The sequence below is a fragment of the Lolium rigidum genome, chromosome 7 (assembly GCF_022539505.1).
Source record: "Lolium rigidum isolate FL_2022 chromosome 7, APGP_CSIRO_Lrig_0.1, whole genome shotgun sequence".
NCBI classification, from domain to species: Eukaryota; Viridiplantae; Streptophyta; class Magnoliopsida; order Poales; family Poaceae; genus Lolium; species Lolium rigidum.
In genome coordinates, this window is record NC_061514.1 from 118813419 (window position 1) to 118885507 (window position 72089).

At 44.8% G+C, this 72089-nt stretch overlaps 3 protein-coding genes across 3 annotated transcripts; all 3 read right to left on the reverse strand.

Moving 5' to 3' along the window:
* Nucleotides 1-41947: 41947 nt before the first annotated feature.
* Nucleotides 41948-46585, reverse strand: LOC124674887 (poly(A)-specific ribonuclease PARN). The gene is made up of 7 exons (XM_047210940.1): nucleotides 46188-46585; nucleotides 45398-45528; nucleotides 44869-45197; nucleotides 44413-44526; nucleotides 43664-43790; nucleotides 43208-43460; nucleotides 41948-42956 (listed from the first exon to the last, which is right to left on the reverse strand). Exons 1-7 carry the CDS (start codon nucleotides 46583-46585, stop codon nucleotides 42128-42130), a joined length of 2181 nt encoding a protein of 726 aa, XP_047066896.1. The 3' UTR covers nucleotides 41948-42127.
* A 1986-nt stretch (nucleotides 46586-48571) lies between these two features.
* On the reverse strand, nucleotides 48572-51694 carry LOC124676732 (indole-3-glycerol phosphate synthase, chloroplastic-like). Its single transcript, XM_047212766.1, has 9 exons — nucleotides 51527-51694; nucleotides 51246-51422; nucleotides 50763-50837; nucleotides 50618-50662; nucleotides 50344-50508; nucleotides 50104-50182; nucleotides 49532-49614; nucleotides 48779-48847; nucleotides 48572-48673 (listed from the first exon to the last, which is right to left on the reverse strand). Exons 2-9 carry the CDS (start codon nucleotides 51420-51422, stop codon nucleotides 48575-48577), a joined length of 792 nt encoding a protein of 263 aa, XP_047068722.1. The 5' UTR covers nucleotides 51527-51694; the 3' UTR covers nucleotides 48572-48574.
* A 1521-nt stretch (nucleotides 51695-53215) lies between these two features.
* Nucleotides 53216-58901, reverse strand: LOC124674830 (protection of telomeres protein 1b-like; the record flags this gene model as incomplete). Its single annotated transcript, XM_047210887.1, has 10 exons — nucleotides 53216-54070; nucleotides 54240-54395; nucleotides 54639-54697; nucleotides 54789-54865; nucleotides 54953-55231; nucleotides 55476-55564; nucleotides 56213-56280; nucleotides 57015-57198; nucleotides 57373-57506; nucleotides 58691-58901. Coding segments are annotated over 10 exons (1473 nt in total), but the record flags the coding sequence as incomplete, so codon positions are not given.
* Between the last annotated feature and the right edge of the window lie 13188 nt (nucleotides 58902-72089).

The window sequence follows — 72089 nt, forward strand, 5'->3', positions numbered from 1 at the left end:
CCCCAAAAATATTAGTAGTATGATGAAGAGTTTCTAATATAGGCAAAAATATGGGGATGGGGAGGTGATATCTAGGAATTATTTCGTTCACCTGAGAAATAAACAGACAAGTGAGGACTTTCCGGGATATAAAATAATTCCCTTCGATCCCCACAAATACACTAGAAGTAAACAAGGTCTTAGTTGGAAGCACCACCCCGATGCAGGGAAGAGAACTTTAGGATATGGCTAGTTCTTAGTTAGATGACCCATGAAATTATAGTTGCAACCTATGCTGCAACTTATAAAAGCACGAATCCCAAAGCAAATCTAGTGGTTCGAAGTATTTTTTTTCTAGTTGCAACTAAAAAAATGTCACTTGCAACCCCACTTAAAACTGAAAAAATAACGATTCAATTACAATCTAACTTATGTCTCGTATGCTCGAATCACGATTTAACCGAATAATGGTGTAGGACATCACTGAGCACTAACACTTTGCGCCACCTACATAGCAAGAGAGGGAGTAAGTCTTGGAAATGGAAAGTATGACAATTAAAATGAGACACCACGTCCTAGCAAAAATTTTTTTTTTGGAATCCCTGCCCATCAGATACTTCAGTTTGGTTAAGCACCGTAGGAGTATTTAGAAGGAAAATGATGCAACATAATGGATGTTCGAGGACCATGTCAATAGAAAAAAAAACTAGGACATGGTTTTTCTGCTCCCAAGCTCATTTGCTCCAGTTCTAATAAAAATATCAAATGAAAAGTGAAAAATCTGAAACTTTTGTACAATGAACATGAACATGTGTTCTAATAGCATGACAATCTCCTAGAGAAGATATATTTACTGGTCTGTACAAAAAAGAAAAATATGATTGTTGCAAAGAACAAATCCAAATGCTCTAAACAACACCAAATTTTGTTATTTTTGCATAGATCACCAAACATGCCATTTCTCACCATAATGTTGCTTCCAGTTAGAAGATGTTAGTTATAAATAAAATCATATTTCTTTGTATTTTGTTTACTACTTTTTTATTAGACCAGGAGCATGTGACCATAGGTTCAGAAATGCATTTTCGAAAGAACTAGTAGTATATATGCATTGTTACATATGTGTATTGCAGGGAATTTGAAATTTCCACGCTACGTCATGTCATTTCTTTGCTGTAGCCAATATGATAATTCAAAGGACGGTGTACCTAATCTTCCATTACATAAACCTACTCGCCGCCTGGCTTGTTCTTAATCTACTCAGGAGGAGTATTCAGACTGCAGACGCATGTCTACGTGGTCAAATTGCAGACGTAAGAAAAACACGTACGTAAGGATTAATCCTTTTGTAAGTCGTCCATGACATCATGCTCATTCTTCACTCCCTATCTTCGATTACATTTACCTTGTATATAATTTACACTTATTTTAGAACGGAGGAAGTAGGCTTCTACCACGGCCGAGCGCGATGCTGCCGTGTACATGGGTGTGCTCGTAGAGTCTCTTTACATATGTTTGTTGTTTGTCCACAAAATTCAGTGTGCCGCGGTACCCTCTGGGTTTTCTCCGTACACCGCCCGTACGTAGGGCGTATCCTTGCAAACAACTGTTGAGACGCAGCCATCACCAAACTTTGGAGCTCCAACAAACTTCTCTTATGTGAGGCAAGCAAGCAAAGCTACGAAAAAAGGAAGACCTCGATGCACGTCGTCGTAGTAGTGGAGATCGAGTTCAGCGGGGTGCATGCCTGCAGATCTGCATGGAGTACGTGGTACCATGCAGCTATAGCCTATGGAGCTAGTAGCGCCTGGTAGTGTGGTGGTACCGTGCTTTTTGCCGGCCGGCCGTGAAAGGCAGGGCATTTTCTTCTCTGCGTCGCGCACAATCACATACGGTGACTCTGCTCATGAGCCTGGCGTGATGGATCGGTTTCGGTTGGCAACACTTTTGCTCGCCGCCGCTGGGTTTGGTTGGGTGGGCGGGGTTTGGGGCTACCTGGGCTGGGCGTTACAGTATATCACCCATTCATCAATGTCGTCTCACGAAGACACTTAGAATGGAATTTTGGGGAGGTTGATTACGCCGAGAGCGATCACTAGTAGAAAACCTCTCATTCATCTAAGCCATTGGTACCGGTTCCCTTACGAACCGGTACCAATGGGGCCATTTGTACCGGTTTGAGGGCTTAGGTGGGCGAGGAGCTTTGGTACCGGTTTGGGAGGGGCTTTCGTACCGGTTCGTGTTAGGAACCGGTACGAAAGGTCTTCGGCCAAAATTCAGACGTGTGGTGGGGCCCGGGCTGGACCTTTGGTACCGGTTCGTAACACGAACCGGTACCAAAGGTACCCAACCATATCAAATCGCCCAGATCGCCCGAGCCCCCTGCTGTGGCTCTCATTTTTCTCTTCTTCCTCACACTCTAAATTTTTCTCCACCTCTCACACTCCAATAATCTTTATTTTTCTCCACCATTTTAACAAGATTAACGACCTCCATCTATCCAAGGGTTAGCAATATCATCCTTTCTTCCGGCGTTCCTAATTTAGCTCATTTCTTTGGTAGTTTAACTCGTACTATTTTTCTAGTGCTAGCAAGGTGTTTGATGAAATGCCTAAGTTAGGGATTTTACTTTTTTCATAATCAATTTGAGCTGAAATTATGGTATATTTTGTAGGTTTTAATTAGTATCATCCCCGTCCTCACCGCCGTCGATCGCTAGCGTCGTCCCCTAGCCGGCACCGTACAACCTCGGTGAGCCTCTTCTTTTTTATAAAAAAAACTTAGTTTTATGTGATGAACTTGAATATTAATTAAGTTGGTCACTCATATATCCATGATGTTGTGTACTTAATGATTTTTGATATACATATAAAATGCAGATGAGTCGACAATGGATGTACGGTGACCGGTGCCATCCCGAGTTCATTGCGGCATGCATTATTTTCTCAACGTGGCTGAGGCAAACAGGCAGTCGAATCGTTTCATGTATTGTCCATGTAGTTCCTGTAAGAATATGAAGGATTACTCTACCTCGAAGACCCTTCACGTCCACCTGCTGGAGAATGGTTTCATGCCCAGCTATAATTGTTGGACCAAGCACGGAGAAAGAGGGGTTATATTGGAAGACAACGAAGAAGAAGAGGATAGTGACAACTATCCCTTATTCACCGAAGACGGTGGTAGTAGAATGGGGGAAGACGAAGGCTGAAGAAGAGCTCATTTTCGATGAGCCGATTTTTGATGACCCGGATGACGATTTGGGTCGGGCCATTCTTGATGCGAAGATGAACTGCGGAAATGAAAAGGAGAGGTTGAAGTTGGAGAAAATGTTAGAGGATCACAACAAACTGTTGTACCCAAATTGCGAAAATGGTCGGAAAAAGCTGGGTACCACGCTGGAATTGCTGCGATGGAAGGCGAGAGAATGGTACTTCGACAAGGGATTTGAAAAGTTGCTGAAAATAATAAAGAAGATGCTTCCAGGGGAGAACGTGTTGCCCTCTAGCACGTACGAAGCAAAGAAGGTTGTCTGCCCTCTAGGATTAGAGGTGCGGAAGATACATGCATGCATCAATGATCGCATCCTCTACCGCGGGGAGTACGAGAATTTGAATGCATGCCCGGTATGTAGTGCATTGAGGTATAAGATCGAGGCGAGATGACCCCGGCGATGTTGAGGGTGAGTCCACCCCCGGGAAGAGGGTTCCTGCGAAGGTGATGTGGTATGCTCCTATAATACCACGGTTGAAACGTTTGTTCCGGAACAAAGAGCATGCCAAGTTGTTGCGATGGCACAAAGAGGACCGTAAGAAAGATGTGATGGTGAGACACCCCGCGACGGGTCGCGGTGGAGAAAAATCGACGAGAGAGTTCAAGTCATTTTCAGATGACGCAAGGAACTTAAGATTTGGTCTAAGTACGGATGGCTTTAATCCTTTCGGGGAGCAGAGCTCCAGTCCATAGCACCTGGCCGGTGACTCTATGTATCTATAACCTTCCTCCTTGGTTGTGCATGAAGCGGAAGTTCATTATGATGCCGAGTGCTCATCCAGGGCCCGAAGCAACCCGACAACGACATTGATGTGTACCGAGGCCATTGGTTGAAGAACTTTTAGAGTTGTGGCGTGACGAAGGTGTACCTGTGTGGGATGAGCACGAACAAAAGGAATTTAACCTACGAGCGTTGTTATTTGTAACCATCAATGATTGGCCTGCTCTTGGTAACATTTCGAGGCAGTCAAACAAGGGATACAATGCATGCACACACTTGTTTAGGTGAGGCTGATAGTAATTATTTGGGAAACAAGAATGTGTACCAGGGCATCGTCGATTTCTTCCAAAACAACATCACGTAAGAAAGAGAGGAAAGCATTTCGGAGGTGAGGCGGATAACCGAACGAAGCCTACCCGCCCTAATGGGGAAGTTATATATGATATGGTCAAGGATTTAGAAGTGATCTTTGGAAAGGGTCCCGGCGGACAATCTGTTCCGCATGATGTTGACGGACACGTACCCATGTGGAAGAAGAAGTCGATATTTTGGGAGCTACCCTACTGGAAATTCTTAGAGGTTCACTCTGCAATCGACGTGATGCACGTGACGAAAAATCTTTGCGTGAACCCTGCTAAACTTCTTGGGCGTGTATGGGAAGACAAAAGATACACCGGATGCACGGCAGGACCAGCAAAGTATCCACGAAGGAAACAACACTGAATCCGGAGAAGTATCAAGGTCCTGCCGACTATGCTCTTACCAAAGAGGAGAAGGAGATCTTTTTGAAGTCTCGAGTAGCATCAAGGTCCCGTCCGGCTTCTCGTCGAATATAAAGGGAATAATAAACATGTCGGAGAAAAAGTTTCAAAACCTAAAGTCTCATGACTGCCACGTGATTATGACACAATTACTTCCGGTTGCATTGAGGGGCTTCTGCGGAAAATGTTCGAGTACCCATTGTGAAGCTATGTGCGTTCCTCAATGCAATTTCTCGGAAGGTGATCAATCCACTTACTCTACAAAATTTACAGAAGGATGTGGTCCAATGTCTAGTCAGCTTCGAGTTGGTGTTCCCACCATCCTTCTTCAATATTATGACACATCTCCTAGTTCACCTGGTCGAAGAGATTGGCGTTCTCGGTCCTGTATTTCTACACAACATGTTCCCCTTTGAGAGATTCATGGGAGTCTTAAAGAAGTACATTCATAACCGTGCTAGGCCAGAAGGAAGCATCTCCAAGGGCTATGGAACAGAGGAGGTCATTGAGTTTTGTGTTGACTTTATTCACGACCTTAAGCCGATCGGTGTTCACGAATCGCGCTATGAGGGGAAGACTGCGTGGAAAAGGCACGCTAGGAAAGAAATCAGCAACGTGTATGGACGGACATTCTTTCACTCAAGCACACTACACAGTTCTACTTAATTCCATCTTGGTGGCTCCGTACAAAGAGGAACACAAGGAGATCTTACGCTCTAAATACCCGGAGCAACGTGAAGATTGGATTGATGGAGAACACATGAAGACTTTCGGTGGTTGGTTGCAAACACGTCTCATGAATGTCACCGATGACGAGCAGCTGTACTTGTTGGCCAAGCAACCATCTTCTACTATATCGACTTTTCAAGGGTACGAGATTAATGGGAACACATTTTACACTTTCGCCCAAGACAAAAAGAGCACCAACCAAAACGAGTGGTGTCCGCTTTGATGCGAGAAGATGGCAATGGGAACAAGGTCACATATTATGGGTACATAGAGGAGATATGGGAACTTGACTATGGACCTAATTTCAAGGTCCCTTTGTTCCGGTGTAAATGGTTCAACCTTGAAAGACGGGGTACGGGTAGACCCGCGGTACGGAATGACTACGAGTGGATTTCAAGAATCTTGGGTACGACACCGAACCATTCGTCCTAGCCGAGTGAAGTGGCTCGGGTTTTTATGTGAAGGATATGTCTAGCAAACCGAAAAAAAGAAAAGAAAGGCAAGAGGACACATCATACGATGAGCCAAAGCGGCACATAGTTCTTTCGGGAAAAGAAACATCGTGGGAGTAGAGGACAAGACAGACATGTCGAGAAGATTATAATAAGTTTGACGATATTCCACCCTTCAAGGTAAAAATTGACCCAAGCATCATCTTAAACAATGAAGATTGTCCATGGTTGCGTCGCGAGTAAGAAGAAAGGGAAACGGGCGAAGAAAACTCGGAAGACTAGAGGAGATGGAGTATAACTTGTGTATCTCAATATGGAAATCACTTTTGTGTAATGATGTTACTTGTATGTAAGATATTAACAATGGAGATGGTTGGCTTGTTTTACTAGTTAAGTCACGGGCTTGCGGGGAAATTTTTCGAGGCGGAACTTCCGAATATGCCATATATAGGGCATGTGCACCAAGGGCATATTCGAGAAGTTCCGCCACGGGTGATTTCCCAACCCTTTCCGCAACATTGTTAGAGGAGATGGAGTCTTCCACGGGCTTGCAGGGAAATTTTTCCGAGGCGGAACTTCCGAAGATGCCATAGGGCGTGTGCACCAAGGGCATCTTCGACAAGTTCCGCCACGGGAGATTTCCCAACCCTTTCTTCCATCCATGGTGATGAAACTCTCCATCCATGTTGGCTTGTTGAGCTGCTTCCCATGGTCTATCGATGCTCCTTTTATAGGCGGAGCGTCCTTATCTCGCCGACAGCTTTAGTACCGGTTGCGGACACCAACCGGTACTAAAGGTTACCCACGCGTCCTTATCCCACCGACGGGCGTCGTGCGCTACATACTTTATCTCATCGAGCAGGGCATCCTTATCCCGCCGACAGCTTTAGTACCGGTTGCACCCACCAACCGGTACTAAAAGGTTACCCACGCGTCCTTATCCTGCCGGCTGACTTTAGTACCGGTTGCACCCACCAACCGGTACTAAAGGTTTGCCTCGATCCGTCTTCCCGCCTATTTTCTTCCCGCGCTTTCCACCGGATCCCGCCTCTGTCTTCCCGCCATTTTTTCACTATATATATGTAGGCTTGGCCACCATTTACATATCACATCTAGACTCATATCACGCAAACCTCATCATTCTCTCCCATGGCTTCCATCGCATCTCTAACCCCGGGAGGCGGAGGCGCTTTGCGCCTCGAACTACCCCCGCCCGCCGGGCTACCGCGTCCCGACCGGCTGGTTGCTAAGCGTCGGAGGCGTACCGGTCCCTCCAGGTCCCTCTAGGTGTGGCGCGCGAGATGGCCATCACGAACCACTACTACTTCGAGCTCACGCCGGAGCAGCGGAGGAATCCCCGGTGGCATCCCGACTACGGCCCGACTTGGGAAAGCTTCTTCATCAATCGGCGTCGGAGAGCGCTTGCCGAGGCACGAGGAGGGCGGCCCGCCTCCTCCGAACTTCAACGAGGCCGGCCGTCGGGCTGTGGTGGCGCGGCCGGACTCTCCGGGCGTTATGGCCTACCGTGGCCCCCGCTGCGCTACCCTCGGTCCCAGCCCACGCGTGCTCACCCGCCGACGTTCGAGTACCGCGACCCCGATGCCGGCGACGATGATGACGGCGACTACGACGACTACGGTGGCGACTACTACGGGGCTAGGCACGAGTATGGCTGAATGACTCCGGTAGAATTTGGTCATGTATCTTTAATTTTCAGTTAAGCTATGTACTTTTAATTCGAGTTCAATCGTAATAAAATTTCATTCCCGCCCTTTCTTTCCCGCGCGGCGTCGTGGCCGGAAAGTTTCCCGCGCGACGTCGGGACGGGAAAGTTTCCTGTGCGGACGGCGTCGTGGCGAGAGTAAAGAAAAGAAATAGAATAGAGAAAAGAAATAGAAAAGAAATAGAAAAGAAATAGAAAAGAAAAACAAAAGCAATAGAAAAAATAAATAGAAAAGAAATAGAAAAGAAAGGAAAAAGAAAAGTAATAGAAAAAATAAATAGAAAAAATAAATAGAAAATAAAGAAAAAGAAACAGGAATAGAAAAGAAACAGAAAAAAAAAGAAAAGCAATAGAAAAAAGAAATAGAAAAGCAAAAGAAAAGAAACAGAAAATAAAAAGAAAAGAAACAGAAACGAGCAAAAGAAACAGGAAAGAAAAAGAAAAGAAAAAGAAAAACAAAAGAAACGAGCAAAAGAAAAACAAAAAAAAACCTTTGGTACCGGTTGGTACCACCAACCGATACGAAAGACCTTTCGTACCGGTTGGTGGTACCAACCGGTACCAAAGGTATTTCCCTAGTAAGGACTTAGCCGCGGGCAAAAATTCGCAACTTTCTTCTTCCGCGCGCGCGCCAACCTCGCAGAGCTCCGTCGCCCTCGCCCTCGCCGTAGCCGTAGCCGCCGCCGTCGCCGTAGCGGCCGCCCTCGCCGTCGCCCTCGCCGTAGCCGCCGCCGTCGCCCTCACTGAAGCCGCCGCCGTCGTCGCCGCGTCGCCCGCGCCGCTCCACCTCTCCCCGCCGCCGTCGCCCTCACCGAGGTGAGAACCCGGCCCCTCCTCTCCCTCCCTCGCCTCCTCGCCTCCCTCGCCTCCCACGGCCGGCGCGCCTCGCCGGGAGGAGCCCGCGCGCGCGTCGGCTGCCGCGCCACGGTCGCCGCCGGCCTCCCCCTCACGCACGCCCGCAGGGTGTTCGAGGAAAAGCCGCGCCGCGCCGCCACCAGCTAGCGCGCCCTGCCCCTGCCCTGCCGCTGCCGCTGCCGCGGTGCCCTGCCCCTGCCCTGCCCTGCCCCTGCCCTGCCGCTGCCGCGGTGCCTCGCCGGCAGCCGCTCCCCTCGCCTACTGCCGCTCTACCACGACCCTGCGGCCACGTTCCGCCGCCACGGACCCCAGCCACTCCTTCCCCCACGAGCCGCGCCACCACTCCTGCTCCTCCCCTGGCCCGCGAGAACGGCCGTCGAGCGCCGTTTATGGCGCTGGCGACGGCGACCCGAGTCTCCCCGGATTTTGCAGCGCCGTTTGATCAAAATACTTTGGTGTCTAATTTTGCAGCAGGATTTAGTTTCCCGTTCATTTCCTGAGAATTTTGCACACAGAATTTACAAATAAGGTTGAATTTGTTTAGTTTAGGAAGCGAATCTTGTGTAGACGGTGTAAACACAGTATGACTTGTTGCGCTAGTCCTTGAGAACCCACATGACTTTATAAATGTGTGATCGGAACTCTATAAGACTAGTACGAAGTACTTTTCGTTTACCTCATGGACTCGACCAGAACCTTCAAATAAGGCCATACTTTCTTGGTTTGAATTCTTAAAACACAACCCTATACCATTTGGTTAACTATTTCTAAACTAAACTTGCTAATCTTTTTGCCCAGATCAATAGTACTCATAAAAGTGAACAACTTGGTCAAAGTCAACCTTGCTGATTCAAAGTCAAACTCTTAATATAAGCATGCAAAGTGGCAACTTTGAAACAAATTTTAGATTGCCCCAAATTTTGGAATATTCACAAACCAACTCCAAATTGCAAACCAAGACCACCAATTGCCGCCGCGGCATAGAGAGAAGAGCGAGAGGAGGAGCGCCGAGTGTTAGGGTTAGGGTCGGGAGCGGTGCCGAGTCCGTGGCGGTGCCGCCGCGACATAGAGTGAAGAGCGAGGGGAGGAGCGCCGAGTGTTAGGGTTAGGGTCGAGAAAAGAGAGAAGAGCGAGAGGAGGAGGGGGAACACCGTGTCCGTGGCCGTGGCGGTCCGTTATATGATCATGACATGATGAATGAAATACAATTGCTTTCTTAATTTTGCGGTGACATTGAGGTATGGAGGACGGCACCTTCGTCCGAGATGAGGAGGGGAAGAAGCGGTGCAGCAATTGATCTATGAGAGTGCCCGTGGTCCGGAACCCGACGATGACAACGATTACCAAGACTTTCCGAATGATTTTGGCGAGGGACTTGAGTCTGAACAAGTTAGAAGAGACAACGAAGTGTCCATCACAAACTCCGGCGAGGTGTATATCTATGTATCAATTAGTCTATATGTTCATCCCTAGATGCATTCATTTATTTGTATTGCACTTATTAACGAATAATTTTTTCTTTTAGCCTTCTGGATCATCGAGCAAGTCTGTTAGATCAAAACGAGGCCCGACGCGGGTGCTAAAGTGCGAGGGCAGGTTAGCCCTCACGGCATTCAAGGATAATGGTGAACCGGTGGAGCCCAAGGAGTTTTGCCGCAAATTTACAAGTCAATCCGGAGTTATTGTTAGGGACCATGTACCGATCAGCATTCAAGAGTGGCATAAGCCGAAGAACCCGGAGAGTGGTGCTAGTTATGTCAACGACAAGTTGAAAAAATTTCTTTGGGACACGCTACTGACAAAGTTCAGCCTACCGGAAGACATGACGGAAGGCCAGAAGAATAAAGTCAAGGAATGGACATGGAAGAAGATGGCCATACAATTCCGGACCTTCAAGAAAAATTTATGGGACAAATATAAGAATGAAGAACCAGTATTCGATGATAATCTAGTGAAGATAAAAGATCACCGGGCCGCATTTAAGGAGTATAAGCAATCGTCTACTTTTGTGTCCCGATCGAAGAAAAATACCGAAAATGCTGCAAAGAAGAAACTTCCGCATCATTTGGGGTCAGGTGGCTACAAGAGTGCCATTCCGAAGTGGACAGCGTTTGAGAATAAACTGATTGATCATGGAATCACTCCACAGACATGGGACTGGCCCGAACGGTCCAAGTTATGGTTGTTCGCTCATGGGGCAGGGTTGGACCCAAAGACAAGGGCTGATCGTTGCGAAGGGAAAATGGAAGGAAAAAATTGAGGCAATTGTACCGAAGCTTGTAGATGCAATTGACAAGGTCGAGAAAGGAGAGTACATTCCCGATCGAGAGAATGACGAGCGACACTCGTCTACAGGGAACCACCGAACATGTTGGACGGGTACGAGCTCGCCCGGGTCTCACCATGAAGGAAGCGTGGCCGGACAGCGCCGACACTTATAGAAGCCGTTCGCGAAAGAAGAAGAAGGACGCCGACATTGTAACGGAGTTGTTAACTAGGGTGGAGGCTCTTGAGAGAAATCGGAGGGCACTCGATCAGCCGCTGTTTCTACGGGATCCACAAGCCGATGCTGCCCCATCTCAGCGAAGAAGCGGTGTCGGTTCCTCGCATCTTGACGGATGTGGAGGAAGCTACCCCGTGGATTATGTCACGGAGAAGACAGATTGCGAGCTACATATGTTAATCGGGACCGCGTACGTTAAGGTGGCGGTCGGCTATGTGTACCCAAGTGAAGATGGAGCAATGCACCATCATATGCCCATTCCACCTGGTTGTGTTCGTGTCGGGGTGGATGAAGTTGTTTCGGGTTTTGAAAAAGTGGAGCTTGATATTCCTAGAGGTGAAGATGAGAGGACACCGGCCGATGTCAAGCACGGTTTCGCCCTATGGCCGAAGAAGTACGTCGTCCTTTTGCAAAGGCCACCGACTCCTACACATGAGCAGCAAATGCCATCGACTCCTCCCGGTGGCGAGTCCTGGTGAGCAGCCAAGTCCACACCTACCCGAGAGGGACCCCAGCGTGAGTCCACCATCTCGAGATCCTCCGCGTAAGACGGCGTCCGTTAAGCGGAACGGTACGCCGCCTAGGAAGAAAGCTAGAAAGGAGAAACAGCTGCCGCCTACCGAGAAGTTACCTTGGGAAAAAACTCCGGAGGAAAACGCGGAGGCCGTTCGGGCCGAGGTGAAGAAATTTTTGCACCGAAAGTGCCGGAGATACCTTTCGAGAAGACACTAGATCGGGAGAAAGTTGTGCGTACCGTTGACAATCTATATGACCCTGTACCATCGCCGCCATCTGACTATGTGCGTTCTATTGAAAGGTCGTATGACAAGATGATCGAGGTGACAAAACCCGTTCAATCGGGTATCAGGGAGATAAAAGGGATACACAGTGTCTACCAGCTCGGACAACAACCCGTTCAATCGGTCGCCCCTCTCAAGGTGTTTGACGGGAAGACCGTTCAAAGTGCTCGACAAGACGCAACTGATTACGCCTTAGCTGAACGAGCATATCAGTTTGTTCAAGGGAAAGATTTGGTCGAGAATCTCAGGAAGGTACCAACAAGTATGCGTAACTTGCATTTGTGGTACCTTAAGGCCTCAAAAGAAGGGATCGAGACTATCATGGTGCGAGTTAGGGAAGAGCACTACTTCCGAGAGTACTTGTGTGAACGTTGACTTCGCCGAACTCTTTCGGTTATACAATCTCCGGGCCCTCGACAAATCAATCATGAGTTGCTATTGTCCGTAAGTGATTTATTTATTTAATTTGAGAAGTCGTTCATTGTCTGCAGATTATAATCTTTTGTGCGCTATATTATGCGGATCGAAGATGCTCGAATGCAAAAGGGACGATATCACGGACATTGGGTTCATTGACCCGAACACAATGCATGTCAAAACCATAGAGAATCCCCTCTATAACAAGGATACACCGCAGACTTTGCTAAGGTTTTTGAAGCGACAACGTGACAAAAAGCTAATACTTTGGCCTTACAACTTCGAGTGAGTCTTACTTGTCTTATAACACATTATATTTTGCTCACCGTATGTCAAAATTTTAACTAATGACTTATATATATGACACTACATATTGAAACGTGCGTAGGTTTCACTTTATTCTTCTCGTCATCAATTTGGAAATCGGAGAAGTTGAAGTCTTGGACTCACTAAGCAAAAAAAGGATCTATACTTGTCTTGTTTTTTAATGCTCAGAAGGTAATTTTAATTCTTATCGGTTTGTTTCGTTAATTTTGTCGAGCAGCGTATGACTCTTTTATGCATTTTCTTTTGTCGAGCAGCGTATGGCAAACTTTCATCAAGGAAGATACGTCCCGTGAATGGACACCGTAGCTGCGATGGCGTGCGAAAGTAAGTAGTACTACCTAGGTCCACACACCTTTTAATTAGCATACTTGACTATTGTTTGATTGAATTATATTCTTGTAAAGAAATGCCCGCAACAACCTCCGGGGACCGATCTCTGTGGATTCTTCGTTTGCGAGTACATCCGCGGAATTGTCAACGAGAGAACGAATAATGAAAGAAATAAAGAGGTACAAAAAAATCTTCACAAATTTGTTTTGTTATCATAAGTTGTGCTGAGTTTCGGTAATAGTTGTTTCATGTATTCATTTGTATCTTATTCTTTTATAGTTGGCAAGAAAGCGGAACAAGCTCTCAATCGATGACCGCTTCATAGCAATAGGCGAGGAATTGGCGGGATTTTTCCTTCGGGACGTCATACCACAACTCGCGAGCACCACTATGAATGAAGATGTACATGTTACATATATAGTTGACTCGAAGAGTACCACTATGCTACATGTAATAGACATATATAGAGTACGCCTCGGAGAGCACCACTATGCATGAAGATCGATCTTCATGCATAGTGCTACTTAATTTGCGATCTCATGCAATAACATGTGTGTTATATTATATGCACCAACTTGCTATGCATCATCTTGATCTTCATGTACTACCTAAACCCAAACGCGTTTCGGTGCATCGACGCGATATGAATCAAACCGATATCCCTAAACCTCTCCAAAACCCTAAAAAGCCAATTCTGCCGCGGCGAGATTTGGGCAAATTCCCTGCCGCGGGGGAACCTTTGGTACCGGTTCGTATTATCAACCGGTACCAAAGATCCTTAGCCCTGAGCTCTCCTGGTGGCCCACGTGGAGGCCCGTTTTATACCGGTTCGTAAGCAACCGGTACGAAAGGGGGGGCTTTAGTGCCGAATAATTTGTACCGGTTGCAAAACCGGTACGAATGCCCCTCTGGAACCGGTACGCATGAGAGATTTTCTACTAGTGGATGGAGAGCCGATGGATGATGTGACCTACACCCGTGAGAGGTTACCGCCGGAACACACTAGTAGAAACAAGGGCTTTGTTTTTTTTTTTGCTCCAAATAGCTTTTGCAGATTTGGTACGAACTGGTGCTAAAGGGGTCATTAGCACCGGTTCGTGCGGTTTGGACGTCCAGGGGACCAGCCGCGGCATTAGCACTGGTTCGTGCGGGACCTTTTGCACCGGTTCGTAACACGAACCGGTGCTAAAGGGTTGGCGTGAGCCGCGAACCCTTTTGCACTATTTCTGCTACCCACGCACCTCCACCCCCCCCGCCAGCCCGCCCGCGTGGATCGCCTTTTTTAACACTGTAAAATAGAGTAGAAAATGATAGAAAATTCAAAAAAATAAAATCTTTTGAGATTCCTGTATGTTAAGCAACCTACTATTAGGGAAAATTAACAAATTTGAATTTCCACTTTTATTGCAAAAAATGTTTGAAAAATGGTAAAACCGCAATAACTTTTGCATACGACGTCGAAAAAAAACGTATAATATATCAAAATCATCGTAGGAAAAAGTTACATCTAAATTCACCGGGGTTTACCCGGTTAGCCAATTTTTAGATTCTCAAAATTCCAAATAAAAATATGAAAGCGGGAAGATTTTAGTTTTTTCAGAAATTTAGGATTTTATATTTTTTTATTTTTTAAAAATTAAAATTAATAATTGCATCCTGCATAAAGATTACTATTACTTTTAGCAAATTATAAGATTTTCAAAATTTCAGGTTTTAGGTTTGGCAAAAAAAATTTAAAAATTTTAAAAATTGAAAATAATTATAAATAATACAAATTATAAAGTTATTGTTTATTTATTTATTCAATATTACTATTACAACATTACTTTTGTTTATTAAAATAATTTTTGAAATTCGAACAATAAAGAAATATGATATCGACCGACATGTTAATAGGATTGATATGATACTACTATCACATACATGCACGCGAAGCACTTGGATGCATGATGGAAAGGAACTTGGAAGTTAAGCGTGCTAGTGCTAGAGTAGTGGGAGGATGGGTGACCGAGCGGGAAGTTTGAGCACGAGTAAGTAATTGGACTAGAGATAAGGGTAGTTAGAGACTAAACTTGTGAAATAACTAAAATATTAGAAATTCTGAAGAAAAAAAGAGAGAGTGGAAAATAATTCAATTTTTTTTACGGTAGCGGGGTTCTACCGCGGCAGAGTTTTGGGGCGTTTTTCTGCCGCGGCAGACCCTGTATTACGAACCGGTGCTAAAGGTCCTCCCGCTCGGACGCCCGGCAGCCGCCACGTGGTGCACCCTTTAGCACCAGTTCGCAACTGAACCGGTGCTAAAGGGGGGCCTTTTGCACCGGTTGGGCATCCGGTGCATATAGCCCTTACCAACCGGTGCAAAAGGTCCATTTTCTACTAGTGACAGCAAACAAAGTGAGTGCCGTCCCGGGAACTAGGTACGTTTGTTGGGAGCCAAGGGTATCTTCCGCGGCTACCAAAAAAACCTAAACGATCCATTTTGATCCGTCCAAATACCAGGACACGAAAAATACGATTCAACGAAACGATGCAAACAGACACGAGCCCGTAGTCTGAAGCATTCTCAACCCAAAGTTAGGCTAAATTACGGCCATGCAGATAGAAGGCGGGCCAGCCGCATGTCCTCCTACGTTAGCTTCCGGCTCCCGTACCACTGACCCACCGCTTCGTCTACTTCCGTTTGATGGTCCCTTTTAATGCCGATCGGCCACCCATCCCCATCCCCATCTCTATCCCTACTATAGTTCTTGGTTCCATCCACCACTCTAGTCCCCATGCAAACCCTAGCCCCCATCACGGACAGGTTGGCCTTGGAAGAAGGGCCGCCATGCATGACCACGAGGCTGATTCGTCTTTCGGCCACCGCCACCAACCCTCGCCACCGCCGATGCCATGCGCGCGGGGACCACGCCAATGTGAGCAGAAAGGTGGTCCCACGCGCACTAGGAGGCCAAGGAGTTGCTGCCATGGCCCAACGTGCACGTACCTCCCGAGCCATTGGCACCTCAATCGCGCGAGAATCCCAACGCCGCATGCTCCAACCTTGGGGCCAGCACGCCATCGGGAGATCTACAAGGCGAACCCTACTACTATATAATACTAGATAAAACCCCACGCGGTGCGGCGGGACATAAGAAAATCTTCTTTAGGACATACAATTTGCTGAGTCAAAACTATGCACTACAAAAGTCAGAAATATCTGAAAAAACTGTGGCAGAACATGTTACCATATTAGTCAAAGAAGAATGCAAAACAGAAAAAACGATATAACTCTAATTGTATGAAATCTTATTACACATGGAAATAAATGAGATGGCAACTATGTTATATTATATCCAAATGAACCGAACTGAAAACAAACTTGCCTCCTGGAAAAATACTCAAGCTTCGTTTGATTTATCAACTCGAGTTGTACGTTCCAGTGCATTGTGTAATCTTAGCTAACTGTATTTCTTACAACAAATAAGTAATTTTCTGCATAACAGTCTTGATTGAAACGATGCAAGGACTGACTACCAAATATTGTAACTTGTAAATGAAATAAGCTACCGTTCACATCAGAATCCAAGAGAGGGCAGAACGAATGTTGAGAGCCCAACTGGAACATCCTTAAAAGTTCTGCTCAAACTTCGAACACTGAAACAATTTAAATAACATAATCTTGGGCATCATGCTGACCTGAAACTCTTATACGGCTTAACTAAGACTAATGATTTCTTTCCTTATAAAATTGATCTATCCGAGTGGTGTTGATTTGCTGCACAAAGTGATAAAATGAAATTTAGTTAGGGCAAATAAATTCTTAGTGGAGTAAACATTGCGTTAGGAACTTGATTGCCTTGCCTATTTTTTGGATGCCTTATTTGAGAGAACATGCGGGCGCACGTTTCCTACCTTAACATGGCCACTACGTCTCATTATCTTGTTGCTGCCGGCTTGGCTGATGCCATCTTCCTCATCGTGTCCCCTACCACCTCAAGAAATGACTACTTCATCTCCTTGGCTTGCAGAAAGGGCAGCTGAGGAAACAAATTGAGGGATACACGTTAGTTCAATCGTTTGAAAATTGGCTGAGAATTTGGAAGGAGGCCCGCTGAGATGAGAAAGAGGATGAGATGTCTTGCAAAGGAATGTGGTTTTGTGGCCGGGCCGCACGGAAAAATATTTTGTGCTGGCCTCGGAGTGAGACCAATGGAGTATGAAGGAGTGGTACTGGAGTAGGCAGGAGTGGTACTGCTTGGATATTATATAGAGGTGGAAGTTGAACGGGAAGTCTGAACCAAGAAACTGAACGCACGGACGTCGAGGTCTTCAGCTAATGCAAAAGTGGGAATTAAAAATCAATCACGCACTGTAACTTAACAAAGGTAAATGAAAAGCCATCTGCTGTCAGTTACATGAGTGGATAGGAGGTAGAAAGTTGTCGCAAAAGGTTGTTGATGGTGGGGTTTTGCCTCACAAGCTAAACACAGAATATTTGTTGAAAAAAAATTAAGAAGATGATGTGGCAATTGTGATGAGGTGGATGGCTTGCATGTTGAGAGAAATCCCTTAAGTGGGTTGCTCCTATTTAGATATTATAGATTATGCTATGCTTATTTTATCTAGTTTTATTTATTGTTTTTAGTTGTGCTATATGTTTTTCGTGCAATGTGAATTATTAGTATTTTAATAAAATGCCAAAATGTGGTTTCCGTTGGGTGCGCCTCCACCGCAAATAGACCAGACACCAACAAGAGCATCTGGCAGGCCGTGGGACGTCCGAACCCGACAAACTTCAGACACTTTTTTCTGTCCGAAAATGGAGATGTCCTGATGCCGCGGGAATGCTCCTCGCTACTATTTGTAGCATGAGATATCCATATCATGGTGCCTGTTTTTGATTCACATCTCGAGCGGTATGATACTACTACCTCCATTTCAAGGAATAAGACGTCCTCGTTTTACGAGCTTTTTGTTTGACCAAGAATAACTTCAAGTAAATAAAAATTGTTTGTATGAAATTAGTATCATTAAAAAGTGTTTTTCAATACGAATCCAATGATACTATATATATACTCCCTCTGTTCCTTTCTATAGTGCCTATTGTTTTTTGGCACGGAAATTAGCGCGAGCTATTTTTTCACACAAAACCCCCTAGCGATATCACAGAAAAAATAGGAAACTGAAAACAGATCTCAGAAATACATGACCAGATCGGTTTCCAGATTTTATGGACTTGACCTGATCGGTGGAAGGGGTTTTTTGCAAAAAAAAAACATAGCTTTACTCTTATATTCTGAAACAAATACGAAAAAACAATAGGCATTATAGAAAGGAACGGAGGGAGTATAATATAATCAAGATTTTGTTGCTCAATTTTTATAGTCAAAATTTGCCTTCGAATATGTGTGCTCCTTAATCCTTGAAACGGAGGTAGTATGTATGAGGCAACAAGATATATATACTACTATGCTATCCTTGTATCCAAGATGTCATCATTGCTACCTTTTAAAATGCTTTTTTTATTCCTATTGGCGACAGGTGGACACGCCACATTCCTCAAAAGAACCCATGCCTTGCAAAGATGTAAATTTTACTTTGGCAAGCCGCTTGGCTCTCCACTTATCTGTTCCAACGGGACACATGTACACATTTGTTACCGCACAACTGTAGTGGGCAAAAGTCTTCGGTGACATGAAGCCCAGGTTTTTGGCAGATCATTTATAAAAAGTTTTGAATGCTCATCAACAGATATACATACATATGTTTGTTTGTGACTCTAATTTTTTGTTAAATAATACGTTGTATTTTGGGCCACATAAAATATAGCTCTAAATAGACAAAACAAAATTGACTCTGGTCTTCATACTCTTTTTGTGTAGGTCAGGGTTGAGATTGTAGAAGGATAGAGGGATATGCGGAATATGTTGGATGTATTATTGAGCCTCATGGGCGAGTATATATAGGCGTACATGGATCATCTTGGAGTGCAAGACAAGACACAAGATATATCTCTATCCTAGACTACCTAAACCGTATGTATACTCTAACACTCCCCCGCAGTCGTAGCGGGAGCGTCGTGAACAACATGAACGACGTGGACGGTCAGACTAGAGATAAACCGAAGTGGACCACAGAAAGCTGACACTCCCCCGCAGTCGTAGCGGGAGCGTCGTGGACGGTGTCGCGTCGCGGATGCTTGGACTGTAGAAGGAGCTGATGAGGCGCAGGCAAGGTGGTAGGCCTTTGTGCCGATGTCGAGGTAGCCGAGAGCGTGGGTGCTGCAACCTTGGTCGAGGGAGCCGCGCGAGGGATTGCCGTGGTCGATCGTGGCCGGGTGCCGGTGTCGATGTAGCCGCAGGCAAGGTGGTGTGCGAGGAGAGTGACGGAGATGCGCCGAGGCAGTCGTGGAGATGGTCGATGCCAAAGTGATGCAGTTTGGGCCGTCGAGGACAAAGTGCAACCATGGTTTTGCCAGAACCAGGCGCACGTCGGGGACGAAGGCATACTCTGGTTTTGCCAGAACCGAGTACGCATAGAAGAACGCGGCGGTGACGCGTCGAAGCAGTCGTAGAGGCGATGCCGATGAAGACGTCGTCGAAGCCGATGAAGACGAGGCGCCGGTCCGAGCTTGCCAGGCCCAGGGACGCGTCGGGGACGAAGGCACGTACCGGTGTTGCCAGTACCGGACGTGCGGGGGTAGGGAACGTTACAAAGTGCGCGCCATGTCAGAGTAGACTAGTAGAGGAGGTCTCGATGACGGGTGTCAGAGTAGAGGAGCAGGTGGTGTAGTCGGGGAAGAGGCGAGTCTCGACGACGGGTGTCGGAGTAGAGAAGCAGGTGACATAGTCGGGGAAGAGACGAGGACGCTGGCGGCGAAGCTGTAGTGTACGAAGACGTAGAAGGCGGCTAACCCAGCGGTGACCACGGGTGGTCATGCTGGACGCCTAGATGGGCGTTGCGGTGATCGGCGAGCCCAGCGCGACCTGAAGTGGTTGGCGAGCCCAGCGGCGACCTGAGGTGGAGGCGCGGCGGCTATACACGAAGTAGGCGAGGAAGACCCGACAGCGTGACGAAGACCATGCGCGGACGGAGGCGACCCGCGCCGAAGGGGCGGCGCTGTGGTGGCCTCGGACGTCGATGCGCGGGGAACGGCGAAGGTGACCGCGTGCGGCGACGCCACAGCCTGAGGGGCTGGCGTAGCTGCAGGGCGCGAGTCGGTGCAGCGGCCGGACGCCACCAGCGACGTACGCGCCTCAGAAGGTGCGTCGTTGGCTAGCAGCGTGGACCAAAGGCGGCAGCGCTGCGACCCGAAGGGGCGACGCAGCGGCAACCCGATGCTCAATCGGTGGTATGCGCGTGCTCGGGGACGTGCTTGGTGGAGACGTGTGCGGGATCGGTTGATCAGACCGACGGCGGCACGATACGCGCCATGGCGTGGACGACGCGCAGATCGGAGACGATGGCGCTGCAGAACTGGACGCCTATACTGCCAGATGCACGGCTGGAACAGTCGGCCTGGGGACTGGTCCGACCGGCCTAGGCGCCGGTCCAACCGGCCTGGGGCCCGGTCTGACCAGCCGGGGCGCCGGTCCAACCGGCCTGGAGCCAGGTCTGTTGGCCTGGGCGCCGGGTGACTGGGCGGAAGCCCCTGGATAGCGGCCCGGTAGGCACAGGTTCTGGGCCCGGTTTGGTCCCGTCCGACCCGGTCTGGAAGCCGATCCGGCCGGTTGTAGCGCCGGGTAATCCGGTCAGGTGGCCGGTCTGCCGGCCGTGGCGCCGGGGGCCGGTCGGCCGGGTCGTGGCGCCGGCCGCCTGACGAATCTGACCGACGGTGGCGTTGTCGATGTAGTCCCGGTCGATGGCGACGAAGACGGGCAGGCGATGGAGACCGCGCGAGCAAGAACAGCCTGCTGCGATGCACGTAGGGGCGCCCCGGGTGCAGCGCGTGCGGCTGTGCCGTGCGGTCGATGGCCGGTGCAGGTCGATGCCGTTGTCAGAGTAGAGGCGCAAGAGGACGACGGCGATGGGCGACTCAATCCGATCTATGATCGGTAAACCAAAAAGGGAAAACGCCGGTCGAGCGACCGGCGACGCAAAAAGAAAATCAATCTACGGATTGGAAAAAAAAAAGGACTCGAGGGCAACGGATCAACGGATCGACGGACGAACCCTCATACGGGTTGCGCGGCCCCCGGAGTAGGTCATGGAGATTGACCTCCCCGGGGGCGGCGCGGGCGGAAGCGCGGGCGGCGGCTAGGTCAAGATCAGCGCCGCTCTGATACCATGTAGAAGGATAGAGGGATATGCGGAATATGTTGGATGTATTATTGAGCCTCATGGGCGAGTATATATAGACGTACAGGGATCATCTTGGAGTGCAAGACAAGACACAAGATCTATCTCTATCTTAGACTACCTAAACCGTATGTATACTCTAACAGAGATGATAATTAATTCGATGAAACTTTAAACTTATCTACTCCGTACTATAAATCTATATGTCCCTGTAGTTTTTTTTTGTCGTGTAAACTGAAGTTGGAATTTCAAAAACAGAATGTGCTCCCTGTACCCGAGATTCATTTGAAGTTTTTCAATGTGCAGCCATTTTCTGAAGCAATATATTATATAATATTAAAAAATGTAAAAAATGCCCTAACTGGCAACATGCTTACTTGGTTTGGTACAGTGCTAAAAAGGTAGCACTAGGTGAGCAAAAAAACTATATATGTGTTTTATTAATTATTCAATGCAAGCAAATTATTGTTCATGTCGAGTGGCAGTTTAAGATTTTGGCATGGTATGCAAGATGGCAATATGTCGTGAAAATCTAATGTATTAATCATTCCTACGAAAAAAACACAGTATAGACGTGACCAAATCTGAAGTTGTTGTCTTAACCTGAGCTGACATATGTGGTGACTCGATCGACAGGGGTTGTGAATCTACCCCCATCAAAGCAAGGGTAAAGGAAATAAAGCCAAAACGCAGTCACTATTACATTTGATCCAGGCAATAATCTTCAGGTAGCGAGATAATGTTGTTTATTGTCTTATGGTGGAAAAGTCGAAAAGCTCATTAGCTTCGATCTTAGCCAGTTCCAGAAGATGTTGTCGATCGCATAGTTTTAAAACCCTTTCTGGAGGGAGAAGGTACAATATCAAATCTGCAGGTGCAACCACCCTTCTTGTTATGCTTTCACATTTTTTGAACCAGGCATATAAAAGTCCTCATAAAAGAAGCCATGTACAATCAACAGCATCGGAAGCAATACTGTTAGTCAGACCAACCCTTAGATGCAAGAAAAGGTTACGTGAAGATCTCATGACCATACAAAATTGCCGGTGGCCACCGGATTGTCAGAAAAACAAAGGCTTGGCCAATAAGGCAGAGAGATCCTGATTGATCAAGTGAGACCATGGGAGGATAGTAAGAGTGAGACTCACTCCAGGCTAGCTAGCTGATGCACACACCTTGCAACTCTAAACCTTTTCAGTATCCTGCAGTCCGTGCGGACTGAAACATATAGTCTCGGACCGTCTGGGTAAGCCCACGGTGAAGATGGCCTAGTATCCGAGGTGAGGAATGATCTTCGGTGTCCATTTTCTGTCTTGGTGCCCGTATTTGATTTCCATCTCCATCAGTATGATACTATGACACGAGGAGATATATCCATTATCATTATATCTGCGGCCGTTACGGGTGCACACTAGTCTTGGCGTCGTCATTGCCGCCTCTGCACTCCAAGACCGTGGCTTTGCGCCCTGGAGATTATCGTTCTTCAGAGTCGTCAGCGAATCTTCTTGGACGTGTACCGCTCCGTGATAGAATACGTGTTGTATTGTAACTACTTTTTGTAAATCCCTATTGTAACCCTTGATGTATCAATATAAATATAAACGCCAGCCCTATGAGGGATGTGTGCGTTTCACCCTAAAACACTTTCCCTACGTTGTATTACATGGTATCAGCCTGAAAATCGATCTAGGGTTTTGCTTTCCGCTGCCGCCGCCGCCATGTCGTTCGCCTCCTCGGCTACGTCTGGTTCCTCGCCTTCCCTCACTTCCCCTTCGGCCAAAGACCTTGCTTGTCTTCTTCCACCGGCGCCGGCGTTGAATGTCTCCGTCGGATCGTCCTCATCTGGCCCGATTCACTTTGGGAACCAGATCACCATCAAGCTGGCCGCCGAGACTCATCTTCTCGGCGTGCTCAGGTCTACACGCAGCTTCGGAGTAATCTCCTCCATGGCTACGTTGAAGGCACTTTTCCGTGCCCTGCTTCGACCGTCTCCTCCACCAAGGACGGCGCTACGAGACCTCGCCCAACCCTTTGTTTGCGGCGTGGGTTCAACAGGACCAGGCTATCCTGTCGGCACTCCTCTCGACGTCGACTCCTGCGGTGGGCGCCATGATCATGTTCGCCACCACTTCTGCTGAAGCCTGGACTATTATCGAGCGCACCTTTGCTGCGCAAACCTCGGCTCGCTCCTCGCAGATCCGAGCTCAACTTGCCAAGATGGAAAAGCTTGACACCTCGATTGCGGTCTACTACAACAAGATCAAGACCCTCTCCGACACCCTCACCTCCATTGGTCAACCTCTCCGTCCTGAGGAATTCTCCAACTTCGTCCTAGATGGCCTGGATGAAGACTATGATTCGGTGGTCGAGGCTGTGCGCAACCGTGATGACCCTATGCCGGCGCATGATCTCTACTCCCGGCTTCTCTCGACCGAGCAGCGCATTGATAATCGCCGCCCGTCTGCCATGTCGCCGCACTCGGCCAATGCGGCCAAGTTCAACGGCAAGCCGTATCGCCCCTCCTCCGGGGCGCCTGCATCAAACTATCGCCCTGGACCGCCAGCTCCTTCTTCTGGCCATCAGCCCAAGTCTGCTCCTACTACTGGTGGTGGTGCACCTGGTGGCCGTGCGGACAGTCGCTTTGATGGTCGCCCTGGTGGCTCTCGTCCTGGTGCTGCCACCGTGTGCCAGCTATGTGATACTGCTGGTCACGTTGCTGCTCGCTGTTTCAAGCGTTTTCAGAAGTCTTATCTGGGCATGTACAACGATGGTCGCTTCCTTGACCGTCAGCTGGCAATGGCTAATCAAGTCTCTGGACCGGCCATGGAACCACAAGGACACACCCCCACATATTCGGATCCTACGTGGTACATGGATACCGGTGCCACGGATCATATGACGAATCAACTGGAGAAGCTGCACATGAAGGAGGCCTATCAAGGCAAGGAGCATGTTCACACGGCCGACGGTACAGGTATGCGTATACTTCATGTTGGTCAAGCATTCCTTCCTACTCCCTCCTCCAAACCACTTCGTCTTCGTAATGTCCTTCATGTTCCCGCCATTACAAAAATCTTCTGTCCATTCGTAGACTTGCTTATGATAATCATGTTCTTGTTGAGTTTCATCCTAACAGTGTTTTTGTTAAGGACCTTCTCACCCGAGCCATCATCCTTAGTGGTCGCTGGCGTGGTGGCCTCTATGCTCTTGATGATCCTGCGGTCAAGCAAGTTTTCAGCGCTCTTAAAGCTTCGTCTGCTCAGTGGCATGCTCGCCTAGGTCATCCGTCGTCCCAGATTGTTCACCATATTCTTAGTCGTCATGAGCTTCCCTCAGTGTCCAATAAAAGTACTTTAGTGTGTGATGCCTGTCAACAAGGCAAGAGTCATCAGTTACCGTTCCCTGTGTCTCAGCATGTACCAACTGCTCCTTTAGAGCTTATTTATTCTGATGTGTGGGGCCCTGCCCGAATTTCTGTCAGTGGTCATAAATATTATGTTAGTTTTGTGGATGCTTATAGTCGCTTTACTTGGTTATATCTTATTAAGCGCAAGAGTGATGTTTTCAATGTCTTTATTCAATTTCAAAATCATGTTGAACGTCTTCTCAACCACAAAATTGTTCATGTGCAATCTGACTGGGGTGGCGAGTATATCAAACTTGATGCCTTCTTTCAGAAAATTGGGATTTCTCATCGTGTTTCCTGCCCACATACTCATCAACAGAACGGTAGTGCTGAGCGCAAACATCATCATATTGTTGAAACAGGGCTCACTTTACTTGCTCATGCGTCTGTTCCTCTTCAGTATTGGAGTGATGCTTTTACCACAGCCTGTTTTCTCATTAACCGCATGCCCACTCGTGTCATCAACATGCAAACTCCACTTGAGCGCTTACTTGGGCAAATTCCTGATTATACTTTCTTCAAAGTTTTTGGTTGTGCCTGTTGGCCCAACCTCCGCCCTTACAACAATCATAAGCTTGAATTTCGATCCAAAAAATGTGTGTTTCTAGGGTATAGTCCCATTCATAAAGGCTACAAGTGTCTCCATGTTCCTTCTAATCGTGTCTACATAAGTCGTGATGTCGTCTTTGATGAAACCATTTTTCCTTTCTCCAATTTACCGTCTACCGAGTCAGTCTCTACTTCTTCGGATTTACTTCTCTCGCCTGACCAATTTGAAGATTATGCATATGCTCCGTCGTTGCTCCCTAATCATGGTGCAGGTCATGGACGTGGTGTGCGCCTTGAGCTTCTTGAAGATCATTCATCACCACCGGCTGTTACTGATGCTGATCGCATGCAGCAGCATGTGCTGTCTTCGCCGCTTCGTGCACCTGGTTCACCGGCGGCCCATCGCCAGCTGTCCTGGGAGTCTCCCATGCATGCATCCTCGCCCGCCGCCTCCACCACGTTGGATGTATCCAACACACCTGTGCGCCCGACGCAGCTGCTGTTTGAGCCCGTGACTCCCTCCTCGTCGCCCGCGCCTTCGTCGCCCGCGCTTTCGTCGCCTGATGCGGATCATGCTGCCTCCTCATCATCGTCGCAGTCACCTCCAGCTCCCTCGCCGGCTGTTGTGCCTGCTGATCCTTTGCGGCCTGTTACTCGCAGCCAACGCGGTATTCATCAACCTAAACAGCGTACAGATGGCACTGTTGCTTGGTTGGCCGCGTGTATGGCTCAGGCTGCTGCCGATCCATCTGCCGAGCCGCGTCATTTTCGTGCAGCTCTCGGGATTCCTCACTGGCGTGAAGCAATGGAGACCGAATTTGCAGCTCTCCAAAGTAATGGTACCCGGTATCTCACTCCTCCTCGTTCCGGTATTAATATCATTGATTCCAAGTGGGTGTTCAAGGTCAAGCGACATGCTAATGGTACGATTGAGAGGTATAAAGCTCGGCTGGTTGCTAAAGGGTTTAAACAGCGCTATGGACTGGACTATGAAGATACTTTCAGCCCGGTTGTGAAACCTACAACCATTCGTTTGCTCCTCTCACTTGCAGTTTCTCGTGGTTGGTTCTTGCGTCAGCTCGATGTTCAGAATGCTTTTCTTCATGGTGTTCTTGAAGAGGAAGTCTTTATGCGCCAACCACCTGGTTTTGAAGATCCTGCCCGTCCTCATCACTTATGTCGTCTGGTCAAGGCGATCTATGGGCTCAAACAGGCCCCTCGTGCTTGGCATGCTCGTTTGGCTTCAGTTTTGCGCCAACATGGGTTTCTTGAGTCCACTGCTCGACACCTCCTTGTTTGTCCTTCAGCGTCCTGCCTTGACTATATATCTCTTGGTTTATGTCGATGACATCATTGTGCTGAGTTCGTCCTCACAGGCTATTGATCGCTTAGTTGCTGGACTTCGTCAGGAATTTGCTGTTAAGGATCTTGGTGCTCTTCACTATTTCCTTGGCATTGAGGTTGCTCACAAGGCCGGTGGGCTTACGTTGACACAGCGCAAGTATGCGCTTGATCTTCTTCGACGTGCCGGGTTACTCAAGTGCAAGTCTGCTGATACACCCATGTCTGCCACTACTAAACTTTTTCCTGCTGATAGCTCTTTCTTGAGTGAGGAGGATGCTACTACTTACAGAAGCATTGTGGGAGGTCTGCAGTATCTTACGCTCACGAGACCTGATCTTTCGTTTGCTATTAATCGTGTTTGCCAGTTTCTGCACTCGCCAACAGAAGAGCATTGGGCTGCAGTCAAGAGGATTCTTCGCTACATTAATGGCACTCTTGATCATGGTCTGCTTCTTCGACCATCCGTGTCTAGTTCTCTTTCGTGTTCTCTCGATGCTGATTGGGCAGGTGATGTTGGGGATCGGCGATCCACGGGGGATATGCTCTCTTCTTTGGTAACAATTTGGTTGCATGGAGTGCTCGCAAGCAAGCTACTCGTGTCTCGGTCCAGACACAGAGTCTGAGTATAAGGCTGTGGCTAATGCTACTCGCTGAGTTGATTTGGGTAGAAGCTTTGCTTAAAGAGCTTCGTGTTCGACAGGACTCTCCTCCTGTTTTATGGTGTGACAACATCGGTGCTACTTATCTGTCCTCCAATCCGGTGTTTCATGCACGAACAAAGCATATTGAAGTTGATTTTCACTTTGTTCGTGAAAGGGTTGCTCAGAAGACGATGCAAGTTCGGTTTATATCTTCAAAGGATCAAGTAGCAGATATTTTCACGAAACCACTGTCACTTCCTTTGTTTCAGGAGTGCAAACGCAATCTCCACATGTTTCCCATAGTTGAGATTGAGGGAGGCTGATAGAATACGTGTTGTATTGTAACTACTTTTTGTAAATCCCTATTGTAACCCTTGATGTATCAATATAAATATAAACGCCAGCCCTATGAGGGATGTGTGCGTTTCACCCTAAAACACTTTCCCTACGTTGTATTACACTCCGATCCATGCCTGTCGGTCCGGGGAACACAGCGCCACGACCACGAGTGACATTCGGTTCCAAACCTTCCAGTTCGTTATGCCTTTGCGTGACCTTACCGGTTCCGGGGAATGCCTGACGCTGCGACGCAAAATGGCAGAGAAAGAGCACACACAGATAATTAACATGACCTGGTGATTCCTGTTCTTATTTGTTGACAAAGGGATCGACTTCTTCCAGTTCCACCCACGTCTTTGTGGACTTGTGGTACGGGTTGTCTGTTTGAAGAGTCGGAGGGGAGAGAGATCTTCCGGACAGCAACAACTTCTTCTGCCGTCCAAGATTTTGTCTTTGAGAGAGGAAAATAAGTATTATGTCCGACTTTCAAAAGTCAAACAAAGAAGATCATGACACATTCTCTTCTTTCTGCTGGATTGTGACACAATCTTTTGATTGAAGTGTGCGTCGTTTTTGTGTCAAAAAATCATCGATGTTCCTTGCATCTGCGTGGATAACCTGACTTTAACTTATCATAGATGGCGCGCGGTGTGTGTAGAATCCTATAACAGCCTTCATACGTTTGTCTTCATACTTGTCTTTCTTTTTTTGTGTAGGTCACATCTACGAAGAAAATTTGATGAAACACTGAATGTACCTACTAGAAATCTATATGTTTTTTTCGAAATGGGAGCATAGCCCCAGCCTCTGCATCGAAACGATGCACACGGCTTTTCACTTATTAATAGCAACACGAGTATCAAATATCAAGGTTTACAACTCATGGATCACAAAGGGTTGATACAAAGATCAGCCAACGAAATAAGAAAAACATGGCTCGCTTATGCATCATGGAAACGTTTAGTATGCAGCCAACCACCCTGGCTGAAGATAGCCCGTACAACCGCCATCAGCCGATTGCATCCAGTATCCAAAGGTTCCCGCTGCTCCGTGGGAAGAAGGTAGGACCACATGTGAATTGATGAAGCAGCCCTGTGGATAACCTGTAAGAAGTTTGGTTTTGCAACCCTGTTAAAAACAACATCATTACGGCAATTCCAGATCGCCCAAACTAAAGCACAAACCCCTACTCGAATGAGCGCCTTAGTTTTTTTACCAATCCCATTTAACCAATTGCCAAACAGGTTAGTAATATTAGCGGGGGGAGGAATATTAAAAGTAAAATGAACCACCCTCCAAACAAGACGAGAGAACGAACATGAAACAAACAAATGATCAATTGTTTCTTTAGATCCACAAAAAACACAATCCGTACACCCATTCCACCGTCTTTTTGCAAGGTTATCCTTGGTTAATAGCACCTTCTTATACAAGAACCACATGAAAATCTTAATCTTCAGTGGTACCTTTATCCTCCAAATATATTTTTTCAGGAAAACTGTATGCCCATTCAAGAAATCGGCATACATGGACTTTACCGAAAAAATCCCAGAATTGGTTAAGTGCCATTTGAACTTATCCGGTTCATTACTAAGAGATACATCCATAAGTCTACGGACTAAAACAATCCAAGTCTCCCATTTAACTTAGAGTTTTTTTCAGAATTTCAAAAACAAAAGGGCTCCCTGGATACCCCGGGCTTAACTTAGAGTTTTTGCAATATGATTAAAACATGTAAAAATCTGTATATGAGGTCTATTGATTACATAATACGTGATAAAAGTGAACGTAAGCAAAATATTATTGCTCATGTCGAGTGGCAGTTTTAGATATTGGCATGGTATGCATGGTGGCACAAAAAAATGGCACTAATCATTCCAATAAAACACACAGTATATCAGTGAAAAAAATTGTGGAAGGAAGTTGTTCTCTTACTGAGCTGACATATGTGCTGACTCGATCGACAGGGGTTGTGAATCTATCCCCATCAAAGCAAGGGTGAAGGAAACAGAGCCAAAATGCAGTCATTGTTAGACTTGATCCAGGCAATCCTTCAGATAGCGTGATAATGTTGTTTATTGCTCTTGTTGGAAAAGCACATTAGCTTTCTTAACCAGTTCCAGAAGATGTTAGTATAACCCTTAAGAACCCTTTCTGGAGAGAGGGTATATTATCTAATCTGCAGGTGCAACAACCCTTATTACTATTTTCACTTTTTTTTAACCAAGGACATAGAAGAAGCCTCGCACAATCAGCAGCATTGGAAGCAATACCGTTAGTCAGACCAACCCCTTCTTTTGATACAAGAAAAGGTTACATGAAGATCTTATGACAATACAAAATTGCCAATGGCATATATCAAGTGAGGCCATGGGTGTATGTAGGAGTGAGACTCACTCCAGGCCAGCTTATGCACACACACCTTGCAAACCTTTTCAGGCTTATTTAGTTTCGATGTCTACAAGTCCACCCTTCACTTCCAAAAGGGACAAAACAGGGAGATCACACCCGCTGGCACTATGACACCATGTGAGGTGAGCCGTTAAACCAACTTAGCATAGCACAAGTTCAGACCAAAGGCCGAATAAACAAGAGAGCGAACAACCGCAAGATCCTTCCATTCCATGTTACCCTGGGTTCGGTTTCGTGGTCTGCTGCTCAGAAAGTCTAAATGCGTGTGTGTGTGCATGCGAAGAGAGGCCGGCAGCCCAATCATTCGGCTGTCTGCCAAAGTCCGATACGTGAGAATTCTCCAGGATCTCGCACTGACAACGTTGTATAAGAAAAGCAGTTTTAGATCGTACCCCTGCTTCGACTCTGAGATGAACTGATGAAGGTCTTATCACGTGAGCACCTTGGATCCCTTTGTTTTTAATAAGGAGTGTAGGCAGTGTAACGTGGAGCTCACATGAGGTGTTGTGCCGCCCAAGTTAAGTGTGAAGCAAACTACCGTGTTGTGTGCAGTCACGACCGCCGGGCTCCCCTGTTTTTGGTTCTTGCTCTGCCTAGCGTACTGCCGAACACTCCCTCGAAAGGAGGCACATGTGTTGGCCAATCTACGAGTGGAATCGACAATTGAAAAACCTTTTCGGTTTAGCTTAAATCTTCAGTCAATTCAACCCGTAGAGCTGCATTGTATGCATGCTAGCTATTAGTTGCAACATTGGTTGCAACTGAAAAACAAATACTTCTCCTTCTTATCCATAATAAGTGTTAGTGATTTGGTACAATTTTATTATTAAACCTTGGATACTTATAAGGATAGGAGGGCGTACATTAGAGCATCTGCAATAAGATTAAATCAGCTGGTTATGGCCACTCGATGGAAATTAAACATTTAATTTTAGTATTTTGGTCAAATTTCCATCATCTATGAGCAATGAAAAAATAAAAATTAGGGAGGTGCGTCCACTGCCCACCCTGCAATATTTTGTGCGTCCGCTACTAAGAGAGATGGAAGACGAGAGAAGATAAGCGAGCTTTTAGCTAAGATGAAGTTATAGCACCGGCTCCTAAATACCTTGTGAGAGTACAGGTGGACCATCTGTTGCCAAATTTTTATATCTTACTGGTGTATATGTTGGGAATAAGGTTGGCTACATATGACATGGTAATATCTTATAACCAGCAGTTTACTCTAGTATTGTACTTCTCTTAGATCGTTGAATTGCTATTGCTATCTATCCGTGCTAATCACGAGTTTCAAGTAAGACTTAATAATAATTAAGTTAATGAGCTGACAAAGAAGAATTGGTTATTTACCCAAAACTTCACCAGCCTTGGATCATCTACCCAAAGTTCATTGTTCATTGGCAAAATACCCGGTAGGGACTTGAGAGTAAAAAAAAGAACTACAGTAGGACTCCAATTAGAGCTAGTCATTAAACGTATTCCTGGATTGGATGAAAACCACGTGAGTAAAAAAAAATTCGCACCTGACGCTCTTGCTCTCCACCATCCTCCAAAAATATAATCTACAAGGACAATCTGCCTAGCTATCTAGCTAAAGAAATTGTTCAGCTGGATGCTCCTTGGAGAGGTGCATATCGCTCAGATCGATTGGACCTTGATTAACTAGCATGGATTTTGGTGGGCACGGTGCTTGTCCAAACTGAATGTTCTCATGAATTTAAAAGCTAATGGATGGCATGCCTGTCCGTTCTGATGAAGATAAGATGGAATCGGACATATAAGTGCACGGCGGCGGGACGCTACGGTCAGGGCATACGGTGGCGGGATGTACAGGCGGATAGCGACAACAGCGGTGATCACGAGCGGACGATGTTGATGAAGGTCGACGGCGTCGAGACGGCTGCGAGACGTCGGTGGCCAAGGTGATTGATCCGCCGCCGCGAACGGCGCCAACTCGAGGCGTATGTGGTATGCTGAACAGGTGGGTTTCGATCTGATCGATCCTATTCTTACGCAGTTACGTGAATCATGAGCAGCACTAGTTAGGGTCCTTCTGTAATTGTTATTTTCCTTTCAAGTCCTTACTGGGTTATTTACCAATGTACAATGAACTTTGGGTAGATGATCCAAGGCTGGTGAAGTTTTGGGTAAATAACCAATTCTCCCGCTGACAAAGAATAAGTCACATCCTAGTCCCTAGTCTGTGGGTAGTTTGCAGGGAAGTTGATTACATGGCCAGCGCCGACAAACACATGTACATACACGTTACTTTGCAGTACTAGCAGCATATATAGGTTTCTTCGTGAGCTAGCCGGGCGGCCGGCCATGGGAAGCGTAGCAAGTGGTCGGAGCAACACACATGTTCAGGTCAGGTACACAGTTCCAAGTACTGGCCGGTTTGGCTGCGTGCCATACCGCCGCGGCCATCCACGGCAGAGAAGTGAGCAGGGAGCCAGGGAAGAGAGGCGTGCAGCTGTAGCCATGGCAGCCCGTGCATGTGGCCGGAATAAATCCGGGCCGTGCGTCGCCACCGCCGCCATTAATTGGGAAGCAACTGCCCTGCACCCCGGTCCCCGATGACGAAGAAGAGGGGTCCGCCGAGACCGGTTCGGCGAAAGATACGGCCGGCCTGACTGCCTGCGCCTTCTGATCGAGTTGGGATCTCCGATCGGAAGCTAAAAGCAATGTGTCCCATGCTGCCTCCCAGCCGTGTCCCTTCACGGCATGGGCGGATACGGCGACGTGCCTGCCTGCCTGCCCCGATCAAGTACACTGCCACACGCTGGCGGCCGGCCGGTCGCATGGCCACTAGCAATATGCCCCGTCGACAAGCAGCGGCTGTTTATAGGAGCACGACGCTTCGAATTTGGAAATGGTTCTGGGTTGCCTGACCAAAAAACACTGGCCTCTTGTTGTGGCAAATCCTATTCCCCGCTCATTAGTGGGCGGATTAACGCGCGCCAACGTGGGAAAGTGAGCGGGCCGCGGCCCATCTAATGTGGCTTCGCGTTTTTCAGGTTTTTCTACGGTTTTGTCTGGTTCGGTCGGTTTTTGTACGGTTTTCTTTTCTTTTTCATTTTTCCGTTTTTTTTCTGTTTTTTCTTTTTCAATTTCGAGCAAATTTCAATTTCGAGCAAATTTTAAATTTGAGCAAATTTTAAATTGGGGTAACTTTTAAATTCTAGCAAATTTCAAAATGAAGCAAATTATAAATTGGAGCAGATTTTAAATTCAATTTTTTTTAAATTGGATCAGATTTCAAATTTGAGCAGATTTTAAAATTTCCCCCGTTTTGAAAATTTTTCAAGTTCGTAAAAAAGGAAGCATAATTCGTAGATGTTAGAATTTGATCTCTGGTGTCTGGCATAGAGGATAGAGCAAAAACCACTGGGGATATGGTTCACACGCTGGCACATACAGAAGAAAGAGTCTAATAATTGTCTTGCGATCGAATGACTTAATGGGCCGGCCCATCCCGGGTCGCCTGCTATAGAGGTTCCCTCTTGTTGTCGGTGTGCGGCTCGTAGCGACCTGCGGATTGCAGAAGGGAACCCGTCTCAGCCCGTCAGCCCACCAGGCCGACGGCCACGTTGCCCCCAGGCCGCAACCCATCTGGAGAAGACAAAGATCCACTCCCTAGGAACTAATGTTTTAATCTTAAAAAAAGGAACTAATGTTTTTTTAATGAAGACAAAAGATTTGTCCCACGAATTAATTAAGCAGAGAATTGCCCATTTATTTGAACGAAGCGTGAAACTCCTCGACACACCAACAAATCCTTCCAACACACTATAACTGAAGACCCTTGACACACAGAGTCAACACCTCACAAGGAAACCCCGCTCGAAACACAACTTAGACCTAAGAACAAAGACACCGAGGACAAGTGCACAACAACTCTAGAAGATGGCCACAACAACTCGAAAATATGGGATATTCATCAAGCAGCCATGGACGCCTTCCTTGAGACACAACTCTTCTTGATTTTTCTCTTGAATGATTTCTCCTCTAGGATGACAGATCCCAACTTGCTTTTGCTTCTCATTTACCTCTCCTTCAGAAGGCACCCAATAGTCTTGCCATATCTAGAGTCGTCAGCCTCCAAGCTGATGAGAGAGTCGCAAAGTTCTTTGGCGAAGAGAGCTCCGGAAATATGTGTCGAAGCACTAGACGCAACAACCTCCGCACCCACGGAAACATGCTTTCCAATGGACATATTTGAGTGAATGACAACATTGTCAAACCTTCTAGCTCAACAAAAGCGAGCGTTTGGCTAGGCTCTTGTAGAGTTGTAGCGGTGGTGCGGGAGACAAAGGAACCGTCGGGGCCTCAAGCGAGTCCGGCATCGAATGCACCATCCACATAGGCAAAGTGGGCTCCTCACACAACTCATGTAGTTGTCGCATGATTTGCAGCACTGGATCCACGACTCCGACAAAATCCTCTCTTTTATTAGCATACGACCGAGCATGCAACGAAGAGGGCGTTTCCTATTAACCGCTTATTGCGGGAGTTATGTGGCGCTCCGCACAGGGCGGTGAAGGTTGGACCGGCCCATTAGCACGGCATTTGGTTTTTGTTCAGGTTTCTGCTTATGATTTTTCTCAGTTTTCGATGGTTTTTATGTCCGTTTTTGTTGGTTTTGCATGTCAAATTGAACTTTTTTGAAGAAATTGAACATTTTCGAATTTGAACAATTTTTGAATTTCAACATTTTTTGTTTTGAACAATTTTTTGAATTTGAACATTTATTGAGTTTTAATTTTTTCAAAATTTGAACTTTTTCATTTTGGCCCATTTTCATTTTTTAATATTTTTTAATTCAAAGTTTTTGAAATTTATTCAATTTTGAAAATTGTTCGTTTATAAAAATCGTTCGATTTTAAATTTTGTTCTTGAAATTAGAAATTTTTTCAATTTTGTAAACTGTTCGTTTTTAGGAATCGTTCGATTTTGAAATTTGTTCTGCTTTTTATTTTGTTCAGATTTTAAATCAAAGTAGACTCGCGCTTTTTTTTTTTTGACACTCAAAGTAGACTCACGTTGGGTTGTCCTGTAGACTAAGAGGGAATAAACACAGACTAAATGGGCCTGGCCCACTGGAAGTTCGTTCGAGCGGAGCTGTTGCTCGCTCCCGCTTAAAGCGGTGAGTAGGCGCTCCCAACGACGGCGGGGGGAGGGGGGGGGGGGCGACAACGGGTATAGGCAGGCCCTGGGTATAGGCTACAGTATATAGCAGGAAGCCTACCAAGAACAGCCTAGGGAAAAAAAAAAGCCTCCACTCTCGTCAAAAATCTCCCAACCCGCGTGTCGCGTGAGGCAACCTTGCAGCTCATATCGGATCAGCTGAGCTAGGGCGGAGTACGGCGGCACATATGACATAGCCGCTTCTTTGGCAGGTGTAGGTGAAGGAGCAGCACATCGAAGAGCAGCCTCAGCTGCATTTTCTGGGGTCGCCGGGATGGCGACATTCCATCGAAGGGCCTGAAGACGAGGTCACGAAGGGGCAAGGGCTGCAGCAACCCATTGTTGAGGAGGTGGCGCCGACACAGCGTGCGGTCCGGCTTGTTGTTGAAGTTGCAGGGGAGACTGGCTATGACGAGCTTGAACACAGGAGGATGACGGGGAGCAGTATAACCTTTAGCTTGGCACGAGCGGCGCGGCCGCAGCTCGCCTGCACTGGGCGGCGCCGTGCGCCTCCTAGGCGCTACCCTTGGAGATACGGCAGCACATGAGATCTCAGCAGCCCGTGCTCCAGCAAGTCGTTAGCTAGCTGCGTAGCATTTGCCCTCCTTCCCCATGGCAAGTCCTGCCAAGTCCTCAAACAAGTGGCGGCCACAGGGCGTAGCAAAGGTCAGGGACGAACCGGCTGCACACATTACCAGCGCATCACAGATTATCCTGCAGACACCTAGTCCTATTCCAACAACAATGTACATCCACTAATTCACACTCAAAACTTGCATAGGCATGAAGTCTAACCACGGCCGCCTACCAGTGACCAGATATTCAGACCGCAACAGTTAATTAGTTTTACTTAAACTCTCTGAATTAAACAGCATCAAATTATTCATGCCCACCATCGCAGGGTCCTGACAGGTGCACCGTCTTAGAACGGTTTCTCCAAGTTAAAGTCATGCTAAGCTAGTGCAAAATATTACTATATTGTTTCCACTTATGACCACCTCTCTACTATTACTAAGTTGGTTATTGTTCGTTGTGACAGTCTGACAGAGCAAGCCTGGTGTCTGCAGCTGCTCTTGGTGGAGCAGAAGTGGCCGAACAGGGACTGCAGAAGGCTCGTAATCTACCTGCAGATACGGAGAAGCAAAATCAGCATGACTGAACAAGAGAAACGCGAGATTATTTCACGTTTTGTAAACACACGCTCGCAGGTAACTGGTAGTATTCTGTTCCAATGTAGAACTTGAAGACAAAATCACGGAGCATTTTGTTTAATGAAGCGGGACAAAGGGAAATTGATCTATGCTAACTGTTTGACATATATAGCACACAATGTTTTAGCAAAAATCATCATTGCCAGTGTATTTGCGGTAGATACACATCCCTGTCCTTTCACTATTCCCTCCCCATCAAACACTCCTGCAGCAATGATAGTATGAAACAGCCTTGCCTCACAATTACATGCATGGCATTTTTGGAGGCTCAAAAAGACAGAAACACATCATATTCTATTTTTCAGTTCAACTTTCTAGAATCTACACACAAGAAATCAAAAACTTATACCTAGTAACTCGAACAAGAGCGGTTACAATCTGTGATTAGTATGGAGAGAACTAGCGCTGGTTAAACAAATTAATTGCAAAGTTCATACCAGTAATGACCATAAATAATTGCTAGTATCCAGAAATGCCAGTCCTAGCTGGCTTGCTTAAATCAGTAAGATATAGTGCTTCTGTGCTATTCTAATGGAATGGAAACACACTGGTGCTGATTTTGAAGATGTAAAAAGCATATAATTTGGAAATTAGTTATGGAAACAAGAACTTTCCAGGATACTGGCTAAAAATGTTGAAATGAAACAGTTCCAATGCATAGTTACAAGGAGACGGTTCTGCCACCAAATGCAAGTGCCTGGTTGGGTTGAGCAGTGCCATTGATGAGGCATACAAGCTTCTTTCTAAAATCTATAGGCCTCATGTGATGGAAACTAACTGAATCTTAGATAAGTACACCCCTGTGCACTAAAAGTGCATCTTAGATAAGATGAAACATTTTGACTTTACAGAGAATTTTCTATTCGGAAGTGCAAAAGGGGTAAGGCAGGGAGACCCTATGGCACCTTTCCTGTTCAACATGGTGGGCAAATCCTTGACTAAAATGGTCCTATAGGCCCAGCAAAATGGTCTTTTCACTGGTTTGGCTCCTGATTTGATTGATAATGGTGTCACTATTTTGCAATATGCTGATGATACCGTGCTATGTTCGACTCATAATCCCGAGAATGTTGTGAACCTCAAAATGTTGTTGTACATTTTTTATCTCATGTCACGGTTCAAGGTTAACTTCATGAAAAGTGAGATTTTCAATATTAATGCTGATAATGATGTGACCAAGTTCTATTCGGGGTTATTCGATTGTCAGGTTGGGTAGCTGCCTATGAGATATCTAGGCATGCCGGTTACTTTTTCTAATCTTAATAATGTGGACTAGATTTTTTGGATGCCAGGATGCTCAAGAAACTGGATTCATGGATTGGTGATTCTGCCACCTCGGGAGGCCAGCTGGTTCTGCATGATTCCAGTTTGTTTGGAATCCCCTACTTTTATATTTCCTACCATAGAACCTGGGTTTTATTCTTTTCCTTATTCCTGTATTTGCCGGTTGTGAAATCTAAACTTTGTATGGTATGAAAATTAATGGAAAAGGGAGCAGTCCCAGTTGGAAAAAAAAAGGAAAAACAATCTTGTGACACAACTTAACGGGGGATACTAGTCACAACTTAAAAATCTTGTGTCTGATCTAACTTTATACTACTCTACGACATCGCAAAGAAATATTATACTGATTGAATGTAGTAAAGAAATATACATTTCTTTGATGCACCATGATGTATTGGGTCTCTGAATTTTGTGTTTGGTGTACTTTTCATACATCAGCATTGTAAAACTTGGTGCATAAGGGTATCATCTGTTGGTTACGGCAGAGTGTCTATGTACATTTACACAATGGCTAATGGAAAGAGCTCCTTGTCATGGTTACTTGATATAGAAGTGCATATATACATTACAAGCCAGAGCACAATGGATGATTGTGCAGAGGAAAACACAATCTTCGTGAATTGTGCGACAACTTCACAGGGGACAGTAGTCTTTTAGATATATACTTTTCATACTTTCATACACCATTATAAAACATGGCGCATAAGGGTATCATCCCGTCAGTGACAACATAGTGTTGATGTACATTTACACAATAATATGACTAATTGGAAGAGCTCCCAGTCCTAGTTACTTGATATAGGGAGGGACAACTGTGCAAGCCTAACTACAAGTGTCCAATGAGTAATTACAAGCCAGAGCACAATGGTATTGTTCTTTGGGTGGGAATCACAATGGAATAGGTAGGTTGCTAAGAATATGTAAACGCAAAAATCAATCTTTGTGAAACAAAGACACATGAAAAACTAGTTACACTAGTCATATATTATAGTACTAAATACTCCGTATAATGGATAGAAGTGAATTTTGTCATGGAATTCTGATTACCATTCAGCCTGCAGAAGATGCTTCATTAGCGACGCCGGATCAGATACTCGTCATCATCACTATCCCTTGATTGCCGCCTCGGATCATCGTCACCATCGCTGTTCCTTGATTGGCTCAACCTGGCCCGTCCTCGCTTCTGCCAGTCCTCGCGCTCGGCGTACTCCTGGTACCTCCTTTTCTGACCTCCCCGGCGATCCCTGTCATCGTAGTTCCTCTCGCGTTGCTCCCGGCGCCGGTCCCTGTCCCCGGGCCGTTCACCCCCACCGCGGCCACACTGCCTCCTGTTTGGATTGCCCCGGAAATTGCCAGCGTCCCTGTCCTCATTCCTACCACCTGGTCTCTCCCGGCCGGTGCTACGCATTTTTCCGTAGTCCCCATTCCGGTACTGCTGCCCTGGCTGCTGCCATGGCATCTCGCAGCCTCCGAAATTCCATGGCTGCGGTCCGCCCCAGAAGCCCCCAGGCATCCCCTGGTTATGCCACATTTCTGCGCCAGTGCCACACATTGCCATCCTGCTGGCTGCCAAGTATGCCGGGTTCACATGGGACGCTGCCATCGGGCCGCACTGCCCCACCGACGGGAACCCACCACCGCCGTCTCCGATCATCGCGCCGAACGCGCGCGGCCGGGGAGCCATGGGCCCCAGAGACGACCCATCGCCTAAAAACGCCGCATTGCCCCGAGCCGTCGCAGCGTGACCGGCGCGGCCGAGGGTGGGGGTCGGCGCCGGGGCGTCGGAGTCGGCGTCGGCGCGCTGGAGCGCGGGCGGGCGGGAGAGCGAGGCGACGCAGTGGTGGCCGTCGAAGGCGCGGCCGTGGAGCGCGGCGGCGGCGGAGGCGGCCGCGGCCGGGTGGAGGAAGTCGGCGCGGCAGTGGCCGCGCGACTTGCCCGAGGGCTTGTCGGCGAAGAAGTGGAGGCCGCGGAGCTCGCCGTGCGGCGCGAGCGCGGCCTCCACCTCCGCGTCCGTCGTCCACCAGGGCAGGTCGCCGATGTACAGCGCCGCCGAGGCGGCGGTGGTGGGCGGCGAGGGCGCAGGGCGGCTTGGCGCGCGCTGGAGCCGCAAGGTGGGTGCTTTTGGCGCGGGAAGCGGCGGCTGGTGTCGCGGGCTGGGTGGTGGGTTTGGAGCGACACTCGGCGGCGGCTGGTGCTGCGGGGTGGGTGATTTTGGCGCGGGGAGCGGTGGCTGGTGCTGCTGGATGGGGTTTGGCTCGGGGTCTGGTTCGCGGCGGCGCTGCGGGTCGGGAGACGGGGTGCGGCGCGGTGGTGTGGACGGAGACGGAGAGGAAGACGGGGTTGGGGATGGGAGGGAGAGGCCGGGAGAGGGGGTTTTGGGAGGGGAGGACGGGGAAGGGGAGAGTGGCGGGAGGGGGAGGAACCCGAGGTCGAAGTCGCCGTAGAGGTCGTCGAGGTCATCGTCGGTGGTCGGGGTGGGGAAGCGGGTGTACTGTACGCCGGCGATTGACTCCGCCGCCAGTGGGGTTACGGCGACGGCATTGAGGGCGCCGCCGGCGTCCATGGTTCCGGGGAGGGGATACGAGGGGGTTTAGTGTGAGTGGTTTGGTTGGGTGGGGGCAATTGAATTCTGCTGGTTAATCGAGGAACTCACGAACAAGACCACAGTCCAACAGGGTAAAAAGACCCAGTGCTGCCTCCAGAAATCCAGAATGATCACACACAAGTACGCAAGACACCAACCGCATGTCCGAACTATGGTACACGAGGTTGAATGTCCATGATCATTCTCATCATACCAAACCCAACCAAACGCATGTTCTTACAAAATCAAAAGGTGTAAATATCTCAGGAGGCATTGAAGAAAGAAATATTGTACATACCTTATGGCATGTACAATGGTAGGGAAGGCACTCTTCTCTTAGCAGTTCAAGTCATCTAGAGAGGATAATAAATATAATTGGTACAATACATTATTTCTTATTGTCATCCCTTGTAATAAATGATAATTAATTATTTTTAGTAGAAAATTATGTGACTAACGGACGACAAGTCGTACAATGGGGGAAAATAGTCTTCTCTTATTTCATAAGAGATCATCTCTTAGAGCATCTCCAACGGGCGCTCTATCCCGCGTTGTATCCAAAAAAATGACTGATTTAGCGCGTTGGCGTAAAATGATGCTCCAACAGGTGTTGCAACCGGCGCTGTAAAATACAGCTTGGGACAAAAGCGCTATATCGTGCACTACATCTACCGCGTCGGAAAGAGCGCGTTGTATAAGTCGCGCGTAGAAACAAGTACATATTTTTACAGCTCCAAGGTTTAGAGCTTCTGTTGGAGGTGAATATGCCCTGACACGCAAAACATGGATGGAACGCGCTGTAAAGTGATTATATAGCGCCAAAATTTAGAACGCCTGTTGGAGATGCTCTTAGCTAAGGGAAGCTTCTCTCTCTTTATTCTCTCTCCTCCAAGTAAGCAAAAATCTGACTTGGCAAGCGTAAGAGAAGACTGACATCACCTTATTATACGTGCACTTTGAGTTATTGTACGTGCACTTTGAGAGTATGATGTATTCCTTTATTATAATAAATTTAAAACATATTTAAATCCCACCTTTTGGTTGGAACTCACGCTGGAGGTCTTATTTACTTCTAGTGTATTTATGGGAATTAGAGGGGATTATTTCATATCTCGAAAAATCCCCACTCATCTGTTTAATTCTTCGGTTTTGAACGAAATAATCACGAGATATCCCCTCACATCCCCATATTGTTTGCCTAAACTAAAACTCTCCATCATACTAATGTATTTTTGGGAAGAATATTTGAGGGGATTGGGTGAACACCAAATTCCCTCTCATCCACATATCCATTAGGAAGAAAAATACGAGAGAAATAAACAAGGCCGGACTTAATACTAACCCTCTCATATTACCCTCCGTTTTATCTTCAGTCAAAATAAAAATTTATAAATTTTTAACACAATATATATAGATATATAATATCAACATTTGTAATATTAAATCCTTATTATTAGAGTCATCAGAATAGGCTTTCCATATTCCATGCATTATAGATGTTGATATATACTTGGTCAAAGTTTTAAAATGTTTGACTTTAGCTGAACCCAAAATGAAAATACAAATCTATTTCTAAATATGAATAAATAGAAAATCCAGCTAGTGTGATACGTGTAATACCTGAAAGCTTACCATTTCTTCATTTTCACGTCCACTATTAGATAGAAAAATGCATAACAATTTCATCCATTGGGTTATGGTCCAAGTAAGCATTGTGTTGGTCTTAACCCGTAAACTTCAGGATCAGAGCCAGTGTTCTCCATTAAGTGAATCAGAGGATGGCATATGGTATATAATCGATCACAATTGCAAATGGGGTCATAAAATTAAGTCTTTATCGCACCAGTACAAGGTAATTCTGTATTGCACAAGTGTTCTGTTACAGTGGTGAATAGTACTAAATAGCACCGTGCCCAAATACATCAACAAACAAAATTACTACTCGTCAGAACATTTGTTATTCAGAGCAGTCAGGTCCTAGCAAAGGGAAAGAAGCAGCACAACTTGAAGTGACAAGTGCTAGTCATGTCTGATTGATTCGTTTACTGAATAACGTTTTGCCATCTTGTAGTACATCCAAGATATCTTGGCACGAAATATCACTATTGTCTCGGTTCTTGGAAGTATACTTTGCTCCTTCTCCCCGCTGTACCGAGGCATTTTTAGTTTCATCCAGAATGCCATCGTTTATTCCAAGTGCATCACCAGCATCTAGGTTCTCACATTTGAGCTCAGTGTTTGAAGCTGGACAGACTGCTTCAGCTTGATCAGCAAAGAAATACTTCGATACAGATGAGTTGCAAATGTCCCTGTAGGTTTCGTAGTTTGCAGCTCGTGTTTTGCCTCCTTGTAATATAGTTGACAGAGGGTGCAGGACTGAAATAGCAGTATCTGCCCTTTCTAAGGTAGCCTTCAAATCCAAAAAATCATTTACAGACTCTTGTTTACTGAACTGAACGAGAACAGCAGTGCGGTCAATCGAGAATATTGTCGTAACTGATGCTGGACCAAACACTTTGCAGATGGAGTCCTTAATATCCTTTGCTCTTAGCTCAGACTGGAATCCCCAGATGAGAACAACATTTTCATACACAGCAGCAGGATATCTACTCTTATAACCTGTATCTGGTCTCTCCGTGCCAGTACTTAAATCAAGTACTGTTCCACTGTTAAAGCTAGGAGACAAATGATTGATGTATTTCTGCAGCCTATTATTCCTCGCTAGGTTCTCCTTAGGCGTGAGGTGTTCAAAATTGATGTCAAGATGAGCACACAACTGCGCGAAAACACTTCCAGTCATGAATGCATCATATCCTGCCTCGTGCTTGGCACCCGAAGCAAAGCAAGATAACCTGCAGGATTAAGGAAACAAAAAAAGATATCAGAAATAATACAAACGGATAAACAAAAGTAACTGCACTGATGATGAAAGGCACTAGCGGTATTCAAAGCAATTGGCCCTTTTGGGCATAAGTATGTAAACTAACAAAATATGAGTACATCAACTATCAAGGATCAAGAACAGATGATAAATTGCTTCATCAGCAAATAAACTATAGTAGACAGAAGCCATAAAAATATGAAAATTCCAGACAAACCATACGTTGTTTCATCTGCCTCGACTTCAATTTTCACAGGAGTACGGGTAGATGACTCCGCAGCAGTTGGGCACAAAAATGAGAAAGCTGAAGAAAGTGATTTGCTTTTCTGCCTCATCAAATACTGCACCGCATCGTTGGCAGACATAAGATGTCTAGTATCTGCAATGTGTGGGAAAACTTTGTTGATGCCCAAGGAAAATTCCTTCATGGATGAGGGAAGAGGCCCAATAAATTTGCTGTAGACTTGTGCAATATCTGTTTTGAAAATATAAACGGTTAGAAGAAAGCAACCAACAACCCAGTGTGCCATCTACTGACTCAAATTCCCGATACATATGGAAGATAACTTCCATGATTCGAAATCAACATCTCAGTGTATGGCGGAACCTCATCAGGTGTGACAACTGCAAAGTTGCTTATTATAGAAGTAGTATCTGCAGGCAAAAAACATATCGTACCTAGGAAACAACTGTGACCAACAATCAATTTTCTTTCTGAGGCAAGAAGATCAATGACATGGCGGATTCCTATTGCTGATTCAACTTTTCCTTTTCTGCTTGTGAGTAGATCTTGCTGCACATCTTTCTGTGATAGAATAAGAGTGATTAGTTTAAGCAAACCAAGATAACACAAAGATATCACTATATATTGTCTACATTGGTGGAATATGATTATTCACAATGATCTTATGTCACTTGTTCTTATTCTATCAATCGAAGAAAAACATACGTGCGGATTCAAAAGCAACAATGCACCATTCAATCTGAAGTCGAACCCAAAAGGCCGAAACAGTCAGGACTCAGGAGATAACATAGATTTTTATGGAATGAAAGCGGCAATGCAACATTCAATTTAAAATGAAGCATGTGCCATTTTCAACAGGAATAAGAGAGATTTCCTTACCATTGATTAGTTTAAGCAAACCAAGATAACACAAAGATATCACTATATATTGTTTACATTGGTGGAATATGATTATTCACAATGATCATCTGTCACTTATTCTTATTCTATCAATCGAAGAAAAACATACGTGCGGATTCAAAAGCAACAATGCACCATTCAATCTGAAGTCGAACCCAAAAGGCCGAAACAGTCAGGACTCAGGAGATAACATAGATTTTTATGGAATGAAAGCGGCAATGCAACATTCAATTTAAAATGAAGCATGTGCCATTTTCAACAGGAATAAGAGAGATTTCCTTACCATCAATAACATACTGTCATCACTATTGTCTGTATAAACTACTCTCTTCTCTGATGTATCATCCTCACCAAATGTACAAACATACATGAGGTCTTTAAAGTTTTTTCTCAAAACCTGCAGGCAAATATATTATCTGAGTATAGCAGAAGAGTAAATGCCAAGAAGCATCATTCAAGTTCATTACACACTGATCCTTTGAAGAATATGCAAAAGAAAACAGCAACATGTATCCAACAAATATCATCCTAAAACGATTTATCATTGGCTATATTTCAACAAGACACATTTACTACCAAATTGATAACATTCACAAGCAATGGATAAGTATCATGGGCATCTCTCAAGATAAATACCATATAATCTAAATACTATGTAAGAATCTGTGAACATGAAATAGACATAAATCAGATTTCCAGCTGCCATTATATTATAAGGCAATGGAATGTCAGTCAATACCTGTTGAATTAACTTTAGCTGATGTGATGTGAACCCATTAAGCATAACAGCTGGGCGCATTTTGAAGAAAACTGTCTGGAATTGGTCTGTGCCAAATTTACTGTTTCCTAACAAATTATTATCCACTGTCGAATTGCTTCTTATCGCATCACGCCACTCGCTGAATCTGATCTTCATTCTCTCCGTGAAAAGAAGATCAGCAGTACTCTTTAATGGTACATCTTCTCCTTCTCCAGAAGTATTTGGAGACGCAGACATTGCATCATGATGCAGTACATTTAATTTCTCAAGAGCCTCTTCTTCTTGTGCTCTGGATAAATAAGATATTCCTGAGATTAACGAAATACTGTAAATAGACAAACAATCTAAGATTTTTTATGCATGATTTGTGTGCACAAGCTCACTAATAACAACAAAATAATGAGTGACTAAGATCGGTCCTGGATGATTCGGATCAAATAGGCTACCAGATTCAGAGAGATGCATGTAGTAACAGACCAACAAAGTTGTTACAGGTAAATGAAATCACCTTCGTGGAAGCACGTGTTGAAATCAAACTGGTATTTCGCTAGGAAGTCAATTGAACTGGTCTGGCAGAGAAATTCATGAGATGAACTATCATATGGGAGCTCCTTGCGAGGAAAGATAAAGAAGTTATGCCTGCCCAGAAGGAAAAAAGTTACGTCATGGAAAAGGTCAATCCAGAACTGGCTACGAACTGAAAGGTATGAAAAACATGAACAAGCTATTGGTTGCAAATCAGCTATACCAGCTCTATCCAGGAGGGACCATTATAGTTTTACATAAAATAAAATTCTCCGAGGCATCCCTTGTTCAAGAATCATTCTACATTAAAGTTGTTTCTGAATGTTCAGATCTACTGCTCTTAGTTTTTACTATCTTGATGGGTGATCAATGGACTTTATTAGTGAACAATGGTATACTGTCTCTCCAAACAAAACCTTGTAAGTACTTACTGATTCTCTGCTAAATATCACTAAGTTTTCTATGAGAAGGGTCTATAGTGTTGCTTTTCCATGAAACCAGAAATCTCAGCTTTTCACAAGACAAAATGACCCAAAAAAAGGGTAGCCAGTTCAACCCAAACCGTATTTCTCATTCCAAGCCCATAAATGTAGACTAGCTGAAATCTATGCAAAACGTATTGCGCCTGCTCGCGCATCAGATCATAACGACGTGCACCAAAATGTGTCTACGAAAAATGAGCAAGCTACAATACGGGCGGGCTATTCTAAAGGCGTATTATCAGGCAAACAATGGTGGACAGGGCGGGAGAAGCCAGGTGGTACGCAACGCACGGGTGGGCGACGAAGGCGGACTTGGCGGGATCCCAGCGGAAGGGGCAGATGCCGAGCTGCAGGGCGGCGAAGCGCTGCGCGGAGTCGCGGAGCTTGAGGTAGCGGACGTCGGCGCGGTCGAGCTCGAAGGTGTCCCGCCAGGGCGCGCTGGTGACGCCGCTCATCTCCAGGTCGAGCCCCACGAAGGCGGCGTCGCGCACCCGCGCGCGGAGCTCCTCCAGCGCCTCCGACAGGTTCCCCCGCGTCACCTGCTTCACCGCCACCCCGCTGGCCGCGGCTCCATCCGCTCCGCCGCCGCTCGGGGGCGGCGAGGGGTAGGATGAGGAGAGGAGGCGGGCGAGGAGGGTCCTGGGCGGCGGCGCGCGGAGGAGCGGGGCGAGGCGGCGGCGGCACTGCATGGCCGCCGGCGATGGAGGGTGGAGGCGGGCAGTGGGTCGGGCTTGATTTTGTTGTAGTGGATGGGTCGAGTCGAAACTGCTGTGGAGGTGGAGTCATATGGGCCGTATGAGAAAGTCGTCATCCAACATAGGCCCATAAGCTACGATGGGCTTAGTTTATTATCCGATGGGCTGAAACCCTCCTTGCATGCATCCTCTCCATGGTCTCCAAAATCCGGTACCCTCCGCCACCCATTTGTGATCGCCACCATTGATTCGGACTTCGTCACTGCCTGCTTCCCTCCTCTATGTCCTCCTATTCCTATGTTGCCTCTGCCTATCCACCGCTGCCCCTAGCTTCCCTCTAAACCCCGACACTGATTTCGGCTTCGGAAACCCCTCCCTCACCCTGCCCCTCCCCACCTAGCTAAGTCTATTCCTCACCTCCGCTTGTGTTGATTTTTTTTGATAAAGAGAATATATTAATATCGTGAATATACCAATTACATCCAGCATCTGCACCAACATGTTGTCCTATGGGCCTTACGGATGCACACAGCTTAAAAAAGAAAAATTATAAAAAAAAGTCATGCCACAATTATCTATTCCTTATAGCAGCACTAACACCACCAAGATAACATCAAAAGTCTACCTTCTCCAAAAGTGACGCCTCCAAGAAGAAAATAATGCACAAGCGTCGTCGTCGCAAGATCATAGATCTTGGATTTTCACCCTGGAGAAAGTACTCGCTCGCAAAATAATGTCTTAACAAGGCCATTGCCAAGCACAATCAATTAAAACCAGACCTTGGATTTTCACCCTGAAAGGTAAGGCTATGAACTTTTCGTGTGTTGATGCTCCCACTTACGATACCGCAGCTTCAACAAATCACCAAGCCAATTCATCATCCCCACAAAAATTAGAACCAACATTGCTAGTCCACAGATCCCTGCTTCAATGACATTCTCCACTTCACCATGGACTAACAAAGCATGCTTCGTGATGGTAACAGCCAGAGCTTCGCATCACTCCCACTGAAAACCAAACGGTCAGAGAAAAAACACAGATATGCACGAGCGAATCCAACCCAATCCAGCAATCTCTAGGCATGAGATGCCAACGGAGTTCGCCAGCGAAACGTTCCGAAACTCGACACTTCGGCCAGATCAAAAGGACAAGCATCAAGGAGATCACCGCATCCTTGCGCAAGAGAAACCCTAGGACCATCTCCTTTATTATTTGCCATCATTAGATAATCTTGACTCCACGTGAGCATGTGAGATCCTCAGGTCTTCCGCACCATCGTCATAAGTAGTCTCGTTTTCGGCGAGCTCCCCGCCCCCAACAAGGTCGGCATCTTCTCGGGTGGCCGCACCGCTTGCTTGTTGTCTCCTATTGCCACTAGCGCCAACAAGCCATGCCCAGAAAACGCAGTGGCAGAAAACGTTGAGCGTCGAACGCACCCAACAGCTTTCCTCAAATTATATGCGCTTTGAAATCATTTAAGAAATAACAAATATGGCATGTTAGTGCCGGCCTTATCAGCTCAACTATCTTACATAACATACTGGAAACAAGTTTAAGACGGTAAACTGAACAATTTGAGGCAGCTTGCATCGATTAGCAAATTTGCTTTTGCATTACTCCAGCTGATAAAATCTTATCGCCAGCTGCAGAGTCTGTCACTTCTCAGGATGGTCAAAACTGTGTTGCAACAACCAAACACGAACTTAGATACAGAAGCGGATAGATGATCTATCAAGATGAACAACCTCAAGCTGCTAGCAATTACACCCAACTTATCCAATCATATAGTTTCTGCTCCACCCTTTGTTAAAAAAAGGCCAGGCCTGGTTACAACTTCCAGGAAACAGTAGCAAAGGAAGAACGCTGATAATGGCCAGGTAAACAAAATCGCCGACCAATACTCTCCAAAATCCCAAGTCGCTCAGTTTTCCTGTACAAAATCTGAGTGATGCAGCATTCCACGCCCCCTTTCCATTTTTCTATTTACACAGCGCTACTCACAGGTGAGATGTCTTCACCAAAGAGCCCAGCGATTGCTTTCCCAGGATCCTCCTGCTTGATGAGGGACTCCCCGACTAGGACCTGCAGCAATGAACAAGGAGTCAGCGCAATAAAAACCAAGAACTACTAGATTCCAGATTGAGCCTAATGCAGCATTCATTTACAGGTGTCTCCTGGCTGACTTACCGCTTTGACCCCAGCATTCTGAACGAATGAAATATGGTCAGGAGTGAACAGTCCAGATTCCCCCACAACCTGAAACAGGCCAAAGGTCAAGATGAATGATGTATGCCAATGAGTCCTGTACAAAATCTCACATGGTGGAATTTTGATACAAAGTGGGAACTGCTGAATAGAAATATTGACAGTGATAATAGTAGCATAGATAAATTACAGTACACTGATAATTTTCTAATGGTGTGATAAAGAGGCTGGTAAGATCGAATACATGTGTCTTAACTGCGCAAAGCTAATTTATGTTCATGCGCCAAGAGCTACAGTGACTTGTATCAGCTAACAGGAGTATCATTTAACAATAGTTTCATCTCAGCTAACCGAGTTAAATTCATTTTGCATGATCAACAAAAATACATACATATGCCTGATTCACGACATAGTACTACCTGAGGTACAGAATGCCAGTAATGGACTAATGAGGTGACAATAGATGCCAATAATGTCAACTAAGAAAAGCAAAGCAAGTAATGGTTGTAGCATATGTCAAAATTCAATTCAGACAAAACCAAATTAAACCCTAAAATGATTGTATTGCCAGGTAGAGACCCCAACAATCTATCTATCTGTCCCAACTCCAAACCAATTTTATATTACAGATGCACTAGTAATATGGAAGTGTGAAGTGCAAAATATCAGTAATAAAGAAACATAGATAATATGACTCTGCTTGCTTCTCACAGAAAATTAAAAGAAGTGGCTTACAATTATGTCCTTCTGGGCTATAAGTTGTCCTCGTTCACCCTCCAAAAGCTTTTTGGTGTTTGAGATATCAACTTCAAAAGTCTCTGCAATAATATTATGCGCCCAATGACCCATAGCCCATAAATTATCACGTGAAGCACCATAAATTCCGAGCACAATAATAACATCTTTAATTTTAATAAACACATTACCATGTTTCACTTAAGGCTGGATTACACGTTATATTTCCTTAAGGCTGGAATTTCTATATCTTAAGTGTAGCTCTAGCTTCTACATTCTAAGAACCAAATAATCTGCATCCAGGTGATAAAATAGCCTCAAGCCCGCAATGACTTGTAATGAACATATCTGACATAGATGATAGATATGTGTGTAGTTCCATTAGGACTTGAATATATTGCTATTTAGTAAGTTCAAACTGCCGTGGTGTGTATTTACTAGCTGAGCAGTGGGTGCCATTTTTTTATACTTGATGGGTTTTCCTCAACCCATCAATAAACAATTCTTATTGATAATTTGATATACAACATGTACCAAAGAAGAAAGTACTACACAAACTAAACAATGCATACCAAGATTACGATTATTGATGCCAATGAGCTGAATGCCATCTATCCCTAGAACACGGTCCATTTCCCTTTCATCATGCACCTTCAAGAACACAATCGTCAGAATGCTAAAGGTGGATCTATATTCTGGAGCAGAGTATTGCATGCAAATTTCAGCAGCAAATAAATTTAATGCAGAGCAGCAAGAGAGGAGAGTCGAAAGGCTTGAGCATACAAAACATATTGCAAAAATAATTCGCTAACCTCAACTAGAGCAGCCAAGCCAAGTTTTTTGCATATTTTCAGCATATAATTGATGTCGCGATCAGGTAACACAGCAGCAATCAGAAGAACAGCATCCGCTCCTTTCGACCGTGCATAGTAAAGTTGCCAGGCATCGATGATGAACTCTTTGCACAGAAGAGGACACTGTTCAGAAGATCATACTATCTTAAGACTTTCATGCGTTTCAACAACTACCCACTCTGAAGTCATTGACTTCTGCAAGTACTACAATATATTGAGAAATATACAGCACCTTTACTCCAGCATTGCGTATAGCCTCCAAGTTTTCAAAGCTTCCCTGGTCACATATCGAAGGAAACCAAGTATCTTCAGTATGGGTAACTACCAGGCGTATTAAATAAGGGCCCCAAATCTCCGGAAGAGAAGGGATTTCTAACCTGAAAGTACTTTCTATCTGTAAGAACACTTAAGCATGCTGCTCCATTTTTCTCGTATGCTTGAGCAATCTCAACCTGTTTATGTCCAAATAAACATTAGTAGGTGCATCTGATCTTCTTAGAAGTAGTTCGTTTAAGTGAATGTCAACAAATAGAAGTCTCACTAACTGAAAATATACAATTCAACTGAACTGGGTAGTAATTAGTGACATAAATAAATAAATAATACCAGTGCGACATTTCCACCTAAAGTTGCTTGACCCGAAGATACAATGTTTAGATGTTAACAATCATTTTTTTGAACAGTAGACTTCAGCTACAGTAAGATGGTATCATTGAAATGGTAGTTTACGCATCGAATATAATTCACACCCAGTGACCAGGTGAATACTGTAACATACAGCGATAAAAATACCAAGAGAGCACGTTCAAGCTACGTGCGTGCTCCTAATTTTAGCATCACTATTCATCCCACAGACTCACCGGGTCGAAATTCTCCCTAAGAACCCCTCGGCTGGGCGAAGCCTTCTTGACCTCCGCGATCAAGGCAGGCAGAGCAGTCCGATCGTACGACGCTCTCAGCGCCGCGACAAAGTCCCTCGCGGGAGGCGCAGTGCCCAGCGGACCTAGCAGCCTGTACAGCGGCATTTTCTCCTTCATCTGCCAAACGCAACCAGAGCACCCGAAAATCCAGTGTCACGTCAGCGTGCACTACAGCAGGGGCAAAACACACGATGCTCCAGAGCACGATTGGACATTATTACCTGCCAAACCTCGACGTCCTTGTCCCATACGATCTTCTCGAGGATGTTGCGCGGGGTGTTGCCCTCGTTCTCGAGGCGGAACTGGAACGGGCCCACGTGGTGCACGGACGGGCCCGTGACAGGGCGCCTCCGGATCTTTATCCCGTCGAGCCCCTCGATGCTAGCGGCGGGGCCGTCGGCCGCTGGGACCCCGTCGCCCTGGTCGGTTGCTCCGGCAGCGGCCGCCGTCTCGGCCTCCGCCTGGTCCGAGCTCGTCGCCACCGCGTCCTGCGCGGAATCAACGCAGACAGACAGTTACGAAATCCGCCGTCCGCAGGGCAGTACGCCGGAAATGGGAGCAAGATGGATGGGGGTAACTGACCGTCTCGGCGGGAGTGCAGCGGAGAGAGGCGGGGGTCCGGCTGGTGATGCCGTCCATGGGGACGGCGGCGATGATGCGCCGAGGGGAGCTGGAGGCGGGTAGGGTTTTGGGGCGGCGGAGAGTGGAGTAGCGAGTGGGAGGTGGGAGGCCTGGCCGGGAAGGCGCGGATCCGATGGCTAGCGCCTCCATTGGAGGAGGATTTATGGAGGGAGAAGGATTGGGGTCGGGTGGGGTGGGCGCCGCGTCAGCCTTTCTGGCGGGGGCACTGATATGGTGGCCTTTTTGACGCGGTGCGGGGATAGTGTACTGATCTATATTGAGTTTTTTCAGAAGAAATTGTAATGTTTCAATTCATAATGATAGCATTTCTGCACCTTAACCTTATGAAATTTGGAAAAAAAAATATTGACCCAACGTTTGAATATTTTTTTTGAGAAACGCAGACGCTCACATACACGCGCATACATTCACCCCTATGAACGCACACACGCACATCCTGCCCCTATGAGCACCTCCGGAAGACTGAGTTGGCTGACTGGATCTTGAAATTGACGAAGTTACCATAAGCGTCTCGCTGTCAACGGGAACGTCGCCTCCCACTGCATGAATATTCTGCCTTTATGAGACACACAGATGTCAAACCTGGAATTTTTGTCTACACTAGTTGTTTGATTAATAGAAACATATCCTATAGAAAATAAGACTATAGAAATCTTGTAGTGCAAATTCTATAAGAAAAAAACATAAGGTCATACTTCATGAAAAATTCCTTTAGCACAATAAAAAAGATTATCTTTCTATAGGATTCGACTATATATGACATCCTAATCCTATATTTTTCCTATCCTATTAATCTAAGGAGTTTGGAGTTCTTAGAGTCCTAAATTTTTGCTAGTAAGACCATGTACTATGTGTGTCAAAAGCGATTCAAAGCGGTCTATGAATCGGTTCCATATATAGCAGAGAACCGAATTATTGTGTCGGACAAACGAAGCGAACCATCAAGTTGATGCGGTTGCAAATGTAAAATGATTCACTTCCCTGCTATCTTTTTCTTTGAACCGGAGCAACATAGTGTACATGATCTAACAATATCATTTTGCTAGTATGTCCAAATAGGCATTTTTAGAATCTTTGTTTCATGGAAACATCCAAATAGGCATGTTGGAAAGAAAGAAATACGTTTATTGCTCGTGCGGATTTTGAATCCCCACTCAAAAAGGGCATATCTGATTCCAATTTGTCAAGTGCAAATCCACATTTCAACAAAGTCCGCTACATTTCTGTCAGCCAACACTCAAAAAGTGTTTATAGCGTGCATCTGCAATGGGAAAACACAGGGTAACTGGCAGTGCAAGCCAAATTAAGTACAACGCGTATCAAGCAACAGCGAGTTGTACATGTTTGTATGAATCACGACACCGCGCTGAAAGTCTGAAACTCGGACAATTTGCTTTGTTTCTTGCATGATAATACATATAATAAACAACCAAAGACTTCAATCGCTGTCGCTTATGTGCTTTTGCCATGAAATTCTGCTGGCGACCTCACCGTCAACGCGCCCTTGTTGAGCAATGAGGTAGAACGGAATTGCCACAGCGACGAAGACTTGGGATCATGGAACTGCCCGCACTTCCTCATCTCGAGCTCCAGCGAGTTTCCATGGCCACCACGCCAAACATGGGTACAATCATGCCTCTGGAATCGGATGAGCAGGAGTCAAAGAATACAGAATGCAGCCAGCGATGAATATACATGAATTAGCAACAGTGCTACAAGAACAGATTGGCTCTAGGAACAATAGCAGCAACTGAAAGGCTGCTCCTCTCCGTCAATGCTTGCAAGGTTCGTGACAATGCAACGCGGGGTTTTCTAATTGCTTCTAAGTCGGCAGTGCAAATTAATACTACTGTACAGCGTCGTCTACAAGGTAGTTCGCCACACCTTGGAGGGACCGTCTGCCTATTTCAGTCCCTGATCTCTGTGCCGAAGATCCTGTACCGTCTACTGTCCCAGGGATCATACTTGTCAACACGGTAAGACTTCAGGCAGCACCATATCCAAGGAGGGTTCCTGGCCAAGGGGGCGTCTTCGTCGGCTTCTTCTGGTTCCGGGACACCCAGCAGCCTGTTCATCTTTCTGGTCAACGCGGCTGCCGTGAGAAATCCGCCAAAAAATCTGACCTGATATGGATGAAATGAACACAGGTACACACGGTTTCAGAAAAATAAGCATTTTTTTAGGCACGAGTAGTTTTTGTTACTTGCGGGAATGAACATTGGAGGTAAATCCATAAACCATAAGATTGACTTCTTAACATCTTACCCCACCTCTCTAATAAAACAAACTTACCCCGTCATCCTTGTGGACATAGGCATGAATTCTTGCTGTGGGATCCTCGAGAGTCAGCCGAAGGCAATGATTACCAGTCAATAGTGAATGGAGGTCACTGCCTTGACAAGGATAAGCTGACACCACACGGACAAGGGTTTTGAATTTGTGCGTCACCTAGCACAAAAGATACAGGTCAATATTGATGCTGACTTTAGTTTTCAGAACACTTCCAGGTCAGTATTTGATTAGTAAGGCAGCAGAAACGAAGAGACGCCATCACTGCGATCCAATTGAGGTGAACATTTTCTCATGATAAAGGCAATAGAGCCCAATTCTTGAAAACTTCAAAAGATAAACTAGTGGAGCAACTGAAGTTTATGAACAAATGCAAAAAAAATGTTGGGAAATGAGTATTACCTGTTCATTTGTGAGAGACTCCATTAGTGTTGTGTAACCTGCTCTATGGAACTCCACTTCTGATAGAATTGACAAATATCACATGGCAAGCCTTAGAAAACAGCAGCTGGCAGCAAATATGCATCACATAATTGTGCGATTATCCCATACCAGTAATATCAGAGGCCTTGTGGAGGCTAGCCATTGGCTGTCGATGAACTTGGGTGGTTAAGCGACTGTCGTACATCCTGGGAGTTATTAAGTCATTTGGTAAATATTTTCCCAGAGGAAGTTTAGGATGCACTAAGCATTAATGAGAAAAGATAAGATTTTACTTCAATCGTTCAACGACACTGCCATCTTCATTAGATAAAAGACGAAGTCTACTAGAAGACAGCAAAGTGCCTTTCCAAATGCCAAACTCCTGTTTGCAAGTAATATTGCAGAACCGGGCCCAGTAAATATTCCTTTGCAGCTGTAGTATTTCCTTGGAAAACTTGTTCGAGAAAATCCTAAGGACAGTTCCAATACAAGGCAGTGTGCATAAAACCTCCCTGGGTAGAGGCGTTTCTTCAAGATGTAGAGGGGCTGATGTAAATGCTTCCGTGCTCAAACTGCAAAGTTATCAAGAGAATAACAGAGACTTTCAGTTTAAAGAGTGCACTTTATAAGAAACCGAGTCTATTTGCTACTATACCCAAGTTCAAGATGTTATATTAACTTCAAGACAATCCTATGAAGGCCCTGATCATATGTCCGAAGCACTACCATCACCCTATGCTCTATAGTGGGTTTTATTTACTATCGCGTCTTGCTGAATTAGAAGTAAAAAACAATGATGACAGAATCTAACCGTACAATGTCTGAAACTCAGTTGCAGGAGCATCAGTTCCATCCCAAACATAAAAAATCCATTCGCTGGTGGAAGCTTGACAGACATGAAGTACCTACAGAGAAAAAAATAGATTTGCCTCTGTGGAAGTTAGTACTCCCTCTTTGCTAAAACGTACGGCATCTTAGTTTTAGTCTAAGTCAAACTTCGTAAAGTTTGATCAAGTATGTATAAAAACATATCAACATTTGCAACATCATATCTATATTATTAAAACCATCATGTAATATACTTTCATATTATCTGTATTTAACGTTGAGATATTTATATGTTTCAGTACCACAGAGCCTGTGTGTTGCTACGGCGCCACACTAAATCAAATGAACAACTTTTCATATGTTTAAATTCAAAATTCAATCGCATCCAAATGGTACGGAGTCCTTAACCTGTCTTTTGTACTATTTAATAGTAAAAATCACAAGACATCAACTAATATTGATTGATTTTTATTAAATGTTTTTTAGTCACATGAAAAAAACACCTGAAACTTTGCATAACAGATTAGACTAATAATTGAAAGTATTGAGAGGCTTAGTCATTATTTCCTTTTCCAAAAAGTGAAGTTATGTGGCATGTTCGCTTAATTAGAGCAGCGACAACGTGCCAAATGCTAAATTTGCCAGATCATTGACTAAAACTAAAATGCACAACGTTTTGGCAAAGAGGGAGTATCAAATTTGATTTGATCGAATAAAGAACCAACCTTGCATACAAGATCAAAAGTTGAATCAGACTTTACACTTCTTAGCTGTAATTCAAGATCTTTAAGACCTATGTAGAAAATAGCAATTAGAAACACCAAGAAATATCGCAAAAGATATACGATGAATATATTTAACTTTGAAAACAGAAATATTTCATGTATCTGTGTACAGACACATAACATAAATCACTAGGAAATGTTTTGCATAGGTCATGGTAGGATAGTAAGGTGTAATGTGTATATTTAAAATAATCTGAATAGCTTAAATTCATCAGATATAGAAATGACAAGCAGTTACAGAGAACAAGATCATGGCAAGAAACAGATAACAACAGAAAGGGAACCCTTCGTACAATAAAATTTGGATTGGCAGTATACTTGAATGAAAAACCATATATACAAAGGCATTCCTTACCTCCAATGGTATAAGTGACAGTGCAAGTTTAATGTATCAATAATTATCAAATAGTGTTGCCCTTGCAGAAACAGGAGAGTAATTAATTAGAAAGGACCATCATATACTAATGGGGCCTAGTCATTCATGCATATGGCATTAAGTGGCCGGAGCAAAATTTTGAAAACAGTGATAGCCTTTAAGAGACAAGAGCACCCAGAAGTCAGATGGATAAAAGCAGACTTTGCGTCTGGGCTTGAAGCTCATAGTCATGTTTGCGTCCATGGTATGACAGTATGAAACAGATGTGCAAATTTTTCGAATGGCATGATTGGAACATCGCACAGCATATAATGTAGACGTGTGGACCAAAGAAATGACAGCATTAGTGTTTAAACTAGGAGACACCTGGAGGATGGTACGCAAGCCACATTCTCATATTGGTTAAAATTTCATCGTCCTGTTTGCTTTCTTGATATTTGATAGAAGTCTGATACGGCCTGAGTTCTGTAGATGCTTTCCCTTCAAAAAGTGCAAATGAAGATGACTTCTTGTCAAAAGTAACAAATAATTCTCCACAATGCATTGTTATCTGCAGAAAAAAGTATACATGATCTAGTCACCGCAATACATAGTTAAAAAAAGAGGGAATAAAAATGCACATAGAAGCATTCAAAAGAACAATGTAAGTGCAAAACTGTAGTCCTCAAAAAAGCAATATAATGTGACAATGTGACAAGTGGATATTTGAAGTCATGAGCTATACCACAACATTATGGAGACTGATGACATCTCCGCTTGACTTAACGCGGGGCAGTAGTGCAGTGTTATTAGCAAAGAAAGTCACAGAGATCCCAGTTGTACGTGATTGATCAGCAATCCTCAATGTAAGAGTGAAATCTGCAAAACCAATAGCCGTGTTTTCATCAATAAGCAAAAAGGAATAAAGAAGGAATGGAATTACTAAGACACATAAAACAAAAATACCATATACATCAACCATCTTGTTTCAAAAAGTTCTACATTAACCTTCCAGGGACTTATATACATACCTCCGAGGGTGTTTTTGCATTCTGTCATAAGGTGGAGGATGGCAACTCCACTTGTTTCAGGGCGGAGTGGAAGGGAGAGCAATATTTCGCTTTCAACTTTCCTATATTTATTGTCTAACATGCAGTAAGACTGTGATTGCCATATCTGTTCAATGAAGGACGGGGTGTATAAGGTTTAGAGAATTTTCTATGGAGAGGCTGCTCAGAATGAGGGATGTAGAATCAGCTTCAGCAAAGTCTGATGCCCACTTAGCTGAGGAACAAGATAGACTAGGATGGAAGTTGGGTGCAAAAGGAGAATATAGTGCATCCTTTTATGTAGCTCTTAAAACCCAATTTGATTGTGACACGTTCAGATTTATATGAAGACTAAAGTGTGCCTTTGAAAATTAAATTGCTTCTTTTTGCTGGTGCCAAGAAACAGTGTAGTCCCATAAAAATAGATTTTCCCAAGTTACAAACTTTCCATGCACAGAACGCCTTCTTCCATGGAACCAAATTTAACAACATATTCCAGAATTTATGGCCCAGCATTTCCATGAGTTCATTGCCAGGAACCTATAATTTAATCATGGCAACGCATATAGAAAAACACCCTCACTATCTCATGGTTTCAGCAAAAGTCATCGCTAATGAGAAGTCTCCAAAGAGTTTACTTAGGGATTATCACTGTGTGAGATGCTAAAGCTCGGGTTTCTCTTGTGCTAAATCCACTAGCTTTATTGAGCGATAAACATTTTATTTTCCAGGCGTCAAGCGGTTCAGTAAAAAAAGAAACACTAGTGACGAACTTCCAACACCAATCCGCATTCCACCGCCACCCTCCACTAAAATCTTGGCCAGCGAGACAGATATCGCCTGAGTATTGCCTGGCTTAATTCAAGGCATACGAAGCAACGGCAGAGCACCACTCCGAGTCCCCAACCTAGCCCCAAAGCACCCAAGCAGCGCAACCGGTGCAGCAGCTAAAACCCTAGGGGGGCGGGCGCACGGCAGGTGTTACGTGGGAGGGAAGGGGGTGGGGAGGCTCACCAGTGCCACGGCTGCGGAAGGAGGCGCCGATCTCGGAGACGGCGGCGAAGAGGCACACCCGGGCGCCTGCGGCCTTCAGGGCATCGGCGATAGACATGTACACGTACTGCGCCTCCCCGGCCCACATCGCCCACATCGCCGCCGTGGATGGAACCTCGTCCCCCTCGCGCTCCCGCTTCCGCTCGCGCGCCGCCGCCGCCATATTCCGATTTTGCAGAAAGAGTGGTGGCGGTGTCGGCGTGGCACGTTATGTTGCGAATTGGAGACGAGGACCAAAATTAGCGGACAAGCGAACTAACTTAGGCCATCTCCAGCCGCGCGACGGCATTTCGGACACCCAAAAGTGAGCGTTCGTTCATCGTTCCGCGGATATTTTTTCTCCGCGCGTCTATTTGCGTCTGGGTGTGCTCCCATCGGGGCGACCCATTTTTTGAATTGCAACATAGTTAAAAACTTTCAAAGTAGTACATAAAAAATGCATAAAAACTATACAAAGTAGATCTATAGGTCTAGACTACTTGCTTCCTGACTGGCCGGCACCGTCGTTGCGTCGCTCCGTCGCCTGCTTCTCCGTCGCCTCCCGCGCGGCCACTATGGCTCGGTGCGCCGCCGCGTCCTGGCTCAGTGCCTACTCTAGCCTCGCGTTGGCGGCGTCGTCCTTGAGCGTCTCGAAAGACTCGACGATGGCCCTCTGCTCCCCCGCCCTCTCCTCCGGCGTAGGCGCATCAGGGTCATCGAAGGACCAAGATATCTCCGAGTGGAGTCCTCTGCTGCAGCGGTGGCCACCAGCCTGCGCTGTTCCAGCTCGGCGTCCAATGCCGTGTGGCCCGCCAGCTCCTCCTGTGCTTCCTTCTCCGCTTCAGCCAGGGCCTTGGCGTCCCTGACCGGGTCGAGGAGGTCGCCCGTGCTGTCTTCGGAGTCAAACTCCTCGGAGGAGCTCGAGGCCGGAGGAGGTGGAGTGGGAGGTGAAGGTGGAGGTGGAGTGGGAGGTGAAGGTGGAGGTGGAGGCGCGACACCCTGGCCGCGTCCGGCACTGCTCATGGTGGATCTGCTGGAGGCTGAGAGGAAGCGGCGCTACGGCGGCGGCGGCTAGGGTTTAGTTGGGAGGAGATGAGATGCTCGTGCCCCTGTATATATAGGTCGGAGGCAGGGCGACGGCCGCGCCACGCGTGGCATCGCCATTACTACGTGCGTAGAGGTAGACGACGGTCGCGCGCCACGCGAGGCATCGCCATTTACGCGGCCGCAGACTGCCGAAGCGACGCCTCGCTGTCAGTACTGGCGGAGAAGACGCATCGACGCAGGGTCGCTGCCAGGCGAGCCCGACGAAACGTCCGCTTGACGCGAGCGGACACTTTCCGCGTCCGCCGAGCGTCCGCCAGAGACGCATCCTAGGCGCATATTTGGGCCAGGTTTGCGTCTCCGCGGACGGCCCGGTCATTTTGCGTCGCCCCGCTGGAGGTGGTGGCAGACGCATTTCCGGTCACGCCGGACACAAACGGTCGCTCAGCATACGTTTGCGTCGCGCCGCTAGAGATGCCCTTAGAGAAAACATTAATAATTAAGAAAAGAGAGCTGCCGTCAATTAACCAACCAAAAATCTATAGACTACCTCCTCCATCCCGATGCATAGGGCTTGCACGTATCACTAAATCGTTATTTTGATAAACATAATATAAATTATAAAATATAAAAATTATATCGTTGGAAAGTAGAACATCTAAACTTTTTAACGATATATATTTACTAGTATATACCTTCTATTATGTTGGTCAAATTTATGACCTAGGGATATACGCAGGCCCTATAAACCGAGATGGAGGGAGTAATCCAAACTAGACCTATTTACACACCAAGTCGAGTATGGCAAGTTCATACACCACTTTGCTAAAAACACATAGTTTCTCAGTTATAAAAAACATAGTTTTTTCATCAATGTAGAAGAGAAGATGAGTGGCTACTATGGAAGTAGCGGATAATTATTCAGGAGACCAGCATCTAGAGAAATCTCATTCGGCACGAGGTTTTTCCACTCAATACTTTTAAGTTTCTCGGTCGCCGCCCGATGTTCAACCACTCCATCACAACTAGTGCAAACCACCAACACCACCTTCAGTGATAACTATCTCTACATAATGAATGTGTCGCTTGAGCCGTAACGCCGCACGAACAAACATCGCACAACCCAACCTGCCTTCATTGAGATGCGTCGACTGAGCTGATGACCTCGCCACACTAGCGATACAAGATTGTCACTCCATGAAATTATTGCTCACCATGGTTGCGAGGTTGCTGCCTCAAAACACAAAACAACCATCTCTGGTTGAAGCACCAACATTCACTGGCGCGGACGCAAGAGAAGCACCACGCAACAACCACACGTCAACTCTTCACGGCAGTGCCCTCATGAGGGAAGCAACTAAGAAGCCACTATTGTCCGATCCAATTAATTAGAGTTTGAGTTTTCACCAGTAGAGACCAAAACCATGTTGTTGGGAGACAAAGGAAGACTCCCCCGGTGACGCCTTTTGAAGTTTGTTGTATCAATTTCCTTATTATTTGCCATTATTATTACGTTCGTTCTAATGTTATATTTATTTATGGGACTTTTCATAAAACCCATTATTTTTTTATTTAACTATGAAAGGATGGAAACCCCTCTTTGCGTATTTTAACGTTCAGGAACCTTATTGGATTCAGTTAAATTGAAGAAAAGTCTAACGACTCTATTTTTAGAAGACGAAGATTTCCAACAAATGACACAACCGATGAGGCCAAATGGCACATCAGTGGGACCCATAATGTGATGCCCTGGGTATGCCATGGTGGATCGAGTGACAAGGGATTAACTTGTCAATGCCTACGGATTATAGGCTAGGGTTTAGTTAGAAGTAGAGGGCAAGTAGATCTCGAAGGTTTCAGCCGAAAAGTACTCGACGAATATGAAAACTAGGGTTTGCAGACAATGATTCGATGATCTTCTCGTCCCTCGACTCCCCCTTTATATAAGAGGTGGAGCCGAGGGTTTCGTTTTGTACAAGTTACAGAGTCCGGGACGGTTTCTAACTCATCCCGCCAGATTACAAATAACACTTCCTATTACAACTCGATCTTTTCCTTAAATACATCTTGGGCTTCCGAATCTTCTTATTCTTCGGGTAGTGGGCCTTCAATAAACCCCGGGTACTATATTCGGCAGGCCCATTTGGGATGCCTATGTCATCGAGCGCTCCAAAATCATCCAAATGTGATAATTATGGTGTGTCGCCTTCATTTTAATCTAAAACCATCTACATATATACCTTCAAAATATTTTCCAAAGAGACCAACACGAGACAGAACACGAAAATAACACCATATGAAATCTCTACTCATCGCATTTCCAACATGTACAAAACAAGTCTCTCCTCTGCAACACTTTTTTTATTTGAACCTGAGCACACACTCAACACCTAAATCTATCAATAAACAAACACATGGTGAAGCTCCTCGGGATGAGGAGTAGCCAAAGAAAACTACTTTTCGGCTTCAAGGATAACTTCTAGGATAAGCACATTTAAAAGCCAAGAGGAAGTGGGCCAAATGCCAATCCGTGTGGCCATCTCCCTCCTATCCGAGACACAAGACAAAGCTAGCTAGGATGATGTTTTCCTAAGTTGATTTTCTCACAGTTACAGTGATGGCAGAGATCGGTGAGATACATTCTACAACGACCATCGGGGACGACTTGTCGCTTGTCCCTGCTGATATCGAGTGGTGCGAGTATTATTGTGAGGGCAATAGAGGAGGACCTTATAATATCCCATCACATAGGACTAAACGAGGTGTAGAAGTAGAATTTGTGCATTTGCATTCATGCATTTGAATTCGAGGGGCAATTTTTCGCGCCTAAAGATAAAACCTAGAAGTGATTGAAATTCCTTTCGATTGATAATTAGGGATAGGTTATCAGTTGTTTGCGATGAATTTCAACATGACCTTGGTTGTAATTAGGGTTTTTGGAGGAAAAAGATTTGAAATCAATTAAACTTAAACCTTTGGAATTCAAATTGGAATTTCAAATAAAATCATATTTGTATTTCAATAATTCAAACAACATTTGAATTTAATACAATATTACAAGAATAGGTAAATTGCCATTTTATTGATATAAACACATGATACGATGTCTTTCAAAACGTTCAATATAATTGCAATTATACAATAAAGAAAATTACAATAAATGAAATGAAAAAAAAACTAATCTAAAACCTAGCTATAATCTTCTTTTCTTCTTTTCCTTTGATCTTGGACAACCTGCAAGCATCAAAGATAAACAAACCCTACGGAAATGTCAAGTGGCATCCAAAGTTAAACCTCAAGCAGTGATAATCATCACTGTGATGACCCTATCCATAATAGCTTTGGATCAAAGCAACTAACCAAGCTCAGAGGCAGCTCACACAACCATGCAGAGGCATGTGTTGTTGACCATAGGCCCAACCAAAGGCAGTATAAAAGCATTCCAGTAATGTTCAATTGCACAAGCAACCACAACCATCGACCAAGGATAACCAGAACATCAAGAACACAAGAACATATCACTATTCTAGACCACCAATGTAATATCCCAGGTTTAGAGGCTATAAAATGAGAGAACACCAAAGTGTGCATAGCATTAATGCATAGAACATCCGGGGAATTTTCGCGCTTTCAAATAAAACTTGTCACAGTGAAGTTTCACTTGACTTGCTGGAATTGAAGTAGATCATCAAGTCAAGCGTTATAAACTTCACTGTGATCTTTGTTAAAACCTTGTTTTGGGTAGAGATGATTTGATCTATGGGTTAGATCAAATGGAATTAGTTTTACAATAAACAACACCTTAAGTAAGGGTCAACTACAAGATCTTATAAAAGATCTCAACATGGTATTCCTTACAACAACATATTCTTTAAAAATCAAACCCTAACTTATTAACACTTAAAAGTTAGCAACTACCTTTGTGTGTAATTTAATTCACTTCTAAACTTATTACCAAATAAGGTAAATCACATGGTCTAAAGTGCAGAAAAGCCACACATTCTTATTTAAATCATAACTTATTAAATATATGGAATATCACAAAACTAAATTCGTTTACATTACGAATTATAGCTCAAACTATTTGAATAAAATTAACTATGAGTATTTTGAAACTCGTATGATCATGCCTTGGTGAAATCAAACACCAACTATCCAAAATTGAGGAATAACCTTCAATCTTGATCTTTTGACCAATATTATAATATAAATCCAATCCAATATGATATAGTAACTCATCCACAGTAATAAAACCATCCACAAGATATTTAGTAACAAATGCACCTTGGCCATCCAAAAATAAATCATATGAGAGGATAATCTCTATGTCACATAGGATGAAAATATCTACATGACTTGCATCCCAAGTTATGCCACTGATGTCTACGCACGCTTCTATTCCTATAGACAGTGTTGGGCCTCCAAGAGCAGAGGTTTGTAGAACAGCAGCAAGTTTCCCTTAATTGAATCACCCAAGGTTTATCGAACTCAGGGAGGTAGAGGTCAAAGATATCCCTCTCAAGTAACCCTGCAATTAAGATACAAGAAGTCTCTTGTGTCCCCAACACACCTAATACACTTGTCGGATGTATAGGTGCACTAGTTCGGCGAAGAGATAGTGAAATACAAGTAATATGGATGATTATAAGTAGTAATTGCAATCTGAAATAAAAATGGCAGCAAGCAAACATGTAGCAGAACTTGTTGGAAACGGTGTTTCAATGCTTAGAAACAAGGCCTAGGGATCATAGTTTCACTAGTCGACACTCTCAACAATGATCACATAATTGAATAAATAAATGCTACTCTCAAACACTCTCTTGTTGGATAACAAACACCATTCATTGTGTAGGGCTGCAAAAGCACACCTCAAGCCGGAGTAAACAAGCTCCACAACGTCATAAAGGAATCACACACGATGCGCACACTCGTCACCATCACACCGTGGAGAGTGACTCCGGAGTTCATATTAAAGTAACCTCTAGAGTGCATAATGGACAAGAGTAACATCTACATATTCAACTAGATTACAAAGCTCATGATCACATAAAGATCACACCATGGGAGAGAGAGATGAACCACATAGCTACCGGTAGAGTCCTCAGCCTCGGGGGAGAACTACTCCCTCCTCATCATGGGAGACAGCAACAACGATGAAGATGGCGATGGAGTCGATGGAGATGGATTCCGGGGGCACTTCCCCGTCCCGGCGACGTGCCGGAACAGAGATTCTGTCCCCCGAAACTTGTCTTCGTGATGGCGGCGGCTATGTAACTTTTCGTGGAGGAAGACCGGTGCTCCTAGGGTTTTTACTTCTGAGAGAATATATAGGCGGAAGGGCGGCCTCGGAGGGGCCCCAGGGTGCCCTCCCCACCTGGTGGCGCGGCCAGGGGTGGGCCCGCGCCATTGGCCCCCCTCTGGCCCCTCTCTGGCTCTCTGGGTCCATCTCGGCAAAATATTGACTTCTGTCTTCGTGGGATCCAATTCCGAGAATATTTCCTGTGTAGAATTTCTGAAACCAAAAACAGCAGAAAACAGGAACTGGCACTTCGGGATCTTGTTAATAGGTTAGTCCCAGAAATGCATAAAAATATTATAAAGTGTGAACAAAACATGTAGGTATTGTCATAAAACTAGCATGGAACATAAGAAATTATAGATACGTTGGAGACGTATCAAGCATCCCCAAGCTTAGTTCCTACTCGCCCTCGAGTAGGTAAACGAAAAGAATAATTTCTGAAGTGACATGCTACCAACATAATCTTGATCAATACTATTGTAAAGCATATGAGATGAATGAAGTGACTCAAAGCAATGGTCTATAGTTTGCTAACGAAAAGATAATGACTAAACAACTGAATTATATAGCAAAAACTTTTCATGAATAGTACTTTCAAGACAAGCATCAAAAAGTCTTGCATACGAGTTAACTCAGAAAGCAATAGATTCTTAATAAGAGGTTTTGAAGCAACACAAAGGAAGATTTAAGTTTCAGCAGTTGCTTTCAACTTTCAACATGTATATCTCATGGATAATTGTCAACACAAAGTAATATAATAAGTGCAATAAGTAAGCATGTAAGAATCAATGCACACAGTTGACACAAGTGTTTGCTTCTAAGATGGAAAGAAGTAGGTAAACTGACTCAACATAAAGTAAAAGAAAGGCCCTTCGCAGAGGGAAGCAGGGATTAAATCATGTGCTAGAGCTTTTCAAGTTTTGAAATCATATAGAGAGCATAAAAGTAAAGTTTTGAGAGGTTTTTGTTGTTGTCAACGAATGGTAGTGGGCACTCTAACTACCTTGTCAACCAGACTTTCAAGAGCGGCTCCCATGAAGGACGTTATCTCTACCAGCAAGGTAGATCATCCCTCTTTCTCTTTTGTTTACACATGTACTTTAGTTTCATTATGGGTGACACTCCTCCCAACCTTTGCTTACACAAGCCATGGCTAACCGAATCCTCGGGTGCCTTCCGACATTCACATACCATGGAGGAGTGTCTATTTGCAAATTAAGTTGCTTACTGATGAATCAGGGCAAAACATGTGAAGAGAATTATTAATGAAAGTTAATTAATTGGGGCTGGGAACCCCATTGCCAGCTCTTTTTGCAAAATTATTGGATAAGCGGATGTGCCACTAGTCCATTGGTGAAAGTCTGCCCAACAAGATCGAAAGATAAAACACCACATACTTCCTCATGAGCTATAAAACATTGACACAAATAAGGAGTAATAAAGTTTTGAATTGTTTAAAGGTAGCACATGAAGTATTTACTTGGAATGGCAGAAAAATACCACATAGTAGGTAGTTATGGTGGACACAAATGGCATAGGTTTTGCCTCAAGGTTTTGGATGCACGAGAAGCATTCCCTCTCAGTACAAGGCTTTGGCTAGCAAGGTTGTTTGAAGCAAACACAAGTATAAACCGGTACAGCAAAACTTACGCAAGAACATATTGCAAGCATTATAAGACTCTACACTGTCTTCCTTGTTGTTCAAACACTTTACCAGAAAATATCTAGACCTTAGAGAGACCAATCATGCAAACCAAATTTCAACAAGCTCTACGGTAGTTCTCCATTAATAGATTTAAACTACATGATGCAAGAGCTTAAACATGATCTACTTGAGAGCTCAAAACAATTGCCAAGTATCAAATTATTCAAGACAATATGAAGCATTTTCTGTTTCCAACCAAATAACAATAAGTATAAGTGTTGCGGCTTTCAGCTTTCGCCATGAATATGAAAAACGAAGAACACAAGTGTTCATATGAAAAAGCGGAGCGTGTCTCTCTCCCACACAAGGATGTTTAGGATCCGATTTTATTCAGAGAATGAAAATAACAAAATGAAAATAAAAGCACACAGACGCTCCAAGTAAAGTACATAAGATGTGACGGAATTAAAATATAGTTTCACTAGAGGTGACCTGATAAGTTGTTGATGAAGAAGGGGATGCCTTGGGCATCCCCAATCTTAGACGCTTGAGTCTTCTTGAAATATGCAGGGATGAACCACGGGGGCATCCCCAAGCTTAGACTTTTCACTCTTCTTGATCATATCATATCATCCTCCTCTCTTGATCCTTCAAAACTTCCTTCACACAAAACTCAAAACAATCTCATTAGAGGGTTAGTGCATAATCAAAAATTCACATGTTCAGCAAGGACACAATCATCCCAACACTTCTGGACATTACCCAAGGTTACTGAAATTTAATGGAGCAAAGAAATCCACTCAAACACAGTAAAAGAGGCAATGTGAAATAAAAGGCAGAATCTGTCAAAACAGAACAGTCCGTAAAGACGAATTTTTTCGAGGCACTTAACATGCTCAGATGAAAAAGCTCAAATTGAATGAAAGTTGCGTACATATCTGAGGATCACGCATGAATTTTTTCAGCATTTTACGAGTTTCCTACAGAGAGATCAACTCAAATTCGTGACAGCTAAAAAACTGTTTCTGCGCAGAAATCCAAATCTAGTATCAACTTTCTATCAAAGACTTTACTTGGCACAAAAACGAAATAAACATGATAAGGAGAGGTTGCTACAGTAGTAACAACTTCAAGACACAACAAAACAGTAGCAAAATAAAAACATGGGTTATCTCCCAAGAAGTGCTTTCTTTATAGCCATTAAGATGGGCTCAGTAATTTTAATGATGCTCTCGCAAGAAATAAGAGTTGAAGCAAAAGAGAGGATCAAAAAGCAAGTATGAAACACTTTTAAGTCTAACCCACTTCCTATGAAAAGGAACCTTGTAAATAAACAAGTCATGTAAGCATAATGCAATAAGCATAGAAAGACAATACAAGCGCAACTTCAAGATTCTCAACATAAAGAGGGGAAACTTAATATTATTAAGATGCATATAACCATGTTTCCCTCTCTCATAATAACTTTCAGTAGCATCATTGATGAAATACACAATATAACCATCACTTAAAACATTCTTATCATGGTTCATATGCATAAAAGTATCATTACTCTCCACACAAGCATAATCAATTTTATTAGTAATAGTGGGAGTAAAACTATCACATCCATCATTATAATCATCATAAATTGGAGGCATAGAATAATCATAATGAATTTTATCCTCAATAGTAGATGGACTGAAAATATCACAATCACCATAACGAACTTGAATATGATAGAAAAGCTGTATATTAGAGAGATGGTTTTGGGTAATCCCTCCATAACTATGGCAAGTTTCATGAGGATGACTGTAATTATAACATATGTCATAGTATTCTCTATAATAATTGTCAAAGATTGGAGGCATAGTGTCATCATAAGAAATAGAATAGTTATCTTCCAAAGTGTGTTCATCTGTAAACATACCATCATTGTTACTAAAAGGAGATGTATCAAACATATAATCATCAGTAGCAAAAGGATTTTGAAACACCTCGTCCCCAAGCTTAGAGCTTTCTATATTGTCATGGGAAGAAACATGGATAGTACTAATACTATGGCAATTATTAACATCATCATTTTCAGAATTAGTGTCCCAGAGATCTTCAATATCAAAAGTAGTGTGCTCTTCCAAATCATGATCACTAATATAGGTAAAGGGCATAGGAAGATCATTGTACTCAGATTTATTATCATAATAATCATTAGGAGCAACATACTTACGGTTACCTATCGTTATCTCATACACGCGGGGATATGCCGTTACCTCTTTCTTTTTATTCCCCCTCTTCTTCTTCTTCTTATTCTTCGTTCCCTTCTTCTTCTTCTTTTCCTTCTCCTCGTTCCCTTCTTTAGGAGGAAGAGGCTTGAAGGGAAGCTTCTCCACATAACCTGATTTATTTCCAGAAGCAATAGAAGAAACTTGGGAGGATTCCTCCTGTTCATTAATAAGTTCAAAACACACAGCGGTCTTATCATATTTTGGCAAAGTGTCATCTTCTATAATATTTTGTATGTAAGTATTTGTGTGGCAATTATCAATGCAATAAGAAAGGCACCCATGCAGGACACTATTAATATCAAGAGCACTCATATCCACCAAAGAAGTTTTTCTCAATAACTCTTCACACTCCAAAAATAATGTAAGTTCATCATGCTAATTAGAAGTGATTTCACCATCACAATACAAATTTGCAGCACTCATAAGGTTCGAATTATCATTGGAAGAGCATTGAAAATTAAAATGACCCACTCTATGGCAAAGTTCACAAATAAAAGGATAGAGGGCACAAACTTTTTCACCAAGATCTTCTTCGATTTGATTAATTCCACAAGGTCTATGCATTCCACAAAAATTAACATGCTTATAAGAAATAGTATTTTCAGAAATTTGGGCATGTTTATTGCAATCATTAACAACAATTTCATTTTCCATGCAAGTGTCTTTGAAGGGTTCATGATACACGTCCCAATTTTCTTTAGGAACATTAATATGAGAAGCAAAGGTTCTACAACAATCAACAATAATTTGAGAATCAAGACCATAATTATCACTAAGCTTTTGAAAACCAGCAGTTTCAATGAAAGACCTAATGCATTCATATTCATAGTTTATACCTGGTTCTTTACCTTTGTCGTTCTCCCAATCTTCAGTATTGCTTTGAATTCTTTCAAGAAGATCCCATCTAGCTTCAACCTCCTTGCTTGTGAAAGATCCCTCCAAACAGGCATCTAGATAGTCCTTGTGGTGTCCCGAAAGCCTTGCATAAAAATTATTAATAATAACATTACAGGGGAGCTCATGAATGGGACATTTGAGCATTAGTGACTTCAATCTCCCCCATGCTTGGGAAATACTCTCTCCATCACGAGGATAAAAGTTATAAATGTAATTCCTATCAACATGCACTTCATGGGGAGGATAAAATTTAGAATAAAAGAGAGGTACAATTTCCTTCCAACCAATAGATCGACCATTCTTCAGCATCTTATACCATTCCGCAGCTCTGCCCTTCAGAGATATAGAGAATAGCTTCCTCTTAACTTGGTCCTTTGAAATACCTGCACTCTCGAACAACTCGCATAATTCATGTATAAAGAGTAAATGATCACTAGGATGGACAGTCCCATCTCCAAAATAGCAATTGTTCATAGCAAGTTCAACAATTTTCATAGGTATCTTGAAAGGAATACTTTCAGTAGGTGGATTTAAAATATCACAAGCATCATTAGAGTTATCGCATATGGGAGATAAAATATTATCAGAGCAAATTTTCTCCCCTAAAGCTGGGAAGCTAAAAAGATCATTAAAACTAGCTTCCCCAAGCTTAGACTTTTCCATAGCATTAGTAGTAATTGCGTTCATACTAATAACATTGCTACTAGCATGCAAATAAGGTTCCATAGGTTTTTTAATTTTTGCATCAAACAATTCATGTCTTAACTCAGGAAAAATATTAAAAAGCTCACTAATTTTGTTGTTGTTTTCCATTAAGCCTAACTAGTGAAATAAAAACAAGAAACAAAAAGATATAATTGCAGAATCTAAAGGAAATAACTTCGAGCACTCACACACCGGCAACAGTGCTAGGAAATAGCTTAGTAGTCGGAGGATGTGAATACCTTTTACCTTACCTCCCCGGCAACGGCGCCAGAAAATAGCTTGATGTCTACGCACACTTCTATTCCAATAGACAGTGTTGGGCCTCCAAGAGCAGAGGTTTGTAGAACAGTAGCAAGTTTCCCTTAAGTGAATCACCCAAGGTTTATCGAACTCAGGGAGATAGAGGTCAAAGATATCCCTCTCAAGCAACCCTGCAATTAAGATACAAGAAGTCTCTTGTGTCCCCAACACACCTAATACACTTGTCAGATGTATAGGTGCACTAGTTCGGCGAAGAGATAGTGAAATACAAGTAATATGGATGATTATAAGTAGTAATTGCAATCTGAAATAAAAATGACAGCAAGCAAACATGTAGCAGAACTTGTTGGAAATGGTGTTTCAATGCTTAGAAACAAGGCCTAGGGATCATACTTTCACTAGTCGACACTCTCAACAATGATCACATAATTGAATAAATAAATGCTACTCTCAAACACTCTCTTGTTGGATAACAAACACCATTCATTGTGTAGGGATGCAAAAGCACACCTCAAGCCGGAGTAAACAAGCTCCACAACGTCATAAAGGAATCACACACGATGCACACACTATCTCCATCACACCGTGGAGAGTGACTCCGGAGTTCATATTAAAGTAACCTCTAGAGTGCATAATAGACAAGAGTAACATCTACATATTCAACTAGATTACAAAGCTCATGATCACATAAAGATCACACCATGGGAGAGAGAGATGAACCACATAGCTACCGGTAGAGCCCTCAGCCTCGGGGAGAACTACTCCCTCCTCATCATGGGAGACAGCAACAGCGATGAAGATGGCGATGGAGTCGATGGAGATGGATTCCGGGGGCACTTCCCCGTCCCGGCGGCGTGCCGGAACATAGATTCTGTCCCCCGAAACTTGTCTTCGTGGTGGCGGCGGCTACGTAACTTTTCATGGAGGAAGACCGGTGCTCCTAGGGTTTTTACTTATGGGAGAATATATAGGCGGAAGGGCGGCCTCAGAGGGGCCCCAGGGTGCCCTCCCCACCTGGTGGCGCGGCCAGGGGTGGGCCCGCGCCATGGTATGGTGTGGGGGGCCCTTGGCCCCCCTCTGGCCCCTCTCTGGCTCTCTGGGTCCATCTCGGCAAAATATTGACTTCTGTCTTCGTGGGATCCAATTCCGAGAATATTTCCTGTGTAGAATTTTTGAAACCAAAAACAACAGAAAAAAGGAACTGGCACTTCGGCATCTTGTTAATAGGTTAGTCCCAGAAAATGCATAAAAACATTATAAAGTGTG

Excerpts from the sequence above, each read along its gene's own strand:
- LOC124674887 (XM_047210940.1), bottom strand. The coding sequence starts at position 46,585 with ATGCAGTGCCGCCGCCGCCTCGCCCCGCTCCTCCGCGCGCCGCCGCCC. Across the intron at positions 43,791-44,412 it reads ATGACAGTATGTTATTGATG|AAAGATGTGCAGCAAGATCT; the intron begins GTAAGGAAATCT and ends ATTCTATCACAG. Across the intron at positions 42,957-43,207 it reads GTCGAGGCAGATGAAACAAC|GTTATCTTGCTTTGCTTCGG; the intron begins GTATGGTTTGTC and ends TTAATCCTGCAG.
- LOC124676732 (XM_047212766.1), bottom strand. The coding sequence starts at position 51,422 with ATGAAGGAGAAAATGCCGCTGTACAGGCTGCTAGGTCCGCTGGGCACT. Across the intron at positions 50,838-51,245 it reads TTAGGGAGAATTTCGACCCG|GTTGAGATTGCTCAAGCATA; the intron begins GTGAGTCTGTGG and ends GGACATAAACAG. Across the intron at positions 48,848-49,531 it reads TAGCCCAGAAGGACATAATT|GTTGTGGGGGAATCTGGACT; the intron begins GTAAGCCACTTC and ends GGCCTGTTTCAG.